Genomic DNA, 72,089 nt, shown 5'->3' with positions numbered 1-72,089 from the left:
GACTAGCTCAGATTTTGTTGTTTTGGTCCTCTTTCCTTGCTTTTTGTGCTTCTATCATGGATATGTATGCAACATAGTTAAATGGCTTCTTTTTTGTCTGTTTTTATGATCACAAGTCTGCAATGGGTCTTTTATTTTGAAAATCACATTTTATTTTGAAATTGGTGCTGCTCGTGGAATCACAAGCATTGCGTAGAATGGAAGTGATTAGTTTAGGCGGATGCGCTGTAGCTGTTAACGTGTAGATGGGGGAGTCAAGCCATAATAGAGAGTAGGGAGAGAAATAAATGTTATCCCTGCAGCTTGTTCAACTCACAGTGAAGAAGAGCTGACAGCGGTCTAACCAAATACAAAATATATCGAAAAGCTGAAGAGTGTAACATGTTTGATAGCCTTGAACTGAAGTCCCTCGCAGCAGCTTCAGCTGACATTAGCACACCTGCAGCCAGCTACTAAACAGTTTAACTTTAACAACAAAACTTTAAGTGAGACATCGACAACTTCATCAGCATCTTCAGGTGATTAATTAGCTTGTTGGACAAGTTGTTGTTGGAGATAACTGGGCTTTTATCAATGTCTTGGTTGACACTGACTTAACATTTTCATTAGCATTAGCCAACACTCTGCCAACCTGCTGCTAATTTGTCTTGTATGTCCTCTGCTTGTTGTCAGGTGACCAGCTTTGCGTGGGTATGTATGAAATACCTATTTTATTTATGTCTGTTCTCTTTTGTGGCTCTGTATGTCTGCATGTAACAAAGGACTGATGTGGTCAGTACTGCTTGTGTGGCTATTTGGGCTAATATTATTGTTTGTTGTTGTTGTTGTTGTTGTTGTTGTGTTTCTGGTATTGTACTATGCTATGAGTCCTTGTTGCTCTGAATGGCCTGTCTTAATAATTCTTGTTTTGGTTCTGTTGTTGTCTTTTTGGTGTCCTGTTGTCTTCGTTCTGTGGATTTATACAGGTTTCAAAACATCTTGTCAAAGGACTTCAGTTGAAAATTAGCCAGCCGTCTTGTAAATTTACAGAAATGTTAATGTGTGTTGTCCTTCTAAATAAAATAAATGAAACGAAACAACATAACTGGAAGAATATTACATGAGCTTCCTCCAAGACACAAACAACAACCTAAAATGCCCTGGTGACAAACTGACAGAGAGGGATTTTATTTCATGTGGTGTTTAAGAATATTTTGTTATTATGTTTATTCTACTAAGTAAAATTTTGAGAAGATTGTGCTTATTTTTTACAACTGAAATTACATTTTTGTTATTGTGGAGAGAGTAAAGAAGCAAAAAAGGTACAGTTAGGCAGCAGTACTGAATTCTGGTACCGTATCATTTCAAATGTGAATGGTACCCAATCCTGCTCAGTGGAGAGTCTGTTAACATTTTGCAGCAACACTTATAAGCTGCAGTGAGTGGTATGAAAATGTTTGTGAAATTTTATCATTATTATTATTAGCAGTAGTACTTGTAATCATTTCAATGATTTTCTCTCCAGTAGATATCTCACCAGCAGTTATAACTGCTTCACAAAACATGTACCCTGTGCTATTCTGCAAAAATTGATTTGATCTTTGATGCGCCACCGGAGGCGTATTACACACAAAGCAGAGGAGGTCATGGCTCACTAACGTGCACAGTATTACCAAAATGTGTGGCATGATTCTCAATGTAAGGGCGAACAAGCTGAACAAGAAAATAACCTTCCTGTCCTCTGTGGACCAACGCCCCTGTGATCACCTCATTATTATGCTCCAAAATAAACAAAAGAAGTAGATTAGGCTTTTTAACAAGTGAAACTTTGCCCTTAACTTTCTCCTCAAGGCGTTCAGTGCTGCTCATAATTTATCAGGAACAATGCTGACCTCAGCTGGACCAACTGCGTTACTGCTGTTGTTTACGCTCCTGTATTGAAAGCGGCAGGGATCAGAGAAGGCTGAATTATGTAGCAATTCTCCCACTGAGAGAAGTCTGACAGGGCACACAATCAGAAAGACAGACAGACAGAAAGATAAAAGAGGGGTTAGACAGGCGAGACAGACAGCAAACAGGGAGACAGATAGATGTAGTTGATGGACAAACAGGTACCGCTCCGTGATGGCAACACAGAGGTGAGAGGGAGACAGATGGTCAACAGACAGAAAGCAAGTGAGACAGACAAGCAATAAACAGACTAAAGCATCCCACGCTTAATTAATTAGAGAGCCAAAACACTGCGGGGCTCTCGGCTGCCTGAGAGACAGTTAGGCGTGTAACATCCCCACAACAGCACACCACCCACACTCAAAAACCGAGACACGTGCAGAAACAGGCATGTACACACAGACACACACACATGACAAAAGAACCTCGTATCACCTCTTTTTCACGGCTTTCTAGATGAGGAGAGAGCGAAGAAAACAGGGGCGGTAAGAGCAAGGAGGGAAGTAAATGAGTTGGAGGGGGGAGACAGCAGTGTGGGAGAGAGGAGGGGGAGGAGGAGGGGTGGGGGGGTGAAAATTGGAAGCAGGAGAGAAGCGGAGAGGAGAAAGGGAGGCACGAAGCAGAGATGGAGTGAAGATCAGACAAGAGGAGATGAGGCCAGATGAGGTAGAGATGGATGCGAGGAGAGGGGGAGAGAAATGGAGTGTGAGATGAAAAAGAGAGAAAAGAGGAGGAGGGGGAGGAGGAGGGCAGATTAGATGGGAGAAGGAGAGCCAAAAAATAAGAGTAGTAAAGTGCAGTGGAGAGGAGTGGAACGAGAGAGGCGAGGAAAAAAAGAGGAGAGGAAGAGAGACCGGAGACGCTGTGACCTCACATGCTCGGCTGCAATGACGCTTTGAAGATCATCTCAAGGTTGTTAGATAAGAGGGAACCCATCCAGACAGTGGGAGAGGAGGAGGAGGAGGAAGAGGAGGCGGAGGAGGGGGGTAACAAAGGAATAGGGGGGGTTGCGATAGTGAGAAGACCAACAGGAAGAAAACAGAAAACATTCTTTTAAAAAAAAAAAAACAAAAGGAGAGGAGGAAAAAGGGAGGCGAAAGGAAGCGTGAAGAGATAAGAGGAGGATAGTGTAATAGTGGAAGAGGAAAAGAGTGATGAAGGCCACAGAGAAAATGATTCAGTGACTCAAACTGCTACGAGGCATGCAGCAGTGTGTGTGTTTGTGTGCGTGCAGATTCATGCACTGAAGCAAGCATGGGTGAACATGTGCACAGTATCGGCATGCATGCAAGAAGACAGTGTTCAAGCATGTATTTGCATGTGTGTGTGAGTGTGTGTGTGTGTCTTGACAGCAGTGATTAAGTACAATGAACCTGCCAAGCCAGTAAACAACCAAGCAGGCTGTGTCCCATTCCTTAATGAGCTCCCCTTATCTGTCACCCTCCTCTCCTCTCCTCCTTCCATGCATCCTTTTATTTGCTCTCCTTTACATTATCTCATTCACTCCTCCTCTCCGTCTCCCATTATCATTCATCAGGCATCCTGCACTCACACTCCTCTTTCAATATTTCCTTGCTCGACTACTTTTTTTTTAGTGTTATCTCCCTCCCGCCCTCCCTCCCTACTCATTCCTTCGATTCCCCTAGAAAGAAAAAAGCAAGAGGAGTTGACATTGTCACGGTCTCTCACACTGTGTGATGCAACACTAAGCAGGGATAATTTGCTCAAATCAGGAGGCAGAAGTATCTTGTTAATGTAAATGTTAGTGATACGAGCAGTGTGGCTCCAGGAATGGAAATATTAGTCTGTCGGTTGACTACTTTGGATGGATTGCCGCGAAATTTTGGACAGACATTCAGGGTCTCTTCAGGATCAAAGGTAATAAGCTTAAGCCATGTTTCCACTGCAGGAATTTACCCCAGGAACTAGGATCCTTTGAAGGAACTCTTTAGAGGTCTAAATTGAGTTGCAGTGACATTATTTTACCTGTAGGCATATACACGTAGATGCAGCATTAACCACTTTGGCTTGTTGCTGCTTTACATCAGCGTCGCTGGTATATTGGACACGGCAAAACTGACCTTTGAACAAATATATTTATATGGAGGATATGCAGTTTTTCTGTATGAGAAGCACTATAATGTTTACATTTCTCAACTAAATTCAATGAGTTATATTATACTCAAAGATTTATGATGTATACTACATCATAGCTTACTCCACATAGATCATGAAACCTTGAATATAAAATAACTCATTGAAATCAGTTGAGACATTTAAATGTTACAGTGCTTTTTATCCAGAAAAACAGACACTTCCTTATTTACATGTGTTTCTTTACAGCTCAGTCTTGCCCTGTCCAATATGGCGGTGACTAAGGCCAACATATGTCTATAATTTTACCCCCAAAAATGTACTTTCGAAAAGTACAGGAACTTTGAGTGGGGCATGCAGTGCTGAAAATCTGATTGGTCAAGTACTCACAGTATTTATTTTAGCCACAATATTAAATCCGTTTGCTTACTTTAAGTATTCTGGCATTTTGGATCTGTTTTGCTGCTACTGCTCATCTCCTTTCTAGCGTTGACTCAATGACCACATTTGCAAAACAGCAAAAATTCTCCTCCATGCTAACTGTTGTTGCAGTGTCGCACAAATAAGGATTCCTGTCCATTACTTTATATGGCATCATTGTTGTTCTGTGGTCAAGTGCAAAAAATAACACCTTTTCATATGTCAACAGACTAATTAGCCTGATCCTTGTGGGTCTTAAGACCATGGTGGAAATGCAGACAACAGTGGGCTGAAGGAACCACTTAGTTCCATGAAAAGTAGTTCCTGGAACTAAACATTCTGAGTACTTTTATCCAGCACAGCCAGTGTGTCAAAATTGCAATCTGTCCAATACTTTGTCGTAATGACAACACAACAGATCCCATCTTCAGGTGACTGTCTACTCATGAAAACATTTTGAATATTATATTTCTGCCAATAAACCCTCCCCAAATCTTACACACTGGATCTTTAATGCATATTTTCACACATTGTTTAACCAAGTGGGTAAAACATCTCATTCAGAATGTGTCGTGACTCCCCGCTTTGTCCTTCAAGCTAATTTCATTGACATGAAGGCTACAGTGTGAAACAGGCAAGTTGTCACAATAGTTATTGCCTCAAAAAATGAGCATGGACTCACGGAGTTTGCAGCATATCACACGTAAACAGTGAACTCTCCTCTTAAGATTTGCATTTGGATGAAAACCAGTATTAAAACACTTAAGTGTGGAATTTATATCTCTGACAGGTATTAAATTATCCAGCACTCAAACACTAAATGCCTGAGATTTAGCAGTTATCAAACAGCCAGATATTACCTTGAAATCGTCTCCAGATGCTTCAGATTCAGTTTTAAATATTAGTCAGGTATGTGTGAAAATGTTCCAATCCCCACCATCTGGACGCTTCTTGGTACACACATTTCTGGGCTTCTCCGCCTCTATCGTTTAAAAGTTAAATAAAATAAATCCTGCTGAAACAACCTCAATCAAATTATCACCAATCAAGAAAAAGCCAAGGTACAGAATATAAGATGCTCAATTAAGCTGTGCTTCTGTGACCAGGTGACTTTTGATTCAGTAATTTTCATTCCCCCATGGGTTGTGGTTCTAAAAATGTCTAACTGAAGTAATGTTACAGTGACTTTTTTTTAGTTCTGGGCAACTGGCTTCTTAGGTCGCTCTCTGCACATGTTGACGGCAAACAAAAAAACACCTGGTCATGACTTGAACTCATGCTTTTAAATGTGTTGCCCGCCATAAATCAAATTAACTGCACTTATATCTAGTTAATGGGATTAGAGCGGGGACACAGTGTAGGAGACATCAATCTGGCCTGGAAGTCAGCCATGAATTTGGTTCTTTCACATCTCACAGGGTCTCCTTGGCCAGCTGGCAGGGGCTGCCGGTTCCATGATGATTTATTGTAATATCTCACTATTTTGCTGCAGTGGCGACTTCAGTAATTGTACAACATATGCACCATAGAGCAGAGCTGAAGATAATCCATATAGCGTTCTTTTTACGTTGCTTTTGAGAAACTTAAAGGAATTGTTTCACATTTTGGAGAATATTCACTTTCTTTCTGAGAGTTAGAGAAGAAGATCAATACCGCTCACATGTCTATGTGTTAAATATGAAGCTACATGCAGTGGCTGTTACTACTCTGCCTATTTCTTGTTTGAAATGGTTTTAGAAACATAAAATAGTGACTGTTAAGCTGTTAAACAAGAAAGATTGCGACCAGATCGTGTCTAGAAGGGAACCCTAGAACCCTAGATTTGCAAAACTCTTGCAACTCATTGTTTTGTCACTGAGCACATTGTACAAAAAAATATGTTTTATAATGTAACAATGGTGTTGTTAAAATATGGGTAGGTGCAGGGACAAAAAACGTCTGGTTATAGTTAAAGAAAATCATGGTTTGAGTTAAAATATTAACTCTCGTGAGACCTTTTGCAGGTTTAGGTTTCTCCTCAAGACACAGGGGTGGTACCATCCCCCAGGGAACCTTCAGAGATCTTTGGGGAACACTAGAAGTGTTCCTCTGCCTTCCTGGGATAGAAACAGAGTATCATCTATAAAATTTCACCAAGATGGTGTCAACTCAGGATAATGGACGCACTCTTCCTGGGTATTCCCCACAGAGGAAATTAAGAGTTTCTTCCTCATGACAGCATTAATTTCTCTTGAGGATACATCATGAACGTTGTGTTGTGGCTGTAGTTACAAATTTAGGGATATTCCTCTGTCAGACTTTTCTTGAAAGCAAATCAGCATTTACCAGATAACGACCAGAGTGTGTTGGATGCTGTTGAAAGATAGATAGGGCTGTAATATGGCATGACTGAATGCTCTGTTTTACATTGGAAAAAGTAATAAGAATGCTTTTTGTTCAGAATTTCTGATTGGCTGCTGCTTGTAATGAATAACAAGACCAAATCAAATGAATAAGGATGTTAAATGCAAAGACTGCAGGCCTATCCAGTGTTTCACGGGAAAAAAATTTGGAGGATTAATCCAAAAAACATCGGAGCACACGGAATGAGGCGTAAAAAGATTTTTAGTCTTTCAAGAATAAAAAAACTTTCCATTTCTGTGTGCTCCAATGTTTTTGGATATGTCCTCCAAAATTAATCAAACTAATTACAGTCTGAATGTCAAATTTCTCACTGTCCTATTTGTTTAACACTCCTAAATACAATTTCTGGCTTTTTTCCTCACTGGGAAAGTGATGATAATGATATTCCATCTGTTCAGTTAAATCAAATCTGCTGTTTGGCATTCAGTGACATACTTTGTCAATGATATAACACAGAATAATCAACATTAATATTCAGATCGCGAGCACACAGGCCAGCATTATTTCAGACAAAGAGCTACCCAATTAAGTCACAGTATGTCACCCACCAGCTTCACACTCTTGTCGCTGCTGCACATGCTCTGGTTCCAAAAAACCAAGATGGTAACCCCGCTATAATGCCAAACTTAAGGCTTCAAAACAGTAGTTCACGGTCACGGTGGCTTTGTCCACTAATGTGATATACTATGGGGGAAAACGGCTCAGCTAACAGGCTGCCGACTCCACCTTCATATTTCTGTGCAGACAGGAGCTCGGTGTCAATCTTCCTATCTAATTCTGAGCCAGTTAAGAGTATTTCCCAAAATTCTGAACTATCCCTTCAATCCTCAGCGAGGTCTTTCTTCTTGTCTTAATACTTTACCCTCCGTCTGTGTTTTATCTCCAAGTAATAAGCTCTTTTAAGCAATAAAAAAAGTCTCTGCCCACCAGCACCTCAGTAAGGTTCAGTAATTAACATGTTTTATCAAAATATGCTAAACCAAAGTGTGGAAATGACAGGATGTGTTTTTTTTTACGGGGAATATGGGCTGAGACTATTTTGAGTCACCGCTGCTCCCAGCAGCCACACATTTTCATTTCTGCATAAATGAGATATAACACGTTAATTGGTGAGCTTTAAAGATGCTGGTAAGTGGATTTTGTTACCTTTGGACAGAGCCAGGCAAGCTACTTTACCGCTGCCTCCAGCCTTTATGCTAAGCTAAGCAGACGGTCTCCTGGGTAAAGCTTCATATTCAGCACGCGGACATGAGATGTATTTCTCTGCAAGAAAGCAAATAAGCAAATCTCCCAAAATGTCAAACTATTTCTTTGACGTAGCATAAACGGGATCAGCATAAATTATACTCCTTTGTTAGAAATCTGACTTTCTGACCAAATTATCAAGTTAAAACAAATGAAAGCACAATGGAGACCATTGCTCACTAATTTGTGCATAACTTGGCAAATTCTGTAAATGCTAAAAGTGCAGTTAGCGAACACTGGCATGACTTTTCTGAAGTAAGACATACAAGACATTTAAAAAGCTCATAAATTGTAAAATACTGATATTTTTATTTTCAAAAATGCAGCAGAAATGTTTTATGCTTGACACAATCCAGCCATCCGCTGAGTCAATAAACCCATATGAAAAAAATATTCAGTCAATCAAACACATCCGTTAAATGTTATTTTTTTATATATATCATTTTTGTAAAAGTTCTTTGCTTGCCATCCACAAAATGTCTTCGGCTTTCATTTTTCATGTATTCTGTTGACAATTAACTAAAATCTCTCATGAAGAAGTTACTTAGGATGAGAGGAGGTTAAATAGGCCTCACTGTGACAAAGCTGCATGTAGTCGCACAGATGAGGCTGGGAGGGGGACGGGGTTGGGGGGGGGGGGCGGGTTTGGGTGAGGAAGGGAGAAGGAGAGGAGGATAAAAGAGAAAAGTTTAGATTAGGGCCTTTGGTTGTGTTACTAGTTAGGATCAAAGTCTGGGAGTTTGGGATCGTTTAGTTGGCTTAGAAAGTTTTTATCTTTACAGTTGCGAACAGATTGATAGAGTTTGACAATTTGTCATGTTTTCGCGGCAGCCATGAAGGAACCACATCTCTGCCGCATGAATTGTCCATAGACTTGGCTGAATCTGACTTAATGAATGCCGCAAATCTTATTATGATGACACATAGCAGTAACCACCACCGCCCTCGAGCGCTCGCTGTGAAGTCAGCAGGAAAACCTCCAATTTCTCTCTGAAATAAAGTCAATCATTACTTCCACAAGATGTCGGTTAGGGTTTTAATCATTAATTTCACATCTTCAAAAGCACGTCTTAGTGGGAATTTGAAACGATACTCCTCCACTAAGATGATATTAAGGCTTAAAAGGCGGTATGTTTGGAGGTGTGTTTGCCATCAATGTCAAGTCAAACTATCACACAAATGATGTGATCATCCCTCCTCAGCTGCACTCAGATCTCCGCCTAATTAATCAAATTTGGATCCAAATAACTGACATCATGGTAGCAGGTAGTGAACCAAACTCCAGACTTGTAAATGGACGTGGCGGATACGTGTTTTTCTACAGACTAAGCAGAGATTTTAACCTTCAAAAATTGACCCTTTGCTAAGCCCTTCCTCCAAACAGCAACTGTCCAATCATAAATCGCCTTCACATATGCACTGCAACTCTGCAATCATCTGGAAACTACCCAGAGGAGCTGCATGTGTGAGCACAAATGTGATATAACAGACTTAACCCTGCCAGCTCCCTAGCCTTAAGTATAAGTGAGCTGTATGTGTGAATACAGCAGCTCAGTGTCCAGAGCGAGCGAGGGGACGTGTTGCTGATGCTGTGTGGTGTGCAGCTGCTCACAGACTATCTGCCAATCAATATCAGCCTACACATGTCAGAGAACGCCTTTCCTCATCATCTGTGATGTGAAAACAGCAAACTACAGTCAGAAAAGCAGCGCACCACGAAGTCTCTCTTGATACACAGCACTTATTTTTTCTCAGGATGGCGAAGACATGACCAACCATATTCTGACATTTGCCAGCCTGGGAAAAAAATTATCAGCTGATCACCATGTGTTTCCACTTCCATTACTGTTTGTTAAGTTAAGGTGGTGAGTCTGTTCTGATAACAACGCAAAAACAGTCATCATTACAGATAAGTACTCCTCCTTCTTCGTGCTCTGCAGGCACCACCCCTCGTCTAATCCATACGTACTGTTTCTAACGTGTGGACGTATCTCACACGAGCAGTTTCCTAATGCACGTATGTGTGAGAAGACACATTTGGACAATATCTGGACCTGATTCTCAGGACATAATTTGGAGTGCATATATGAAAACAGCTATAAATTAGCAACCGTAACGAGGCACTGCGGGCCCGTCAAGCTTTGCATTTCTGTACATGTTGGGACTCAAACATAGATGTAACATACAAACCTAGATAGCGCATTGCCACTCAGTCTTGCTTCCAATTTTCCCCAGTGGCCATTTGCAGTATTGCAGCATAAAATTCCTTTAAAGCTCATAAGCCACCATTATAAAAGACACAACTGTAATAGTGACTCTTTCTATTATAAATTTTTGATCCATGAAGGTTTTATATTTGTAAAACTAATCTAGAGCCAAGAAATGCGATTTACGTCATCACAGTGTAAGTCTATCGGCAAAGCGCAAACTCGCAGGCAGGGCCATCGTGAGAAACACCACTGCGCATATTCAGTAGGCTGCATACCTCAGGAGTAAAGCTAGAAAACTCAATTCAAATTTGTGCCAGGTGAGCAATTGTCATTGGACTGAATGGGCACCGTTTTTGTGTTCTGTAGCTAGTTCATTATATTACATCTGTAAGAAGAGCGATATTCAGTGTCTCATGAGTTTGGAGGGTGGTTCTTTTTTGTAGTCTTTCAAAAGCATGAAACTCAAGAGCAAACGTGGAATTGATTAAACTTTGTCATTATATGCTCTAACATGCATTGCGAATGTTAGCTAACTAGCTTACTACCTGCAATAACGTCATGTCCAGCCAAACTTGTGTTAGATATCACTTTTTTAGCAAACTCAGGGCTTATTCCCAGGAGTTACATTATAATTTGTCACGCAGGGGTGTACAGGAGGAGGATGTGGGCTGGTGCAGAATCCAAATTGGCTAATGATAAGTTTCTCTCACGTCTCTGTCTGGCTCACTCTTTTAGTCTAAGTTGGGTTAATTTAGCTCTTATCCAGGCTGCCTTCTTGGGGCAATTGTGGTCTGGCAGAGTGACCGTCTAAGGTCTACTGCTTGTAATCTAATCCCTGTGCCACCTTTTCCCACATTAATGAGTGTATCTCTGTCATCTTTCACTGTCTCATTAGTGTTTGCTGGGATGTAGCTTTAGTGTCAGTAGTTTAGCATTAATGGTATATCATGTACGCAGCAGTTATGTAACTTAAGATATGTAAATATCTAAAATGTACATGTGAGATTCACATGGAAACATCGAAAAAACAACCAGAAACTGACTTTTGAGCTATCTCAAGTAGTTTAAGTATTAAAATTAGCTTATTAATATTAGCTTGCTAAACTTATGATATTTGCTAGAAAGAATCATTATTTTGAGCTGACAATCCACAGCTAGAAATGAGAGGCTGCTTTTCAGCACTTATCTGTGAAAACGAAGCCAATTTCGGTGTTAAATCTGCCAGTTAGCTCATCAGTGTAAACTGCTTGTGGAGCACGAGAATGGAAAGCTTGACAGACGTGGCAACAGTAACTAAGGATGGCAGGACTTAGCGAGGGGTCAAATGTTCATTTTCAGAGAAAGATGTTATTGATCAAATTCAGCGTGACCAAATTCTTCTGATCAGTGCTTTTTTAGAGCGACAAAGTTTCAGTCAGAATTAGGTAGTTCAAGCAGGGGCTCCTAAATACCGGGGCCCCTGGTAAGGTGTGAAATAAAGTTCAGATGAATACGAAAAAGCATTCTTGACTTTTTGGGACACGCTGTGACTGGGACCCCCTGGATCATCACCACCTGTCTGTCTGCGGAGTCATCAATTAAGGTCAGGTCTATTAGGAAATTACAGATAAGGCCTTTAAGAAGAATTTAAGGAACAAGAGGGGAGGGAGAACAGGAGGGGGGGGGGTCAAAGGGTTAAGGGTCATGGTTTTTGGCTGGTGCTCAATCATCAAACCAATATTGCATTATCTACACAGTACTAGCTCGTCATCAGATGGTCAAACAAATAGACAGGATGGAGTGAAAAATGTCCTATACTTCAACTACTAAACAAGTATCTAGATGTTTACATAGTTAAGAATTATTGAAATGACTGTGCATAGCAAATATAGCCTTTAAATAAAGGTACTGTGTACATACTACAGTGGGTGAGATAGAAAGACAACCAGCCTTGCTTCAGGACATCTATACAATAATATAGTAATATCTGAAATGAAAGCAATAATGTGGTTAAATAAGTCATGTTTTAATGCAAGAGCAGGTAAATGCTATAAATCATAATATATCATCTGTATCTTCCCATTCTATTTACAAGAGTTTAACACATAGCTGGTTAGAGTGATTCTTCAGTAGGTCTGACAACACTTCAGAGGCCCCTTTCTTCTTCTTCTGAAGCTAATTTATGTCTCTTGGCACACTTTTCCATTCCTGTGTTTTCCATATCACTCTATCTCACTCTGTCTTTCTCGCTCTCACAGCTGTTAAATCCCTCTCAATGAAATCTTAATCTCTTTCCCACCATCTGACAAACTTTTCCTTCAGCTAATGTTGTTCTTTTTTTTTAATCCCCCTCTTCCTCTCTGTCTGTTTTTACATCCATCTCTCGCTGAAATTTGTTATTTTTCTCCTCAGCTTAGTTTGATCCTTGGCAGATAGGGCCTTTGATCTTTTAAATGGAAAAAAATGCTACATTCACATTTCACAGGTTGTTCAAGTTGACATCAGCAGCAGTCTGTGTGTGTGGTACGTCTTAGCTCAGTTCTGCATCTACATCTGCTCTGCTCAGTCCCGGCACTGCTTCACACTGTGCAGCACAGGTACAGTAGGAGATGTAAACTGATCCATAACTGACCCTTTTTGCCACAGCAGCACTCCTCCTCTTCCTTCCTCCTCCGGTGTAGAAAAAGCAGAAGGTTTAATATCCAAAGCAGGTTTTTTTAGACATTTGATGGATGTCTTGGCTCGTCTTGTTCCAGGTTATGAGCAAACGATGCATAGAACTGCATCTCCCAGGATCCAGTTTATCTTCAGTTCCCCGACATGCAACACACAGCTGTCTGTCTTTTCATCCTGTTACTGAAAATGTCTCTCTGTCACTCCGTCTGTAACAATCCTGCAGGGTAATTAGTAGAGGTATTTAAGTCTTTTGTGTTGTGTATCTGTGTGTGTGTGTCTGTATGTGTGTGTGTGTTGGTGTGTGTGTGTGTGTGTGTATGTTCTAAGTATCTTGCTGCGGTTATACACGCGTGGTGGAGTGTGTGTGCGTGGAGATGTGTGTGTGTGGCAAGTGTGTATTACTATATGGGCTATGGTGTGTGTATCCTTGGTGCGGATGCCCCATCCTCATCCCCACCACCGATCCAGGCGTCATGGGGGTCATCGGCGTCGCTGGGGTAACAGGGTGCGACCCGGGCGTCACGGGCAGCGACCCCGGGGTCAGGGAGGTCATGAGGGGAACGTCGTCAGGCGAGCGGCGCAAGGTGAGGGTGTAGTCGGGCGGGCAGGTGAGGCGCACGGTGTCCAGCGTGCTGTAGATGTCCTGGGTGTCCAAGCCGTCCAGGGCGTCCAGCGTGTCTAGAGTGTGATGGTGGTGAGCGTTGTTCCTCTCGTCCGCTGACGCTGCGTCACACTCCAGCTGCTTCACCTAAAAGGTTGGATGGGTGGATGAGAGGAAGGATGATAAGGGAAGAAAGAAACTGGAAATCAGGCTCATCACCAAATAATTAAATTGAGGGCTGCAACTAGGGATGGGCGGATCGATTCTGCAGGACAGACACATCTGTAATCAATTCCTTTAAAAAACTATTGATGATAACATTATACAGACACAAGTTATGGGTGGCTGCATCACTTCCAAACCTTGTCAGTACTTTTGTATCATGTTTGTGACTAATGTCGGTTCTAGACCAGTTTTAAAGGCTGGGGGCAGTTGTTTTGTCAGAGGGGCACATTTGAGCTGAGTGGTAATAGTACACAAAGTAAAACCTCACAAAAAATACATAAAATACCATGATTGGTATTTGTTTCAGTAACATGCCATGTCATTGCACAGACTCTTGAAGGGTGGGGGGCACATAACCCTAACCCTAACCCTATCCAAACTCAGTGTTACAGGGGCACTAGCCCCTGTTGCCCCAACCCTAGAACTGCTCCTGTTTGTGCCAGTAAACAGCTGTGACATTTTTATTTAGCTGATCCATATCACACTACTGTGGAAACCTATGAGACATGAAAACCACAAAGCCGTGGACATTCATTCATTCATTTTCACATCCAACTTGTGACAGAATCATAGAAAGGAAACGTTGCATGTTGAGGTGCTTCTTCTCACCTGTACAAAGAAATACAACAAGATGCAGTATTTGTGACTAGAAAGTGTCACACAGCAGTGACATGAGTAACCTAGCTTCCATTATGCATCTTTACCATTAAACTTACGAATTACTGTCTTGATTAATCAACCAATCCTTACTAATTTTTACCATAACATGTCAAAAAATAGGAAAAAAAAGACAAAGACAATAGGAAAAAGTGACATTTTCCAACCAACAGTCTAAACCCCAAAAATGTTACAGTGAAAGAGCAAAACTACAAATCCAGATTTTAACATGTAGGCTCAAAAAATGACCTGAACAATTAATCTCTTAGCTCATTTCTGTTTTAATTTCCGTTGACTGACTAATCAATTAATCAACTAATTGTTTCAGCTCTATTCAAATTAAAGTTATTGTGGCTGCACCACATGGCCAAAATCAATATCAATATTGCTAAGATTCTTTAATGTCAATAAAGACAATGAGCATAATTTATGCACAGTCATGTATAAAATAGTATTACCACTAGTACCACAATAAGACTACTCTTATGATTTATAAATGGTTTATACCTGTATTTATACCTGTCAGATTCATCAGATATTTGTTACTAAGTTACTAGCATTTAATCAACATATTTTAATAGTCCTAAAGTTTCATTTGACAAATTTTGCAATATTGTTTACTTTGACATTTTGAGCATGCACCATTTTATATTTCACAATAAAGCTCCGTTTGGCCAGTTATAAATGCAAGTAAGTTAATTAGTATAAAGCAGTAATTGGATCGTGCCAAGCCCACATCAATATAAAAAAAAAGTATTAAGTGTTTATAAAGTGTTTACAACCTAATTATAAACCATTTATAAATCATTTATTAGGTTAGTCTTATTGTAAAATGGTACAAAAATAGTAAAACTGAGGTTCAGTCAAATAAATGTTAAAGTATTCATGTGTTTCACTGTTTTGCATTTCAAGACAAAGCATTTCACATGTAAACAACTTCTAGTTCAGTGTGTTTCTATTTAAATGCCATCTCCCCGAGTTCATGTAAAATGATCGTACATTCACAACATGAAGTCCACTAAAAATCGATATATAATAGTACTTAATTGTCATCCAGCCTAACATGTAATGACAGCTATTTCAACTCACACTGTGTCTGAAAATCACACACAGTAAAAGTCTAAAGGGCAAAAACTGGCAACCTCTCTATTTGAGTGTTAGTCCTATTGGCACCTCATACCTCCCCGTGAGCCTTAATCTCACCTTAAGGAACAATAAAATCACCACCATAACACATTAAAATAAACAAAACCATGTATTAAGAGTCTAAATTGTCGGGGTAAGTTGAGGGTTTATTCCAGTCAGTTTTGCTTTAGAGCCTGAGACCAGCCGGAGCCACAAACCAAACACATCACTGCTATTTGTCCTCATCAACCACGTCTGACTGGGTTAGACTGATTTTTATGTCAGCCTCTGATAGGCTGTTATGTTTTTTTCCTGCTCAGAATTATGTCTAACTCGAGATTACAATACATGACAATCATTATGCAAATACAGAAACACCATGCTTGACTTTTGCTTGTCACACCAGATCTACAACTGCTGTGCAAAATAACAGAAGACACCGCATGAAAAGAAATGCCATTTAAAATAAATAAAACACAATTACAAAAGCAGATGCTATGTGGAGCTAAATTACTGTAGTTCAATTGCCAATTAACAGGATTTGTCAGCTATAAAAGAGACCTGACATTTAGCACTCAGTGTGGGAGATTTCAGCGCAACCAACAGAGCGCAAAAGAGGCCAAATAGTCAGCGGATGAATTGGAGGCAATTGGAAGCAATTCAGGCAATTGGACACAGCTCACACATGCATATGCATCAAAACACACTCACAGATACACACACACACACACACACACAAGTAGACACACTCTCACGCTGATAATGTCTGCTGATGACAGGGTGTGTTCTGCAGAAGTGCTCTACTGGCAGCTTTTCCACTGGCAAGAAAGGCTTTCATTCAGACACTCACACACACACGACCTCAAACAGCTTTATGTTACTTTAACTTATAATAATACATGCCATTATTAGCAATAAGCACATTTATTTTCAATATAAATTAAATTGATGGGGCTACAGAAGCACACAGACACTACATGCATTGCGTTCAGTTATGATAAACTGATAGAAGCAGACGATTGTTATGACTGATTTATTCCATTTATTTCTTATGCAGATTACTATCTAACTGACATTTCTTGATTTATTAGGGCAATATGAATATAAGACAATGAAACAGACAGCTTTGCTCTTTGCTGTAGACAGTACAGCACTATATATAAAATATAGCGCACTGTGGTTTCATTGCTGCATCGCGTTGGCTCGTTTTTGGCAGTTTGTCATAAGCTTCAAGGAGACAACATTTTTCAATGAGAGAAAATTACTTTCTTTTTCCTACCATGATTTCGATGTGCATGCAGCATCAGCTACTGTAGTTTTATTCTTTATTTTTTTTCCAAATGTTTTCATGTATGAAAAGACCCAAAATGAACAAGCAAACTATACTTGCTTACCACAAGTGATTTATTTAAACAGCATTTGTATAGGAATGATCCTGTCCCAAGTTTTTAGTTCCATTTGAGTGGTTGAGCACAGCACCCATAATCACTGTAAGCAGCTTCCATTGTGTTTCACTGTTAACAATATCAAGTATTTGTTACTGATTGCAAAATGATTTGCAAACCTTTAAGAAATCATCACATAGACGGATCAGATATTTGCAATACTTTGTAAATGTTTACCCAGCTACAAACACAGTTTTTGTGGCTTTATTTTGAAAATCTATCTGGACGTTGCATATTTTTTATTGCTAACTTGACTGGAGACCTGCACGTGCAAAAATCACACAGGATCAGTTTTCTAAATCTGAGACTGTGGGCCTCCCCTCAGACAAAGTGCCTCCACTTCATTTACTTGATAAGTAATGTATTGCTACCTTTTGTGCAGTCTGTATAATGTATATTTTGGTTTAACGTGTTTAACATGGATATTTGATACTCTGCATTAACTGTAAATGAATTGTAATTGTAATAATTGTACACAGCGTTCCTCAGTTACTTTATTTATGTTCTTTTCTCTTCATCTCCCCTGACATCTCGAGTTATGTCTCTTGAACTTTTATATTTTTATACCTGTATTTTTATATTTTATTACTACTTTTTTATTATTTTATCTTTTCCCTTATTTTTTATATGTGCGTTTCCTTGTTTAATGGCAGAATGGAAGGCAAAAGAAGAATTTCATTTTACAAGGAAACATATTTTAACTGTGGACATAACTGACGTTATATGCCACTGACGTTCATAATACTTTGTAAATGGTGAATAAATACTGTGTAGTGCACCTACAAACAATGATGTTTATGAAGCTTTACAACTACTTAATACATGGTTTATAAAGCATATATACACATAATTTGAATTTTTGTTGGCAGTAAAGTAACAGTAAATAACATCAGTTTACCATTTATTAATGAAGGTTATTATAAACTCCTACCAAAATCCTCCAATGAACACACATGCACAATAGAAATATTTAAAAAAAACACGACTTACCTGTAATGACATCAGCCCCTCCCCTTGCAGGTGGGCAGCGACGTCCGCAGGTGTGATGTCTCGTCTCGGGGGAGGAAGAGGACGCGGCCGGCGGTGCTCCAGACGCCGCTTGTCTTTCTTGTACAGTAGAGCGGCGAACGCCAGGATGTTAAGAAACAGCAGCGACGCCCCCACCGCAATCGTCACCGACAGTTCAGTTGAGTAGTCCTCGTTGGGAACGCGGACCCCGTTTTCCCCTCCACCTTGGCCTAACGCAGGCTCTGGCGGCTGCAGGGTACCTGCTTGTGACCCTGGATGTCGTGTACTGCTGGGCGGCCAACCTTTGGCCAGACGCTTGGTGTAGGAATAAGGAGTGTCATCCTGTGGAGAGGGACTATGCGTGAACGAGGACACCGATTGGAGGAGTTCATTGACATGATGCAGGTGAGGGACGAGCTGGAGCCAGAAGGAGATTTTGGTGGCGCGGTAGTGGTCTCTGACACGCGGCTTCAGGCCGATGTGGAGGTACAGCTGCTCTTTAGGTGTGTACTTAGACCAGGCCACCTCTTCAAAACGGTTCGGTTTCGTGTGGATGAACTTGGTGTCTTGAGGAACCGGCTGGTTTGGGTCACTGGAAAGAGAGAAACACAATGAGTTACTTATTTACAACTAGATGGGTTGTGTGTGGTTATGTAAGTTTTTTTTTTTCTAATAATTTAAGGTTAACAATAAGGAGGCATTCATCACCTGTAACATCTGTATACAAAAAGATACACAGACAAAGAACAAAGGAATGTAAGAAAAAAAATTAAGTACCTGTCAACAGGACTGAGAATCTTGACAGATGAAAGTCGAAAAGAAATGACCAACATAATTGTGTAACCAAACTGAGATGATCAACAAAGGATTAAAATAACCCAATGAAATGAGACAATAGAGGATTTTTACTCACATATTTACATTCATGGATCATATTTAAAGACATAATCTGCAACATTTCCCTAAAAAAATAAATTACAGACTCAATATCTTTTAATCATCACTTACGACCCTCTAGAAGAGTGTGGTGGTGGCTCTATCTGCAGAGACCCTGCCCTTTGCCTTTTTTTTCTCATTATTTTTCTATGTGCAGTAGCAACCCAAACATCGGTATCTGACGTCCTGGGAATTAGATTCAACAATAAACTTTCGGGTGTATTCACAAACAGCTCAGATAAATCTTACTGACTCTCCTTCACAGTATAATTCTGATACCTACTATGTGCAGAGTACTGATCTGATACCAGTTTGTTAAAAATATATACGTTATTCTTTTTAACATCTGTATACTACTAACTTTGCATGGATGTGAGAGGAAGTGTTATGCAAGTTCACCCTCCATCAGAGAAATTAAAATGAACTAGTTCAAATTTGTATTATTTGAACTAAGTTCACAGTCCCAAAACTAAACTAGTTCATGTTAATTTGTTCCATGTTTTTTTTTTTTTTATTTATTTAAATTTTAAACAGAACCTCATTCTAACTGGGGCACTGGAGTCTCTGTAATGACACTATACTAAATGGTGCTCGATATTCATGTTTATTGTATTAACTTAAATGGGCAGGATAACCTGAACACCTCTGAGGAGGTCTCGGAGGAGCAAGCCTCGATTGGATTAATTACTGGTAATTACTCACTTCGAGCACTGCAGAGAGAGGGTCCATCCTCAACAATTACTTTTATCTTGTATATCATGTCACACTGGGCAGATAAAAGGTATTCTTATCGGAGGATAGTCAGTTTTTTTTTAAGTTTTAATGTGGAATTCTTCTATGACAACTGTGGTTTCCTCGCCTTCTGGCAGTTCATTTTAATTTCAATTTAATAAATTGGCTCTCTGGAAGCTTTTTTTTGCTACTGGCAGATTATTTTATCTCACTGCACATTTTTTTTTAAATTGACTGAATGAGGATAAAGAAAGAGAGAAGATTCATCAAACAGTGGCCAATCGTTCATTCTTCTTTCAGGACATTACCTTGGCTTCCCTCAAGGACTTTTTCAAGAGCAGGGGTTCTCTAACTTTCTCAGTCAAGGTCCAAAGAAGAAAACACTTCGAAAACTTCTGCGCTAGAGGGGTACCTACCTACAGCGGCATAGTTTGAAGCGTGGGGCCACTGATCAAGCCAGCAAAAACACTTTTGCTAAAATGAGTCTGCAGTGTTGCTTTCATGATTGAATGTGAGGTACTGTCTAGTTCTCATCAGACATGAACATCAATACCAGCATAGTATTGAAATTTCCAACTAGGAACTCAGAAATTCCGATTTCCCGGTTCAAAGATGAAAGACACAGAGGAGACAAGCATATAATGTGGATCTACCTGTCTGTGTCTCACTGTAACAGAGACTCCAGTCTGCAGTGTAGCTCAGGTCATACACTTCATGCTGCATGATCAAACAAGATTTGAGGCTATATTACGTCCGTCATTTCTGTAAATATTCATTTTGCTATCTCTCTCTGCTGCAAGTCTGCATCACACTTTTTTTTGTTTTTCACCAACTCACGATGCTCACATTCATTAGTTGCAAACTAGTTCACTGTTAAGCAAAATGATGATCAAAATGACGATGATAATTGCTATTATTGGCTCAGGTTACACCCTTTGTAAAACAAAACAAAAATATACAGAGAATGAATGCCATAGCATAACATGATTTCACCATCTTGGTGGAGGAAATTGCATACGGGACGCTGCTGGGAAGTAGTTGGATCCAGTTTTCAAGTTAATAAATTATGTATTGGATTGGTGCATTGACTCACATGCTCGCTGATACTGATGACAGCATTTTGGGCCATATCAGAGGCATTTTCTGGTATTGGGATCAGTATCAAAACAACCCTAGATTTTGGTGCAGTGACTGAATGTTCCACCATGTGTGATGCACCACATTCATTAGAAGTATAAAACCCAATGTTTCATGCTTTTCAGTTTTTAAAATGTCAGAGACTCCTAAGAGAGCAGCTGAAGACTTTTTCTCAGCTGGCGACCGTCCTCTGAGGAGTGTGAGTTTCTCTTATGCTGGCCAACAGTTTCACCAGCGCTGGCACACATCCTCTGAATCAATATCAAAGTAACGCTAGACAAACCAGTGGCAAAATAAATAAAGAAATATTTGCACAAAGAAAAACAAGTTTTATTTTCCTTTAAACATAGCTCAAAGGTGTCCACTTTATATGCCTCTTACAAACCATTTCAGTCAACGCACAGTCCAAACAGTTTGTGCATATTTGCCCCTCTCACAAACATAAAACTGTCTGATACCTTCAGTCGAGATGAATGTGTGTGTGTGTGTGTGTGTGTGTGTGTGTGTGTGTGTGTGTGTGTGTGTGTGTGTGTGTGTGTGTGTGTGCGTGTGTGTGTGCGGAAAAAAACTCCTGAAGAATCACCTCTCTGACACATACAGACAGACAGGCATTTATTTGTTGATTTACCGGCTTATTTGTGTCGGCAGGGAAAATGACGTAAATGAAACGGCAGCACATCTTCACAGACTTGCCAGTTACACGGTATGTGCTCACTTGTCAATCAACACCTTATGAACAGCACACAAAGGCAGCCGGCGTAAAAGACCTACCGGCAAACACACACACACACACACACAGGCTGAGGATTTATGCGCCCACACAGAGGCTTACAAAATATACATCAGGGAGCATCATATCCTCCCGGTTAAATTGAGCTGTCGCAGAGTTCCATCACCATCTGAGGCACTCTCAGCCGAGCGAAACATTTCTTCACAGAAAGTTTCCCCACTGATAATTGAAGTGCACGCTGAAATCTTCTCATGCCTCTTTGGTGATTTTGCTCCGTTTGCTGCGGTGGTAATGGCAACACAGACTGCGAGCTGGAAACCGCTAACTTGATGTGTTAGAGACATTTTATTTAATGCCAAAGCCAAATTATGTGAGAGCACTGTCCTAATTTGACATGTTGTGAGATAGCAAGGCTCTGTGGTGATTTAGATCAAGGTCTAGACTGCAGATGTCTCTGTAAATCTGAGGAGGTCTCGGAGGAACGAGCCTCGATTGGATTAATTACTGGTAATTACTCACTTCGAGCACTGCAGAGAGAGGGTCCATCCTCAACAATTACTTTTATCTTGTATATCATGTCACAGTGGGCAGATAAAAGGTACTCTTATCAGTGTGGATAGTCACTTTTTAGTCAAGTTTTAATGAGGATTTTTTTTTTTTTTTCTATAACAACTGTAGTTTTCTTAGCTTCTGGCAGATCATTTTAATTGCAATTTAATAAATTGGATCACTGGAAGCTTTTTTACCAACTGGCAGATCATTTTACCTTGAAAAAGCAATTGCACTTTATTTTACAGTACGCAAACAAGCCATACTTTGTATCAAATCAGACAAAAACTAGAAATTATATGTTCTTTGGCATTAGACTCTGTTTCTTTATCAGACCCTTATTAGACTTTCTTTGAGGATAATTAAGGACACATTACATTAGAACTGTACTGTAAACAAAAGTATATTATTTTCCACTGTAAGACAATTATTAGACTTCATTAGAGGGTAATTAGAGAGTCATTATAACAGAACTGTACTTTAAACTAAAATGGATTGTTTCCCATTATTGGAGACTTGTTAAGCTTTATTAGAGGGTCATTTGGGACGCATTACAACAAAACTGTACTGTAAACTAAAGTGAATTCACATTTCTGATACTTCCCCTTTTAAAAAACAATATGTGAACCATATTTATCAAGTAAAGGCCAAAATGATTGTTTTTTTTTTTGTTTGTTTGTTTTTTTGTTTTTTTACTATACAATAGGCAGATAATGTGATTGGCCGAAAGATGTGGGTCTATAAGCAGCAGATATGTGACTTCACTTTAGTTTACGGTAAAGCTCTGTTTATCTTCTAATAAAGTCTAATAAGGGTCTAACAGTAGGGAATAATACACTTTAGTTTACAGTACAGTTCTGCTGTAATTCTAAGGTCTAATAATGGTGTAATAAAGGGTCTAATACTGTCTAATAAAGATTCTTTTTGTCTAATTTGATACAAAGTAAAGCTTGTAATGTCTTATTAGTGTAGTGTTAGGAGTGTCTAATCAGAGTATTATTGTCTAATAAAGAACATATTATTTTTTTTTTGTCTAATTTACTAAAAAGCAGCTTGTTATATTGTTGTGTACTGTAAAATAAAGTACAACTGAGCTAAGCTCCATACCTCATTGTATCTGTTTTGACCATAAGTGACTGGATGAGGATGCAGGAAGAGAGATGATTCATCAATCAGAGGCCAATCGCTCATTCCTCTTTTAGGACATTACCTTGGCTTCCCTCAAGGACGTTTTCAAGAGCAGTGGTTCCTGAGCTTTCTCAGCCAAGGTCCAAAGAAGAAAAGCCTTGTCAAGATTTTGACATGACGGAGAACCTGTGCACTCCCTCCGCCAAAATGAGTCTGCGGTGCTGCTTTCATGATTGTATCTAAAGTACTGTCTAGTTCTCATCAGCCATCAGAGACCTTCTGAAGGAAAAGACATTATAATACCATATCCTTTGTCTGTCAGCTCATTATTTCTGTTGCTCTTAAACTCCAGTGTTTTCCTCCAATGCATCATAAAATCTCAGCTTCACTCAGTCTCAACCTCTCTTCCAAATGAAACCTAATATTTCTGAAAACTTTTATTCTACGCTATTAAAAAGTTCCTTATCTTGCTTGAAAAACTTGAGAGAAATGGATTCAGGCTGATCTGTCTCCTGCATGGCTTGGCACCAATACAATTTGCCAAAACTATATTAAACACATGCAAAATAGTTACATATGAACATAATTTGTAGGAAAAACATTTGTTAACCCCAAAATCAAAACTACATATTTTTCCTATTACCTGTAGTGCTACTTATACATCTAAATTGTTTTGGTGAGAGTTGCAGAATTTTGGAGATATCAGCTGTCTGCCTTCTCTCAAATAAAACGGGGCTTGATGGCACTGAGCTCGTGGTGCTCCGAGCGCCAAAAACATTTATTTGAAAAATTCAACACCAGTGTCTCGTTCCAGAAATCATGACCTGCTTACTCAAGATAATCCACAGACCTTATGAGCAGTTTCGTGTTGGAACTACTTTCTCTCTACTAGAAACAAAAGAATTAAAGTAGTTTCTTGCTGTTGTGTTTTTAAAACATATTTTTTTGGCGCTTTGAGTGCCATCTCGTCCCATTACACTGGAGAGAAGGCAGACGTACCTACTGCAGATATCTCCAAATCCTGGCAACTCACACCAAAACAATTTAGACGGGTAAATAGCACTACAGGTAATAGGAAAGATATGTTGGGGGTGAACTGTCGCTTTTATAATCAAATGCCGTCTCCCTGTTATGCTGTTTGTTTGACAGAAAAACAAGAAAGAAGATCATCTCCCTCAACTGTGCATGTTGAAGAATCCTTGGGCAAGACACTGAACACCAAATGGCTACCAAAGGCATAGCCATCAGTGTGTGAAATGTGTGTGAACAAGTTTGTTTCTCACGAGGAGTGTGTGTATAAGTGGGTGAATGTGACACAATTTACCATTTGATTGTCCTCTCTCTGTGTGAAACCTGCCAGATAGTTACATTTCATTCCCAAGTTTAGCATCAGTCAGTCCACCTAATTAAGCATGAAGTATAAACGTCTCAAGCACTTGCTGTTTTTCTTGATGACACCATAGACTTCGGTCTTGGCTGTCTTATGTCGAGCTTGGAGGAGGTTTGTTTCTGCAAAATCAAGAACGAGCTGTACACAGTCACAGCAACAACAAGCCGTGTTGCCAATACAGCGTCTCTGCAGAGAGTCTGAAGATGAAGAACGACCGATTTCCCACAGACTGCTGTGCATTTTCTTTTACATTTTAAAATGTGATTAAATGGCCTGGCTTTCATTCCCAATCATGACGCATTCTCTACTTGTGGGATGGGATTATATATTAATAGCAGAAATTAGAAACGGATTTCTGCGTATAAGAAGGCAAAAATAAAAGAGAACCGAATCATGCTGGAGCTCTGCTTTGTTTCATCTTGTTTTTTGATTTTCTTTATATAGTATAGCCAGGCAAAAGAGAAAAACAAACAGTCCTCAGTGGGATTTTCCAGATGAAATCAGCGTCTCACATCAATGTGCATCTTAATAGCTCACCCTGTCTTGGCAAAGTTGGTCCAGTAAGTCATGACTACAGCGCTCAGCATCACGTCGTTCTTGGAGAAGTTACAGTTGAACAGATCAGTGGGTCCCACCATGGGCACACCGAACACGTAGGGCACCTACACACACACACACACACACACACACACACACACACACACACACACACTTTAGAATAGCTTACTGTTGAGGCCAACAGATTACATTTATTCTCTTGACAGTTACCGGAACCATAACTGAATCATGTCAGACTCCCACTGAAGAGAGAAGCTGATTCATGTGTAACAGCAGTGAACCTAAACTCAGGTCACTAAATTCGTCTTCAGTTTGACAAGTCATTCCCAATCATCCAGACTGAAATCCACCCCCACAAATACCAACTGCAAATGTATACACACACACACATTTGTGCTGAGCGTAATACGTATAACGTTACATAAAAGAACATGGAAATCAAAGATTTACTTGAGATCACTGTGATAAACTAGAATAATCACAGCAGTAAATATTCACACAGAATAAGACAGTTTTAAAATAAGATCTGCAGAAAACAAAAAGAGCATTTCTAATTTTTCATGCTGTGGAGGATTGCCCGATTTGACTTCTTCAGCACTTTGAACTCAATATAAAACAGCACTTCAAGGATAATCTAAACCAAGAGCTCCAGATTTATTGTATCAATATCCCCAAGATTTTTGAAGCATTAGTCACCCACATTTTTTGCCTCGATCTGTTTAAGACTTCAGAACCAAAACTGATCCACCTTTTGGATTCATATTCATATCATATTCACTCCTCTCCCTGATATCTAATATCATGGCTTCTGCAACAACAGTGTTAATTTCTTTGTCTGATCATAGTGTCATTTTTTCATTTATGATCACAAAACTGTGACAAAACGTACTGCCACTTTTGGCGAGTAAAAATAATGAGACAAAAATTTTCCATTCAAGGGCCATGTTTTAAAAAATAAAAGATTTTAGTAGAGCTGTTCCAATAGCATTTTTTCCAGCCTTATAACGATATAAATGCAAAAGTAAACATGCTTAACTGTTCATCATGCTCATGTTATTTTATCTGCTAACCCAAGCCAGAGTGTTTTCACTAAACCTGAAACACAATACAAGCCAAAAGAAACCACTGCTGTCCTGTACTGATTAGAGAAGTGAATGACCCAGAGTTCCTTAAAAATAAAAGATCGATTGATACGTCAAAGACAATAACCAGAAAACTGTCCTAAAATTGAAACAATTATGCAACAAAAGGAAGAATACACATTTGTAAGAAATGTAGTAGACTGAATGTTAGATATCTGACAGGAGAACGGAGCAGAAATATATATTTATATTAATGTTAATAACAGGTCAGAATATGTTTCCTCCAGTTTCCTCCTCGAGTTTGGAAATTCTAGAGAAATGTTTAAATAATTCATTACACTTTAACTAAATCCGTTAGATTTTAGTTGATTAAATTTACTTTAGATTTAGTCAACTAAAATCTGATGATGTTTGGTCAAATAAAACTAGACTAAAATTAAAACACTTCAGATGTCTAAATTATGATTCAAACTAAGCAGCATTTTTGTAAAAACAAAATCTTTTACTAAAACAAAATTTGATATGAAAATAAACTGCTTACAAACACTTCTCTTCCTACAGCTGTCAAAACAATACATTCATTGTGCCATCAGCTCACCTCATCGCCGTGGGCGGAGTCAGCCCAGGGCGGCGTGGCGTCACTCTGGCAGTGGTGGTAAAAGGAGTAGAAGTAGGTGGGGGATCCATACTGAGCGTGGAGGTCGGCTGTGGCGATCGCTGGCGCCACCCATTGGTGGTCTGTGAATAGCGCCACCAGAGTCTTCCGCCGGGTTTCTGCGTTGTCACGGTCCGCCCAGTCCGTGTACATGAACCTTTAGTGTATATATTTAAAATTAGCCATTTATTCATCTCAGTCAATTTATCTATCCTATTGTCAAATGCAAAAATATGTTTTTCAAACAAACGACACCACAGTCACATCACCGCCAACAAGTGAACTGTGTTCGGCATCATGAGGTTTAAAGTTCCCAACAACCTCTGTAGTCACATTGAGCCTCTTTTTAGCCGCCACCCAAAAACTGACGTACTGATGTATTTTGTGCTGTAGAAAAAATGTGAAAATGTATTGAGCCTGTGTTAACCACAGACTTTATTTACGACATCTAATCAAAAACCCATTTAAAAAAAAAACAGAGACCAGAAGTGCTAATATGCTAACTCATTTCCGGGTTTTAGGACTCATTCCTGCAGCGCTCTATAATTTGACTTTTTGGGAAATATGCTTATTTGCTTTCTTGCCAAGAGTTACATCAGAAGATTGACACCACATTAATGTCTGTGCACTAAATCTTAAAATACTGCCAGCAGAGGGTTAGCTTAACTTAGAATAAATACAGGTAACAGGGGGAAACAACAAGCCTAGTTAAAATTCAGCCACCGGCGTCGTTAAAACTCACTAATTAATTAATCAATCATCACATTTTGTAGGAAGTAATGTGTTGTGCTTCTTGGCAAGCCTCTGCTGCTGGCTGCCTGGCAACCTCACTGTGAAGATTTGAGGATGTAACTACTTTTGCCCAAGAAATAGTCCGGCACGTAACCGCAAAACATCAAACTGTCAATATATTTTATTGTTTAATTCTACATTTTTTTTGTTTGCACTGATTAAAGAAATTAGTTAACACTGATTACTCATTTTAGAGGTGCCGGAAGGTGGAATTTGTTACCTTTGGAGAGAGCCAGGCTAGCTGCTGCTCCCCGTTTCCAGTCTCTAAGCTAAGATAAACATCTTCTGACAGCAGCTTCATGCAGTCTATGACTGTGTAAGACTTAGTGGCATCTGATTGTGAGCTTGCAGATTACAAAGACCTGGTCTCAGTCTCCCCCGAGCATGTAGGAGAAACTACAGTGGCTGCAAAACCTGTCTGGTTTCTGGGCCTCTGTAAAAACATGGCGGTGCACCATGGCAGCCCTTGTTGGAAGAGGACCAGCGACCTCTGTAGATATAGACAGCTCATTCTAAGGTAACAAAAACAAAATTGTCATTTTCAGGTGATTATACACTAATGAAAATATACTACATAAGAATTAGTAATGTTAATGATTAATCATTAATCAATTATGATTATAATTAAAATTGTATAAATTAATAATTGAATTGATAGCCTAGAAATGACAATAATTGCTCCTCATTTGACAGAACACATAATCTTAAAAAGAGAGAGAAAAAAAAAGTTTTTTGTAGCTTACTAAGTATTAATGAATAATTGATTGCTAGTGTTTCTGTCGGCTAAGAAAAATGCAAAGTTCACAACCCTATTATGAATTATATATTAAGAATAATATATTCAATTTCTAAATCCCCATAAACCTTACATACTGGACCTGTAACAAACAGACATGAATGTATGATCTAATCTAATCCTCAGCAACAAAACGACTAAGTAAATTTCCCAAAACGTCAAACGACTCCTTAAAAACATTCAGACGTTTATGGGGTCACTCACCTTATGCTCTCTCTCAGTGTGTCTCGGCCCTCTGGGTATCCGTACAAACTGTCCACAAAGTCTGACACAGCAAAGTCGAAGTCTTCAGCCGTGACACCGTCCTCTGAGTCCACAATGCCCTCCACAAACTTCACGCCCTCACCCTGATTAACCCCCAGCATCACGTCGTAGTTCAGAAACTCTCCCTGCTCCATCAGAATCTGGGGGTCATCTGGTATAACATCACCATCAATCACCGGGGCAAAAGCCGTGTGATATTTGGCCGGCGTTATGTTCTGCTCCACGAGTTCGCGGTAACTCCGGCCCTGGAGGCAGGCGACCAGTTGGGTGCTGTCGTCGATGCCGCAGCCCACCCTCTCACCGAGCTGCCGGGCATACTTGCTGGGCTGGTAGTTAACAGCCCAACTGGCTAAAGCACTCCCACTCTGGATGATGGCTCTGTGGAACAGGTCTGCGACACACATGAACACACACACGCATCAATACCAATATGCATGTATAAAGTATGTAAACTGAGGCACACATGCGCCCACACACATATGCATTAATGTACAACCATATGGTTGCACGCTTGGAGGGTTACACAATTCATTTGCACACATAAACAGATGCAGATCAAGAATTCCCAACGCGAGAATACAGTGAACTCATGGACATGCATTATTCAACAGGACGACAGGTTCAAGTAGAGCACCAGGTTTAAGTAGGTAAGGGTTAAAAATTTTAAATAATATAGCTCAGAGCTATATGAGTCACTGGCAGGCTGTATTATTCAGGAAGCTCATTCAGGCGTTTATACCAGTAAATGAAAGGTCCACTGGAGACCTTGAAAACTTTCATCATGCTAAATGTTAAAGTTTTAACGGCAACCACCTACATACCCACAGAGATATTTTTAAAAAATTACATAATATTGTTAGAAATCACAAAAACTTGCTCATTAAATATATTTAAATAAAATACAAAGTACTGGTATGGAAAATGTATTTAATTTAAATACAATTAAAAGTCATTTAGAAATAAAACTGATTTTATCACATTTTAGGTGGCCTCAGACCTCAACCCTCCTGCACTGATGAGCTCTGCTAATTTCCCACATCAGGGACGTGAAGTAGCCAATCAGACTCGGAGGTGGGAGGCTGCAACTGCAGGGGTGTATGCTGTGTGATTTCAGCCTGTCCTCACCAGAAAAATGGCCACATAGGTCATCTGTGCAATCAGCGTATTTACATTTTCTGTCAGGCAGCTCCCCTTTCTTTGTCTGTAGTAATTATGACGGAAGCAGCATAAAGATTGAGAAAGCCAGTGAAGGGAAGGATGTGCATTAGTGTTTTAAATGTAGATAAACCCACTAAAAACAAGCTTTTCCCATTGACAGTAGACAGGTTGGTTTTCCATACTTGTTTCTGATGCGAACTGGACGTTCAATTAACATACTGCCAAGCTCCCCCTTACCAGCCATTATAGGTGTCAATCAGCCTTCACTCTCTGTGTATTGTAAACCTGCCCCCATCTGTGCTGCATGAAGCTAATCTGAATAAAACACACAGCAGGGTTTTTGTCCAAAAAGATATTTCTTTACCCTCAGAGTAATGAGACAAGGTGAGCAGACTGACGCAGGAGGCTCCAGCCCCGGATCCAAACACAGTGACCCTGTTCGGGTCTCCTCCGAAGGCTGCGATGTTCTCCTTCACCCAGCGCAGAGCCTGGATCTGATCCAGCAGGCCGTAGTTCCCTTTTGCTGCCTGGTCACCGGTACTAAGAAATCCTACAGGCAGACAGAAAGAGAAATGGTAGGACTTAATACAATGCTCTGAGGAGAACTGAGCAAACAATGTAAAAATAATGAGTCGATCAAAAGGAGGTTTTCCTGCTGACTTGTTGAAAATGGAACCTCCTCATCTTACAATGTACAAACACACAGGAGCACACGGGGAGGTGATTGGTCGGACATGCCCACATCACAGCATCCCCGCTGTTAAGATTAATTATGGATGAGTCTTGTTTATTATACATTAAAGAGAGAACTAATGAAAAATGATCTTGCTCCCCTACAAAACCTCGAAAATGGGATCAACTCAACGAGGTACATCCATATTCATGTAGGTGAAAATCAACTTACACCCACACACACATACGGACACATGCATCCCTTATTCCCTTTACTGCTGACGTTGTTAAGTAAATACAAAGGATCCTAATGGCTCACTCCACTACAGTATATCTCATTACTGCAGAAGCTAATTTCTATGAACCTCACGCCAGCCCTGAACACATAAGAGTATAATGAGCAAGAAAGGCGGCGTTGTTAAAATAATACATTTCATCACTTGCACAGAAATTCCTCTTGTACAAAATGGACTTCATAAGGAAATTATATTAATAACAGTTTCAGTCTGACTTCATATACCGTGCTTCCATGGTAAGACCTGGGTGACAGCTTCAATGTATTTATATACCTCACATTTCCATAAATAAATGCCCCAATTCTAGCAGCTAACAGTAAAATTAGCAAGAAATATGCATGTATGGGCTCACCTCACGCATCCGATTTATGATGACAATGATGATGATGAGGAGGAAGGAGAAGACACTGCTACCCGACATGATGGACGGTGATGGTGGCAGAGGTGATGATGATGATGATGGTGATGACCGCGTTCGAGGTGGTGCAAACACAGAATGGAGATGAAGACAAAAAGAAGCATGTGGGTTTGGCTTTGTTTAGCTCGATATGGTGATTACAGCTGCGGCAACTAGTTTCATCCCCCAAGGTCAGAATTAAATAGTTGTTCCGCCCACCAAGCAGATGCAGATTTATGCCATCTTATAAAATCAATGTCTAATGAAAGCCTTGAAAGCCTTGAAAGCATCTAAAAAAAAACCCCAGACAAGATCTCATGAACTCGAATCAATACTTTTTTGGTTGAATGTTTTAACCTTTTAACATGCGTTCTACTCTACTCCACTCTATTTTCAAAAATATTCTCTGTCTAATTAAAGGAGAACCCAGAAGTGGCTTTTCCTCTGGAACAGAAGTATTTCTCATACACTGCAAACATAATTTTGTGCACGTAGGAGCTACAAAATGTTCTAAAACTATATTTTTTAAAAAAGTGCACTAAATAAATTTATAAAGAAAGAGCTGCCAAATGCCATAAGAATTTATCCTTTTGCTTACTTTTGCTCTTTTATTTTGACTGGCAAATCAATACTGTATACATAAACGGGAACGGTAACAAGTTACACAAACATTTGAGCAGTGATCAGGGAACAAATAAGGAATAAATGAGGAACTAACTGCTTATGAACCATTAGTTAATGAGTAACTTATCAAATTTTACACAGTTGCTAATGATTAGTTAATGATAAAACACGTTCATAAGGTAATGAGGGACTACTCAAGTAACTATTCAGTATTATGCATCACTTTATGTTAGGGAACCCAAAAAAGAGTGAGTAACGTTTAAGTAATTAGTAATTAAGAAGCTGTTATTAGTTTTGTGCCATTCACCAGCAGTTAATCAGGCATAGAGAAAGTGGTCAGTATGATCAATTCAAAGATACTCATGAACTAATCATTACCTAATGATTCATTATTCCCAGTCTGTTTTTGAGTAAATCATCATTAGAAATTATGAGGGAAGCACTAATTAATGACTTATCAATTAGAAAGTCATTCTTTATTGGTTCCTTACTCACTTTTTTCATTAAGTAATCATTAACAACTCAAACATGTAGTTACTCATTAACTACGGGTGAACTAGCATTCATTCGTTCTTCATTCATTGCCCAGTAACCGCTCAAAATGTTACCGCATATACTTTATGCATCTATATCCATATACAAAAGTACGGCGGCCGACAAGGGCGAACGCGCTGCTTATACAAAGGCAAGTTACATTTACAGAAACGAGCTGCATGTAAGAAAACAAATGCAAAAGGAAAACGCTGCATATCCAGTTATATAACGGCAGTGCTCCAGGCCTCTAGGGGCAGTGCTGAGCGTCCACCCGAGAAACAGACAACGGACGTATCAGCGTGTGATATGGAGCAGATGAGGGAGTGAGTGAGAAGAAGAAAGTTATGGTTGGAGGAAAGTTGGAGTCGGGAGAGGCCAAATAAAAAGGTATGCATTCTTTTTTTTTTTTTCTTCTTTCTTTCCTTTTGCTCGTTCATAATACTGTAAAAGATTAAGGCCAAATGTAAAAAAAAAAATGCAGCGTTCTCCTTTTCCATTTGTTTTCTTATTTGCAGCGTGCTTCTGTATTTGCAGAAGTACAAAAGCCTTACCCAAACACATTTATTTCTTTTAGCTTTAAATCTTTCATCTTTTTTCAAGCCCACATAATCAAGTAGATGAAAGTGATGGCAGTGATGGCACGAGGGTTAAATATTTTTTTTCCACTCTGCTGAATAGGCCAAATCAGATAACTAATTATGAAACATACTGTATGTTTTATTAACCTGCTGGCACATTTTAATTAATTTCTTCACATGAATTATTAAATAGTGGGCAACTCCTAATGAGAGCGACGACATGATTTAACCCAGCCAGTGGAATGATATGTAGCTCAAGCATCTGACTTAATTACATATGAAGGCATGCTGTGCTCAAACTACTCAATACTCACGGCCTGTGCCTTTAAAGTGTGCTTTTAACCCTCCTGTTGCCCTGCTCTGTCATTGTAATATTTATAATTACGGCCACTAAATGCCGGGATTCTAAGATATTCTATTTATTCAGGCTGTGAGCTTTGCATAGCTGTCTAAAATTAGAAAAACCACAGGGAATCAGATTTTCCCTGTTCAGAGAGCAATGAGTCAGAGAGTCATGGAGGTAAAAAGGATCAGATTTGAGTCAATGCTAGTAGTGGAAAAAATTGGCTTCAGGGGGTTTATTTCCACTAGGGACACCCATACTGAACATGTTTTCACTCAAAAAAAAAAAAGCCACTCTGTGTAAAAACAGCTCACAAATGGTTGTCCCATTTTGTAGCTCAATGAAGGATTTAACAATCCATATGGTGAACATAATTTAATGTGAGGAAACGCTGTGCAAATGTTAATCTTAAAAGAAATGGCATTTACAAAGTCTACATAACATCGCTGCTTGAAAAGGATAGTTCAGAATATTTGATATGGGGTTGTTTGAGATATTTATCCACAGTCAGTGTATTACCTACAGTAGATGCTGGTCAACAGGCCCTCGGTAAGGAGAAACAAAGAGGAGGACCAACATGGAAGCAAAGCAATGAACTGCTGTGGACAGGGTCAGCTGTAAAGGGCATTTCAGCCACTTACAAAAGGTCCGCTTAGAAAAATCAATATCAGTTTAAGTGTACACTATATTTGGAATATTTCCCCAGCTTCGCTTTGCCATCAGACAGCCTTGTCTGATGGGAAACCACAGTTATGTAAGCCAAATATTGCTCTCTCCAAACCAACCAAACTCCATTGGGCAAATCATTCATTTTACCTCGATGAGCACTGGAGGCACCGGTCTTCCGCTGCCTCGACCTGCTAGTTTGTTTGAGTTATTGTGTGACTTCAGTGAATTCAAAATCACCTTCTAAAACAGCAAAGTCACACAATAACACAGACAACCTAACTGATTGAGGCAGCAGTGGACCAGCAGCTCCTGTGTTCTGCAAGGTAAAATTACGGATTTCACCTGTGGAGTTTGGTTGGTTTGGAGAGAGCGACAGTCGGCTTACATAACGACAGTTTCCTGTCAGAAAAGGCTGTCTGGTGACAAAGTAAAGTGATAAAAAATATAGTAGGTGTAGTAGAGTACACTTAGACTGATTTTTTCTTTTGGGGGGGGGGGGGGGGGGGGGCGGTATTGAAATAAAATACCTTTTGTTGCTGACCCTGTCCACAGCAGTATATTTTTAGCTTGGTGGTCCTCCCTGCTTCTCCAAACTGAGGGCGTGTCGCCCACCATCTACTTTAGCTAATGCACTGACTATTCCACCTCAAATGATCCATACTATCTCTTTAAATTTTATAGCTCTGGCACTGGTAAATACACATCACCCAATAAAAATCTGACAATCCATAGCAAAAGAAAACTGAAGCTGAAAGAACAACACTGAGTGAGATTTTTACTCTTTTGTCCAGACAGTGATTGTTCACTGTTATAGTCTAAACTTGCATCTCCTCATCCCACACCACCTTCTCTTTTCTTCTTCAGTTTTTACGTAACAAAATGGATCCAGCTATTCTTTTTCACCATTTTCTTCATCCATTTATTGCCCTTTAGTCTAGCCCCCCAATGTAAAGCAAATTACTATACAGTAGGAGTGTGATACTGCAGTGATATTATCAGAACACCCAGAGCACCTTGGCAGTAATTGCACTGCTGTTGCTCTTGCTGAAAGGGTGGAGTGTGGTGTTGAAGCCCAAAAACAGCCATTTTAAAACATGGATTGCTCCATTACAGATTACAGTACACTACATATGTCTAACAGGCATCCAGGCCGTGCAACTAACAGCATAGGCAGCACAGGCTTCTGTATTGCAGAATAACTCAATAGGATGAAAGGTGACTGGAATATTGAATCCAGGTTGAGGACACGGGGGTTTATTTCAGAACACAGCTACACCCACATTACCATAAAGTACTGAAGTGTTGAGCAAATTACATACGATAGAGAAGATATATTATTTTACCCAGCACTCCGAGGCGATAGTTGAGGGTGATGACAATGACGTTGCCGTAGCTTGCCAGCACGCTGCCATCCATCATGTTACCCGTGCCTTCTGTGTACGAGCCCCCGTGGACATAGACCATCACCGGCCGCTGACCCCCTTCCTCATGGATGTCTGGGAAAGAGAACAAAAAAATGTAGATTATATTACATTAGATAGATAGATAGATAGATAGATAGATAGATAGATAGATAGATAGATAGATAGATAGATAGATAGATAGATAGATAGAGCACCTGATGCTCTATCTTTTTGGTGCATGAGTTGCTGCACAGATCCACCCACCTTCCTTCTGCCTCCGTGCGTGTGTGTGTGTGTGTGTGTTGACGTGTGACTGCCCACCTGTCCATTTGTATGTATCTCAGCCTTCAATCACTCTGAGGGTTTATACATACAAAGCCAGAATAAAAAGTCTGTTGCTCCCTTTGCTTTCCTATGCATCATATCTCCCTGCCTTCATTTCTCGGCGGGTGGATATAAATTGAGGCTGTGGGAGTGTTCACGCTTGCCATCGTGTGTGTGTGTGTATTTGTGTGTGTAGGGTCACATGCATGTGTATGAACCAATATGTATGCATGAGTGAGTCTGTGTCCTTCCCACTTTCCTCCACAAGTAAAGGCGTAAACCCCTCGGCGACTGACGCAGGTGTCTGCATATTAAGTGTCAGTTCGACCAGCGGCGTGCACAAGGGGGGCTGGGGGGGGTGGGCCCACTTAAAAAAAAAACTTATTTGTTTATTTACCAAGGGTATGTCTGTGCCCTGACAGGACACTTCCATGTTTAAATCATTTGTCGCAGCCAGAATGCCCCTGAAATCATCTTGTGGTCACCTCTACATATGGCCCAACTGGATTTTGATACTGACACTAAGGAGCACAAACATTCTTATATTTACATATATATCAGTTGATATTCTTTATACATAATATAACATACAGAATTTAGCATATATACATACACATGGTTTTGGCAGTGATCCCTCAAAAGTGGTTAACACTTGTAACAAAGATACTAGTCATAAGTGATTATTGGGATTATGTAAAATGAGTCTTTACATTGTTTTCTTAGGGAAAATGTTACAGATTATGCCTTTAATAATCATTAATAACTATACATTACAAAAAACACACAAATTGAGCTAAATATATGTTAAATATAAATAAAGGAATAAGGATCAAATATAAAATGCAACCTATAAAGCCAACAAATAGAAGTTACATTCTGTTTAAAAAGAAGTTTTCGTACCGGAGCATATCGAAGAACATGTATCAATACCATTATAGACCAATATATGTCTGTAAAAGGTTAATAATGGGCTAATAATAAAGGTCGACCAATATATCCGTCAGGTTCTACATGTAAGTACCTCTCTGATGATATACAATGTGCAATTAAGATTTTAGCCAGGAAGCCGATAATATCACATATTTTCCATGTTGTTCAGAAATTAGATATGTTGAGTTTTGATGATTTTATCACATTTTCTGATCCCCATAATCAGGCTCTTCAGGTGCTCAGTGATCCTGTGGCTCTAATCAGAGCTTCAGGCTCGGTAACACCTGGAGCATCTAATGGGAAGAGTAAGGTGCCTTAAGGTAAATCCTTATTTGGACGAACATTCCTTGCCTACAGAAGTCAAACTGGATCCTGATTTGGATCATTTTAAACTCAAACTGAAACCGTCTTTATAGACGGATCAGTCATGGACTCATGAACAGTCTGGTGGTTCTTGTTTTATGGTGTAATAGTTTGTGTCTTGTATCGTTCTCTCTGTATTTTCTTGTTGAGTCCTGAGTTTTGTTTTCTTAATGTGCATATTTATTGTTGAGCGTGTGTTTTGTGCTGTCTCTTGCCTATTTGTCATTGGGTTTGAGGTATTTTAAAGACCCAGTGAGGGACAGGCTTTGCAAATTAGGTTAGGCTACAGGTGCTGTGGTCTGTGGCATTGGTTTATGCTACAAACTTGTCCCTATACAAATAAATTGGAGGTGTCACAATTCCAATATTAAATCTACGAAATCGATCGAAATTAGCTTGGAATCTCAATAATTTAAATGAAGGGCAGAACTGACAATTCTCCCAGTATCTTTAGTTTTCGGTGTAGGAGGCTGAAATCTGGCACATGTAGGTGTGTGTTTGTGTTCATGCCAACTGGCTGAAAGGGCGCGGGGTAATGGAAAAAAAAGACTCATAACTTCCAAGTGGATTCACAAACGTCAGGAGCCCAAGGACAGCCTATTAACTGTTCATGCCAACTGGCAAAAAGAGGGCATGGCAGTGGGCGTGGCCTGTAACAAAAAGGTGCATAACTTCTAAATGGATTCATGTGTTGCTGTGGCACAAACATATGAACTCTTTGTCGAAGACTTTCGTGCATTATTGGACTCAGCAGAGTTCATTTTTCACTGAGGAGGATTTGCTTCACCCGCTTATAACCACGTCCCCTTTCATAAATAACATTAAATAAATAAATAAGCATGTAAATGTAATTCTAACCCTGCATGCCTATTTATTCCCCAGAGAGAGTCTGTGCACATTTTGGGTTCACTCACCTTCCTCAGTGGGCACGTAGATATTGAGGTAGAGACAATCCTCACTCTGATGAGTGAGGTACGTCGCCGCTATATCCAGGTTGGCTGTGAGCCAGGATGGCATCATATCTCCCAGCATGCTCCTCTCATCCAGCGACTGCGGGCACACGGGAGCAAACTGTGTCACATTTCGTATTCCTGGCCAGGGTAAAGGCGGCTCGGGCGGCTGGAAGCGCCGGTCCCCCGTGGGAGGCCTTGCGTACGGTACACCCAGGTACTGGATGACGGGCCCCAGGAGGTCGGAGGGCAGCGGCGTCAGGATGCCACGGATGCGACCCTGCACCGTGGAGATGACGGGCACAGTCTGCTGCGCCGATGAGGAGTCCGGGTAAAGAGAAAGGGAGAGGCAGAGGGAGAGGAGGAGGGACGGAAACCCGGAAGGGAGAGGAGATGAGGAAGAGGGATTTCTCGTGGTCCTCAGCTCAGACATGGTGGTGTGTGTTCAGGGGGTCGCTGGGAGATGAGGGATGGGAGAGGGAGGAGGAGGAAGGGACTGGGGGAGGGCGAGGGTTACGGCTGTGTTGACCCTTCAGAGGTATCCAACACTCACACACAGCTGCTGCTCAGCTTGGCCCATAGCACACACACAACACACAGTCCAGGCTCTCGCAAACAACCTTTTCCTCTCGTGTGTGTGTGTGTGTGTGTTTGGTCCTGTGTGTGAGTCAGTGCCTCTGAGTGTGTGGTGACTCAGTCCGAGGGTCCCTTGAATACGTGTCTGTCTGTGTGTGTATGTATGTGTGGAAGTGTTTAAGCGAGTGTGTATGTCCTGGACTGGCGATTTGAGCATGTGTGTGTGCATGTGTGTGTGTGTGTGTGTGTGTGTGTGTGTGTGTGTGTGTGTGTATGTGTGTGAGTCCTTATGTAAACAGTAGCATCACTGTTCCTCTGTCACTCTCTCCTTCCGGTCACCCCCATAACAAGCCCAAAGTGCCTCCTGGAAAAGAGAAAGACAGAGAGGCAGAGAAATGGAAAGAGGAGAGGCGGAGATGGATTTAATTAGTCTTCATTAGAATAATCACAGTGTAAAATAAATAAAATGTCACACACACGCACTCACACACACACGCACAGAAGGCTTACACATCACATCAGAAGAATAGGCTGTGCCACCTCGCTGCTGTTCACGTTAAAAATAGATATGAGAGCGATAGATAGGGCAAACGAGATGTTGTCCGCTCAGCTTAACTCGGTGTCAGGGCTGCTGTGTCGCACAGGAACGGCTTGTGTGTGTGTGTGTGTGTGTGTGTGTGTGTGTGCATGTGTGTGTGTGTGTGTGTGTGTGTGTGTGTGTGTGTGTGTGTGTGTGTGTGTGTGTGTGTATCCGGTATGAACCGCAGACATATGTCACATCCTCACTACACACTGTTTCACAGATCACAGGACCCGGTTAAGGAAAGGGGGGTGGAGAGTCACGTCATACGCTTAATTAAGCCCTGAACACACCGTGGGGCTCCTGACCTGCATGTAGCATAAGGTAGGAAGCCTGTGACACACACACACACACACACACACACACTAGGGCTGCACCTAACGTTTCTTTTCACTGCTGATTAATCTGGCGATCATATTCTTAATGAATCAATCAGTTGTTTGGTCCATAATACATCAGAAAATAGTGGGGAAAAAATCAATCGATATTTCCCAAAACCCAAAGTTACATTCACAAATGTCTTATGCTCTTACTTACTTAATGTTTTACTTGCCACTGTACATTTTCTTTAATTTATTAACAGTTATCAAATAATACCAAGGATGAGAGTTAACTGTCATGTTTAATTTAGGCCTGCAATGTCTATTAAATGTCTGAAAATACTGAAAAATGTCCATCAAAATCCAAGGTGAAGTCATTAAATGTCTCTTTTGTCAGACCAAAACCCAAAGATATCCAGTTTAATGCTATTTTTTACTATTTTTGCATGAAAAAATACTTAAACAATTAATGAATTAGCAAAATAGTTTAATAGCTTAATTATTTTTTTACCACTTGCCTGTTTGGGTAAGTGAGTTACTAAATTTTCTTGCCTTACATGATATAGTACTCGCCTCAGGCAAACCTTGGGAATCCCTTACTGTTGAGCCCTTACAGCCTGGTATTCAGTTCACTGCCATGAAGGAGGGAAGAAATAACAAAATATCCACATTTACCTGAAATCAGAGAATTCTGACTTTATTATTCATACTCAAAATAGATAATAGAGCTGCAGTAATTATCATTTTCATTGTCGATTCAGCTGTTGATTATTTTCTCAAAAAAATGATTAGTTGTTTGGTCTATAAAATGTTGAAAAATGGTGAAAAATGACTCAGTGTTTCCAAAAGCCCAAGATGATGTCTTCAAATGTCTTGTTTTGTCCACAACCCAAGGATATTCCATTTGTTGTCACGGAGAGTAAAGACATTCAAGACGCTGGAATCAGGGAATTTTGATTTTTTTCATAAAAAATTACTCAAACCAATTAATCAGTTATCAGAATAGTTTGTGATTAATTTAATAATCGATCTAATATCCATCAGTCAATTAGCAGATAAATGAAAAATGTCAATCTGTATTTCCCAAAGCTCAAGGTGACGTCAACAAATGTCTTGTTTTGTCCACAGTCCAAAGATATGTAGTTCACTGTCGTAAAGGGTTAAACAAAAACAACTGGAATCAGAGAATTTGGACATTCTTATAAATTAAAAACAATGACTGAAAATGATTAATCAGTATCAATGAACTTCATTAATTTATTACTGAATTTCTAATTGATTAACTGAATTGGTCTTTAAAATGTCTGAAAATGTTAAAAGTCTTGATCAGAATTCCCCAGAGTCCAAGATGAAATCCACAAATGTTTTGTCCAAAACAACAAAAAAGGGGTCAGTTCCTGCACACAATTACTGCCTCTGCATTCATTTATTAAAAAAGGGGCAGATGTTTGAGTCTTTTATCAAGACATAATGCTTAAATACAGCCCATAATTGTATGATAGTCCACAGCTGTGTTGGAGGTGTGTCTGTAGTCACATGTAACACTCTCATTTAAAATACTCAGCTAGTCAAGATATTTAGTGTTCACAAACCTCTTAATGACACAAAATACAAAAATGGTGATTAATTCAATTGATTGATCAATTAGTTGACATTTTAGAGACTAAACAGGTCTATAAATGTCAGAATTATAGTGAAAAACGTGGATCGGTGTTTCCCAAAGCTTGAGGTGATGTCCTCAAATGTCTTGTTTTGTCCACAATCCAAAGATATTCAGTGACAGAGGACAAAAGAAAACAGAAAATAGTCACATTTAAGAGGCCGGAATGAGAGAATTAATTGATAATCAAAATGGTTGGCAAGTAATTAAATAGTCAATTAATAATCGATTCATTGATTAATCATTACAGCTCTAGTTTACAGTCATAGAGGGATAAAAAAACAGAATATATTCACATCTTAAACCGATTCGATTGTCATAGTTGGTGATTAAGCGATTCATAATCGATTCATTGTTGCAGCTCCAACACACACACACACTTTGTTGCAAGCAGACTTTCTTTATGCCTCCCAATAACTGCCACACACACACACACACAAACACCTCTAAAGATGCTCACACACACTTTCTTGATCTCTACATGCTCACACACACACTCTTTCTCTTTCTCTCTCTCTCTCTCTCACACACACACACACAGCTGCTCCCCAGCCGACACTGCTATCTCTCTCTGAGGGGCCTCAGGGCAGAATATTAACACATACACACACACACACACTCTCTCACACACACACGGCGCGCGTGCACCGAGGGGAGCAACATCAATTTCCGCACGCGCACGCGCACGTCCACTCCACACTATGAGCAGCAGCAGCAGTGGAGATATGAGAGTGTAAAAATGATCAGTACTATCGCTCCTCCCCATGTTAGACTGTATTGGTGTCGGCTGTCCAAGGTGCTAGTTAACATTCCAGTGGTGATCACACACACGCTGATGAATAACGCTCCATTTATCAAGGCAAACCCGCCGCCTGCCTGCCACCCTCCCCTTCTGTATTTTTACACAGAAAGAACAGACAAAAAAAAGCTGAGCTGCATTCATATTAAAAAACCACCAAAGAGGAAGAAGAGAAGGAAACAAAAAAAATAAAAGCAAGTGTGGTGGTGGGGATAAAAAAAAAAACCTTGCTTGCGAGGGTGTTTAAATCTCTATCGCCAATGAAGCTGACTACGGCAAAACACACACGCACACACACTCAAATGCAAAGCCTCAACCTGCATCCTCGCTGCAGTAAAAAAAAAAAAAAGAAAATCACCAAATGACAAAATGTAGGATGTACCGTTACCCAGCCGGGGTGAGAGGTGTGAAATCCCGCGGACCATGTTCCCGTTCGCGTCCACCGCAATATTCGCCTCGTGTTTTCGCTGCTGCAGCTTATCCGACGTGCCCGGGATGGGATATTGGGAGATATTCCTCTGCTGCTGCCGCTGCCGCTGCTGCTGCTGGTGGCGATGGCACGTCTCCTGGGTGAGAATAACCCAAAAAAAAAAAAAAGGGAAGAAAGAAAGAAGAAGAAGACAAAAACAAGCCTCAAGCTTTCAGCCCCAGAAAAAAGGTGGAGATGAAAAGGAAAAAAAGACGCTTTGGATGAAGTAGAATTTTTTCTCCAAGGAAGCGCGAGGCCCAGGACGTTCAAATGATCAATCTCCCTCTCTCTCCCCTCTGTTCCTTTCTTTCTCCTCCCTCCCCCATCTCTCTCTCTCTCTCTCTCTCTCTCTCTCTCTCTCTCTCGCAGCTTCTCTCTCTCTCTCTCCCTGTGTCTCTTTCTCTCCCTAGATGCGATTGGACAGTGTGGCAGGCAGCCGCTACTGATCCAATGATACGCACCTAGCTCCGTGAGGAAGCGCAGACTGGAGAGAAGAAGAGGGGAGAATGGAGGAGAGGAGAAGAGAAGAGAGGAGAAGAGAGGAGAGGAGAGGAGCGACCTGTGCAGGGAAACTCACACCTTCACACACACACACACACACACACACACACACACACACACATACAGAGAGAAGTGCATTCACAGTGCACACTGATGCATAAACACATATGGCTCCACACATGTACACACCTGTAGAAGGTCCCATACATGTGAAAAAAAAAACATATGCACACATGGTGCATGTGGGGGATGCCTGGTGCCTGCATGTTGGACACCATAAAAGTGCCTGCTTGGATGCCGCTATGGTAGATAAAACGTGATAAAGTGTCCTCTACTGTGCCCTTCCACTGGACAAAACGTCATCTTTAAAGATGCCCTTCCACTAGGTGAAATACATTGAAGTGCCCTTTAAGGTGCCTTTCCAGTGAACAAACCATGGTGAAGTGCCCTATAGAGTTCCCACCCAGTGGGAACAATGTGGTTTAGGGTGCCTTTCCAGTGGGCAAAATGTGGTAAAGTGCCCTTCCATTGGGAAAAACATGGTCTTTAGGGTGTCATTCCACAGGGCAAAATGTGGTAAAGTGCCCTCTGAGGTGTCCTTTACATGGACAAACATGGTGGAGTGTCCTCTAGATTGCCTGTCCAGTGGACAAAACATGGTGAAGACCCCTCTAGGGTGCCTTTCCACTGGACAAAATGTGAACTGCCCACTGGGGTGCATGTCCAGTAGACAAAATGTCAAAAAAAAAGGTGAAGTGCTCTCTAGGGTGCCCTTCCAGTGGACAAAGCATCAAAATGTGGTGAAGTGCAGTGTCGGGTGTCCTTAAAGTGGACAAAATGTGGTGAAGTACCCTCCTCCACTGGACAAAATGTGATGTGCCCTCTAGGGTGCCCTTCTAGTGGACAAAATGTGGTGAAGGGTCCTCTAGGTGACCTTCCAGTAGGCAAAACATGGTGAAGTGCCCTCCAGGGGAGCAGAATGTGGTGAAGTGCAGCCTAGTGAGCCCTTCTAGTGGACAAAACTTGCTAAAATACCCCCGAGGTTGCCCTCCCAGTGGACAACACATGATGAAGTTCTCTCTAAGGTGCCCCTCCAGTGGACAGAACATGATGAATTGCCCTCTAGGGCACTGGTTCCCAACCTGGGGTCCAGGCAGGGGAGGGTCCCCAAGACTTTTTCTGCTCTGAGGTTCTCAAAATTATATTTGCACATCTAAAATCACAATTTACACAAAAGTCTGTATATAAAACTGTTTAAAGTATATATGTCTTTTTCCTCAAAGAAAAATAGTAGGCTACTTAGTTGTTAAAAGAAAAAATGTTAAGCTTATACTACTGTAGAAAAGAGACATTTACCAAATGTAAAGGTTCTAAGAATGGAAACAATTCAATTGATGTTTATTTTAACAGTAAAGCTTTGGAATGAATCTCTTATTCTTTTGGTGTGTGTGTGTGTGTGTGTGTGTGTGTGTGTGTGTGTGTGTGTGTGTGTGTGTGTGTGTGTGTGTCTGTGTGTGTGTGTGTGGGCTGGGGGGTCTGAACTTTCCTTAGATACAAGCAGGAGGGGTCCAAGGAAAAAAGGTTGAGAACCACTGCTCTAGGATGCCATTCCACATGGTAACATTTGATGCACTGCCCCCTAGGATGCCCTTCCAGAGGACAAAACGTGGTGAAGTGCCCTCAAAGGTGCCCTTCCCGTGGGCAAAATGTGGTACACTGCCAAGTGGAGAAAATATTAAGCAGTGCTATCTAGGCAGCCCTACATGCCAGAAAGTTAGTTGGCCTCGATGTGCCTCTAAATGGTTAAGTTGCCTGAGTGTTTTTAGTACAGAGGTGTAGTAGCTGGTGCACTCACATAATAAAACAATGTAATCTGATCCAGGGATTGAAACCGGTTCACCATAAATACATCACAACTATCAGAGCGTTGGTGCCCCGCCGCATCCAGCTGGTGGCCTTTTTTTTTTTTTTTCGCCCCTGCCCCTCAGATTGTCTAAATGCACCACTGTGCACAGAGAAAAAAACAAAACAAAACAAAACACATGGCCCCACAAGCCTGTAGCCAACACATGCCTGGATACACCTGCACACTCAGTCACACATACACACTCACACCTTAACGCATTCACAAATGGTGCTGGAGTACACAGTGACCTCTTCAGGACCAGAAGAGATTCTGTTGCCATTCAGCTCTGCCCGTGAACAGCTTTCTCCCCTAGGCACTGCATGTGTGTGTGTGTGTGTGTGTGTGTGTGTGTGTGTGAGTATATGGTAATGCAGTGGGTCTGCAGTCGCTACTAACTGTGTTTGAGAACACTCCTCACGTCAGCACAGCCTGCCGCAGCAGCATTCAGAACTTTCTATTCCTCTTCTCAACAATCTTCCGTCCACCCATCCATCTCTTTGTCTGCCTGCCTGTCTGCCTCTGTGTCTGCCCGTGCACTTGTTTGCTTAATTCCACCGTGTTGCCCTCTACTTATGTCTCCTGAGTCCTCCCTCTCTCTCCTTTCCCCTGCTTTTTTAAAAAAAAAGAAAAAAAAAGAAAAGGTATCTTTTTTAATAAGGCAAAATATAACTTGCGATTTGTGGGAAGGCTTTGTTTGTGCAGAGGTGATTAGGAAGGGTGACACTGACTTATAGTCTAAGCTTTACAAAGCCATAGGGCCCCTATAACAGCAAAAGCCCTGTCACTCATTCTTTTTTAACGGAGACTGCAAAAAAAAGCCCTGCATGACTATCTAAGGCCGTGTTCAAGCTTAGATCGGATTAAAAGGTTAAAAGTTGTAGCTAGAGGTTAGGCCGGTACAACCCAAAGAAGTTATCGATAAAATCCGAGGAATAACTCCGAGACTGCCGAGCTGTGAATGTAAGAGTGTAAAAAAAAAAAAAAGAGCTGCAGCCATTTGCACACATCTGGAAACGTATCACATCTTGTCAGTTTGTTGGAAATATTATCCAGCCGAAGTTAACAAGATGATTCAGGAGAGTTGCTCAAAGGTCAAGCTGAGATAAAAGATGATACCAAAAGTCTATTAGTTGAATACGAGAACAAAACAGACTTCTGAGTAATAACAAGGTTCAAGCAACAAAGCAATACTTCAGTAACATTTACAGAAAGTTTATTTGCTGTTGCGGTGTTTACCAGTGTGAGCGGATGTGAACCTGGACCCAAGCTGTTTACTTAGCAAGCTGACAGATTTGAAAAGGTAATATCTGGATCTGTTACAGTGCGATGTGGAGTCTTTGTACTTGGATGTTGGAATCCTACAGCCTGGTCGGGGTTTCTGTCTACCTCTTAAAAGGACATTTTTATTCACCTCTGTCGTCTTAGTTCTTGCTCTTGGTGGGAATTGTTGAGTCTCTGTAAATAATATAAAGAGTAAGGTTGAGAGCTCCTCTATATGAAAAATGCCCTGAGATAACTTCTGTTATGATTTGGCACTATATAAATAAAACTGACTTGACTTTAGAAGACATGGTGTCCCCTGTGTTTGTCATCACTCTCACTATCTCACTATTTTTCTCCGTCCTTTTCCTGCCATATCTGAAGAAAGAATAAAATAGATCAAATCATGAGCAAGAGACAACAGACATCTCTTGACAATAATTAACAATTTGAAACATTAATGTCACACATTTGCAAAAAGAAAATATGTCTTCTTACATAATAAGGCCTGTTTAGATTCGATTATAGAATTTATGTCAGGATAATCCATTGACAGACATTAGAATGTGGAAACCTAATTATCACAAAGCTTAATAAGGCCTTATTCTTTAGTAAGTAAAATACTATTGGTGGTTCTTGACAACTTAAAGCCAAAACCAGTTTTGGTAAGGTGTTGGGCCATGACAGCCTCCCAGAACAACTTGAACTCTAATGAAGAGGTGGACACCATTCATCCAAAAGATATTTCCTGATTTGTTGTTTTGATAATTGAGGTGGAGAAACACTGTCCAACACATCACACATCATAAATTTTCCAATTTTTCTTCATAGTTATTAATATTCCACAGCACAAAACATTAGTAGGCTTTTGTGTGTATTGGCTTATCAGTGGTCTGGGGCAGTCTTAAATTTTATTCGTACCTCAGAACAACCAAATACTTAAGTATTGATGAATGTCACAAAAGTTCTTAAATTGTTCAAAGAAACAATTTCAGATCAAATCTACACTGAAAATGATTCATGCATGAGGCACAGTGTTACCTTAACTTTAAAAAAGTACTTTTTTAAACCCAAATGATAAGCTTTCCTTAAACTTAACCAAGTTGTTTTTGTGCCTAAACACGTCACATCATGAAACAGCGATCTGTAACGATTTAAAATGGCACAGACAGAAGATGTTGTCCTGCTCACAGGGGCATCAGATTAGAAAACACTTAAAATGGAGAAGAGCTCACTTGAACAGAGCTTTGTGCCTTCTGCTACAACAGAGCAAACTGAGCAAACTGCCTCACTGAAACTAAGCTTGCAAATTGCAAACACCTCAGCTCACCCTCCCTTTCCAAGCATGTGGGAAAACATACAGTATGGTGGCCAGGAAACTTGTGAAAGGCCAATCTAGAGCCAGTGTTTGGTTTGTCTTTTCTGGGCTGCTGTAGAAACATGGCTTTGCAAGATGGCGGTCTCCACGGAAGAGAACCCACTCGCTCTGTAAATATACACTGCCTGGCCAAAAAAAAGTTACCACCTGGATTTAACTGAGGAAATAGGTAAAAGATGCTACTCTGTTTCAGAAGGTCAAGTTATTGTCCTGCATCATGCAAAGAAAACAACTAAGGAGACTGATGAAACTACTAAAACTAGGTTAAGAACTGTCCAACACATTATTAAAACCTGGAAGGACAGCGGTGAACTGTCATCTTTGGGGAAGAAATGTGGTCGGAAAAAAATCTTGAGTGATCGTGATTGGAGATGACTTAAACGTGAAATGAAATCAGAAAAATCAACAGTAGAACTCACGGCTATGTTTAATAATGAAAGTTTCCACACACAATGTGAAGAGAACTCAAAGGATTGAGAGTTAGTTGTGTAGCCTTAAGAAAACAACTTATCAGTGAGGCGCATCAGGAAAAAAAGGCTTCAGTTTACTAAGGAGCATAAAGATTGGATGATGGGAAACGGTCATGTGGTCTGATGAGTTCAGATTTACCCTGTTCCAGACTGATGGGGGCATCAGGGTAAGAAGAGAGGTGGATGAAGTGATGCTCCCATCATGCCTAGTGCCTACTGTACAAGCCTGTGGGGTCAGTGTTATGATCTGGGTTTGCTTCAGTCGCTCAGGTTGAGGTTCAGCGATATTATGTGCCCAAAAAATGAGGTCAGCTCAGTACCTGAATACACTGAATGAGCAGGTTCTTACATCAATGGATTTTTTTTTCTTCCCTGATGGCACGGGCATATTCCAAGATGATAATGCCAGGATTCACCAGGTTCAAATTGTGAAAGAGTGGTTCAGGGAGCGTGAGACATCATTTTCACACATGGATTGGCCACCACAGAGTCCAGACCTTAACGGCACTGAGAATCTTTGTGCTGGAGAAGACTTTAAGCAGCGGTCCGACTCTCCCATCATCCATACAAGATCTTAGCAAAAACGTAATGCAACTCTGGACAGAAATAAATGTTGTGATAAGCTTATTGAAATGATGCCATTGCAAATGCATGTAGTAATCAAACCTAAGATATTAGTGTGACTTTTTTTGGCCAGGCAGAGTAAATGTCTCATTCTAAGGACACAAAAACACAATGATCCTCATTTCCATGTGGTTATATGCTGATGATACATACTTGTGAATATTATATTCCATTTTTGCCATGTTCTGCAAGTACATCCCCTGGCCCTTTAAAATATCTTAATTGTGATTTTGGCAGGGTTTTAAAATATTAAGTGAATTATTAAGTCAACGTTACTTTTATGAAGTTGTATTTAAGCCTTACTTTTATGTTTCTGTAACAACCACAAAATGAAACCAACATTAAACCAGTAACCACTAATGCGAACTCTGCCACTGTGGTTGTGAAATATGTCCTAGATTGCATTCATAATGATCTTAAAAGGTCTTTAAAAGTCTTAAATGTAACTTGTTGAAATCTGCAGAAACCCTGTTTTAGGTATTGTCTATATCTGTCTGTTTCTGTTTTGTACTGGCTGCAAAAACAAATCTCCAACAGGGACAATAAATCTAAATCTAATCTAATTTGGAGGATTTGTTGTTTAATGAGGGATTTATGCACTGCAACCCTCCTATAATAGTCTCTCTATGTAGCTGTCAGCAGACTGTTGTTGCTGACACAAACTGATCACGTCCTTCATTGACATTCATAGTCACATAAGGAAGAGTTTATCTTCTCTTTCCCTACATGCCGCACTAATGCACAAGCATCAGGGTCATTGAACGTGTGCTTTCAACCAAAGTTTCCAAACCTATTTACTGATATCTTTTCTGTAGTATTGTTCCTACTGGGACGTTGGAACTACCCGGTCTTTGTGACTGAAGCTCCTGCCATCTATGTTCTCATAATGAACCCTCTTTCAAAGTCTTTTAGAGCTTTACCTTTTGTCAATTGGGCCTGCTTAGCATTTTTATACATGTCGCAGGGCATAATAGAAGGTTAAGTGCTTAATTGTATCGGTCAGTACACCTGTATAGAAGCATCTGCATCACTTATATTTCTCTGCAAAGTTATTCAGGTTTTCTCTCTAATTAACTGAGATATATAAAACTTAATAATGGAACTCCGTGGCATTGAATAGATTGGTAGCAAAGGGGGAATAAAAGGGAATAAAGACCTTGAAATACCATTGCTTTACAAGCATGAACTGTATCTTCCATTTAATTGCCCCTTTATGAAGATTGCAAACTTCTTAAGTGCTGCATCGGACAATTAGTTCAGTATTTCCTGCCGGTTTTAAGTGCTTTCACCATGGCATCTGGACAATGTGGCCGGTAGCGCCTTCAAACTTTGCTACTTTTCTCTTTTAAACCACAGAAATGCACTTGCAGGCACTGGAAAAGAAAACGACGGGTTTGGATTAAATATCAGCGGACCCTGAGAGGATAGACGAATTCAGTCGGCATCTTTCGAACATGCAGTCAGATCAGCTGGATGCACCGCTGTGGACCACCTCAGGAAGAGTGGGGACAAGAGACATGCTACAGCTGAGGCTAAACGGGCAGTTTACCCCAAAATGAAAATCTGCCCTGTACTGCTATCTATCCAGATTTTTTTTGTTGCAGAGGTTGGGAGATATCGGTCATAGAGATGTCTGCCTTCATTCCACTATAATGTGACTAAATGGTGCTACCGTTGTGGTGCTCAAACCAAACATCAGGAGCTGGTTACTCAAGATCCTCCACAGATCTTCTTGATTTCATGTAGGAACTACTTTCTTTCCTCAACTGAATCTACCAAAACAACTTTAGAATCTACCAGAACTTCTTTCTTTTCTACTAGAGAGACAGTAATTCCTATATGAAACTGCTCACAATGAGGTCTGTGGATTATCTTGGAAACAGACACTAGTTTTGAATACCATCTTTTCGGTGCTGAGTACCATTTACTCCCATTATATTTGAGAGAAGGCAGACACCTCTATAGCCAATATCATCAAAACTTGGCAACTCACTCCAAAACAGCAGAGATGAATAAAAAGCACTACGGGCCAAAGGTAAAATGTGTATCTCTGATTTGGGGAAATACTGTCCCTTTAAGGCTGCCCCTGGTTTGTATCAGTGAGGAAAATTAAATGAAATGGGCCAAGAAATGGGAAATCAGACATCACACTGCAAGCTGACAAGACGCAACACACAGGATTCCAGCAAGATGAGGGGAAGAGGAATCTGTGTTTTACATCAATGATGCCTGATGCTCAAAGTCACAGTCAAAGTCCTGACTTGTTTTTAAGGCATTAATGAAGGTTTGTCTTATCTTATCTTAACTTATCCAAAGTTGATGGACAAATGTTAAACTTCCTAAGCAAAGATGTCGATCATATTATCATCACCTTTTTGCTGCTCACCAAAATGCTGAGTATGGACTTCTCATCCTCAATGGTTGCCATCTTTGTACATAGCGAAAGAGGCGGGGCTACCAAACTTGTTAACATGTGGCTAAGGGAGCAGCTGTGGTGACTCCAGTGGCTGCGGTGAACGCTGAATTATACAGATATAAGTCATGCATGTATTTTTTATCAGTAAGTTCCACCATACTGTTGTCAAATTGAAACCACCAGTATGTTTACTTGGTTGAGCCTGGAAAGATTTGGTGCTGCAGATCAAATATAAATCAACATATTGGTGCGTTTTCAGCCAGTAGGAGGAGGGAGGGGCAGGCCGTCATTGATGGAGATTATAGCGTATTTTTAACCTGCCAAGAAACAGAGGACAGACAAAACCAAATAAATTTAAAAAAAGATATTCATGTTGAATTAAGTGATATTGAACACAAGCCAGTAGATGTTTTGGCGGGTGGGAATAAAGCTCCACTGGGCTTCAGCTCACACACATCGAAGATACCACACGAATATAAGAATACAGACCCCACTTCTAATTTTGTCGTTGGACATAATTAAGTCCATCTTGTCAATACATTTTACCACTATTTAATTAAGGGGTGTAGTGAGGTAAGAGTTTATCCACCTCCTTGAAATGCAGCTGAGAGTTTACTCATCTATTTTAAATCAACTGCATCAATCAATGAAGGAAACAAGTATTGTATTATTGTATTTACCACTACACCCCTGATTTAGTTACTCCAGTATGATATGTTATTATGCTCAATTTACAATTTTATTTTTATGAATTTATCTACTGTAATTTGAAAATCAGGGAAGACTAATGTTAATTGCGCCTGCAGCCCTGCCAGCAGTACAATGAGTCAAAATCAAAGTGTATCTTCATAAATTGATGATCACATAAAAAAATTATCTTTGTGTGATGTTACAGTTGAGGGTGAGAGATCAGGTTAATGAACAACTTTTAATTAGCCAAAAATTGACGAGCTGAGAGAACATGCATCAGACACAAAACACTGCATGTGACTCAGGATGTAAGGCAAAGCCCCTGGATGAAATTACAAGTTTTTAGGGAGTATCAGTTCAAATCTTACTGTGTATACTGTGTATTGTACTGTGTAAAACAACTGAGCAGATTAAATCTCTCACAAACGGCTCCCCTCCTTTTTTACTCTGTGCCTTTATGTCTACACCAGAGGGGCATCTGAATGATCCAAGTGCCCTCTGGTCAGCTCAAGTGCCTCTAAAAAAGCCCCTCTGGTTAGCCCAGTTGCCCAACAAGTGGCCCCCTGGTCACTCCCCGGGCCTCTCTGGTCATCTCAAGTGCCCCTCCGCTTGGTCCAAATGCTGCTGTCGCTTAGCTCAAGCGTTTCTTTTGTGTGACATTAGGGCAAAAATTAACCCTTAACCTGCACACAGGAGAGGTGGCCACCTCTTCATTTTCACCACTGCCACAAAGAAATCAGTGACTGGAAGCTGAACTTGTCTGTGCAGGCAATATTTAATGCAATAGTTTATTTGTTTTCCATCCTTGTGTCCTTATTTCTCTGTTTGCCTCTTCAGACCTCATCAGTCTAAAACTGTTTTTCTACAAGTATCCTCCTTTATGGTGCTTTTTCTAAACCATTTAGTTTAATCGGTTAAACACACACACACACACACACACACACACACACACACACACACACACACACACACACACACACACACTTTGTGTTTGTCACAAGGCTGTCCAGGTTTAGGGATTTTTTGAGCATTACACAATGCATCTATTTGTCCATTCATCCATCTTATTAAATTAATGTCGGTTCCTCTCTTCATCCCTTAGTCCAGATTAGTCCACCATTCATTCATCTCCCATCCCTCCAGCTTTTCTGTCTCTCCTCCAACACATTTGCTCTGCTCGTCTATTAAATTATCTCTCCGTCTCTCAGCAGCCCAACTCTCTCTCAGTTCACCCATCCCTCCCACAGCTCCCGCTCTCTCTTAAAATATTCATTGATGTCTTAAACACTTTTTCTGTCTCTTTGACACACACCACCTAGCCTTAACTCTTTCATGGCTCTGTGCAGCCCTCACACACTAGATAACATCACGCATGTGTTAGACAGTCTAGCAAGGACTTCTTGTTATTTACATTAATTTATTTTCACTTAAATGCGCTGAATGCAACTGCCATGAAATCAAATAATGAATGCACCCTGGATCATCATTTCTGCCGCAATTTTATCATCTTCACTGTTTACACAACGTGTCATCAGTCACGACCTACATTATCAATATCAACCTCAGATTTTTCAGCTATATATAATGTCACATTTTTAACAGTCCTATCTAAACTCATAATATTCTGTTATTTTGTTGACAATGTGGTCATTTTCTACTGAGACTGATATTGTCACCATGACAGGTGTTTGATTTGAGTCGTTTTAAAATCTGTGAAGCAAAATCATAAATACAAGTGCATGTCTGAAGTACTGAAATCCCAATAGAACCTCATCAAAATTGTGCAAGAGGAAAAAGCAGAAAATGCTGGAAATGGTCGTATAATAATTTGAAAAATAATGCAAAATAAATCACTGGCAGAGCTTGAGAATTCACTGTTATAAAATGGATGGTCTGACATGGAGACATTCATATTGTAAGAGGAAATTACTGCGCAGTACTGCATTATGAGACATCCTAAAGGTAGAAAGGAGAGAGAACAGAACATAATCTAATGGTCCATTTCAGACCAGCAGACCTATGCACTCTCTCTCTCTCTCTCTCTCTCTCTCTCTCTCTCTCTCTCTCTCTCTCTATCTCTCTCTCTCTCTCTCTCTCTCTCTCCCTCAAGTACTTACAAACAAACTAACCCACATGCATGTATCCTGTTTATTTACAAGAGCAAGATATCAATAGCACAGTGGGTATTTACAGCTATAAGAGTAAATTCAATAGAGTGCAGATCTCCACCAGGCAACCCCAAAGGAATATTTGGGTGTAACTCATTTGTAATCACAGACGTTTGATTGATTTTGTGGCCAAAAGCACACAGTTTTGTGAGGTCACAGTGACTTCGACCTTTGACCACCAAAATACAAACAGTTCATCCATGAGTCTATGTGGACATTTGTACCAAATTCAAAGAAAGTCCCTCCATGTGTGGGATGGACATGAGGTCACAGTGACCCGCAGCCTTTAACCACCAAAATCTGATCAGATCATTCTTGAATCCATGTGAACAGTTTGAAGAAATTCCCTTTAGGTGTTCTTGAGACATCGCATTTACAAGAATGAGGTGACATGAAAACGTGAAGTGAATAAATACAAAAAGTGTTTTTGGTGTATCTGATGCACATTCATGTGCACCAAAGATAGGCAGCTGCATTCAGTAGAATGAGAGATTAGCTGCGAATAAGCTGCAGGTCCGATGATCACACAGACACACAAGCAATCGCATTATCCCCTCCAGGCTTGAAAATACATTTTCTTTTGTTATTTGAGTACTTAAACCTGTTGCATGTCTGATTAAACCACATTCTAAACCTATTTAAAATGTGGATGTGGCTTATTACTGCTATCAAAGCTGACAGTCACTGAGAAAACCTTTTTTTTTTATTGTTGTCTACCTTGTACAAAAATGCAAACACACAAATCCAACAGAACATATTCATGAACCCATCTTCATTAGAGTCATTCCTTCTTATTCAGACAACATAGTTAAAATAAAAACAAGTGCTCCACCTTTGCTGCACCCTCTTGACATGAGATCTCATTTAAGTCACAAGTGTTCCAATTAAATTTCAGTCAACCTGCATAATGCTGTCTCAGAGCTTCTCTCCTCCTGTCCGTCTCCCTGACCGTGGGTTACTGGTGTAGCCATGCTTTAAGAAGTATTTTTATCCCTCCCATCATATTATATGGCTGGGTAGTCAAATCAAGTCAGTTTTATTTATAAAGCACTTGTCACAAAGTGCTTTGTCAAAAGGAACTTTGCTCCAAAGAAAACAAAGGACACACAAACGGATATTAAAATGCAAAGGCCAATAAAAGACAAGACCAAGAACTCACACAAACATCAGAGTTTGTATATGCACAAGTGTGCCTGTCAGCATGTGTGTGATAACACATTAAAGCAAGCAGTCTTCAAGAGACATGCCAGAATAATGCAGACCACAAGAGAGCAGCCGGAGAAGAAATAATGGCTGGTCTTCATGTAGGAAGCTTTTACTGCTTAATGGGCGTGTAGTCTGGAGCAAAGTCTGACACGTTGTCTAAGATGATGAAATGGGTGGACTGACATGGAGACCTTCATATTGTAAGAGGAAATTACTGCACAGTACTGCATTATAAGACATCTAAAAGGTATATGGCAGTAGACAGTAGAGAGAACAGAACAGAATGTATTTGTCCATTTCAGACTGCATGTAATAGCAGACTTTGCATTCACTCTTTTTCTCTCTCAAGTATTTATAAACGGACAGATGCCCACAGGCGTGTAACCAGTTCAGTAAGAGTGCAGGATGACAACAAGTAGCCAAGAAATTACCTGATATAAAAGCCTAAAAGCGTGCATCACACTGAGTGTTTAAAATCTGCGATCTTGGTGATCAGATGCGGTGGATTATGTACAGTATAGGGACAAACCCCCCCCATCTTAAACAGTAATGACACCTCTGGTTTTACAGTTTTCTGAATCTACTGAGATCACACACTTCAGAGAATGTGGATCTTACACAGGTGAAGATGAGTATTGATTGACTCACTGCACCAAGGTGCACATACGTGCAGAGGCTGTAAGGAAATTGACATGTCTGGGCCATACTTGTGTGGTGTGAAAATAAAAGCCCTATAATTGGCCATCCTCTGTGGACTGGTTTGGGCAGAGCAGCTTCTTCCCTCAGGTTTGTTTTATATATATATTCTATTAATAAATAAAGACAGGTCAGCACACCAGTGTAGCAGTTTTTTTTGTTTTATGTTTTTTAAATCAGGCAACCAGCAGAGTGTGAGGGGCTCGAACATCCAGAAGAAGCTCAGAGAAGAATAGCTGCTGGGAAAAGCTTTGGGATCCCCAGGAGGAGCTGGAAAGTGTTGCAGGGGAAGAAGGATGTCCGGAATACCCCGGTTATCCTTCTGCTTCCATGACCTGGCCCTGAATAAAGAAGAAAGTGAATAGATGGATGGAAGGATGGATGGAAGGATGGATGGACAACAAGGATACTTACAAGTATTTGATACTGTCCCTAACCTATGATGTGTCAAAGACTGAAAACTGGACTGATTTTCAAGAGAAACACCCAGGAAGAGGTTTAGGTTACCAAAAAGCAAGCTAGCAGTTAGCAGATGTCTCAGACCAGGCCTCGCCACCGCTGGTCTCTGCTCCCGTAAGCAGTGAGCTCCATCTTGTTTCTTCAGTTGAGTTCTGGTTGGTGTTGGATGGATCCCAAAATAAAAGAGCTGGTTTTCAGACAAAAGTCTTTGAGCTGTAAGGTGATGAAGTTGTAGTGTGTAGTGTGTGTCAGTGGAGCTTTCCAAAAGCTGGCATCTCAGCACTCAGTCATTCAGCCACCACACACACTGTTGTGCGTAAACTGCAGAAATACAGTCCTGACCAAGACCGGCAATACTTTTTTTTTATCCACCCTTTGGAGTGCACAACATCAGTTCAGTTACAACCTACATGATCAATAATTAGCATTATAGACCAATATGAAATCTCACTATCTTCAGACATTTTTTTCAGTGACATCATCCGGCCCTAATGTCACAAACTGAACTGTTGTTCTACTGAAACACTGTTACTGGCAACATGACTGGTGCTTGATTCAAGTTATTTCAAAATCTGTGAAGCAAAATCATAAGTCACCACCCATGCATGGCATCTTGGTGTTTTGTTTGCCCAGCTACTGTCGAAACATGGTGGTGCATCATGGTGGACTCCATGGAGGAGGATCCACACCCTCTGTAGATATAGATGGCTCATTCTAAGGTAACGAAAACACAACTATTCTTATTTTTCAGGTGTTTATATGTTATAAAAACATACTTATGAATATTACATTACATTTCTGTCATATTCTGCCAATAGATCCATTTAAGTTTCATACATTGGACTATTAAAGTTAACCACCAAGCCATGTTTCAGCCACCAGACCCTGAGGACAATGACCTACCTGAGAATCAACCGCGTTCCTCTCAATCAGCAACAGGATGGTAGATTTTTTTTCTTCGGTGTTGGGTTATTGGACCTGATGTGAGCAGTGACTACCAGCCGATTTGGTCTTTGAACCGGTCTTCTCATCACTTGAACTGCTAATGCTAAACGCTAATGTGCTCTAACTTATAGTGTTAGGGGACGTATGGCTCCACTGCATCATTGAGTCACGATTTTAGGTCCACCCAAAAAAAAATCCTGAACACAGAAACAGTTTAAAGGGTGACTACAGTCATTTTGGGGGTTTTGAGGTTCTTATGTAATTCTGTAGCTTTGCAGTTATGTTCTTCATGTATACAAATCCAAACATTCAAATTTTGGTTGATGCACAATGATGTTGTTATTTAAACCTCTGAGGTTGAAGAAGCAGCATGTAAAATATGATCACCTGTCAAAGTTAATTCTAAACACAACAGGGGTAAGTGAAACACCAGAGTAACCACTAGCTGCTGCTCACTACACTGTGTTTATGTTTACACTGCGGGAAAGTTAACCAGACTCAACAGCCTCTGAGTGAATATGGCCCAGCCCGGACCAAACAAAGTCTTTGAGACTGAAAGGGACCTTGAACTTGGGAACAGGGAACACTGTACAGAGCTGATTTACAACGGCTCCGATCAGGACTCTGACTCCCAGAACGATGAGGACAGCAGGCGGGGACGGGATAGAGGTGAAGCGCAGAAGAAAAAGTCAGGCATCAAAGAGGCAGCAGGCAGCCACAGTATTTTCACACTGACATGGTGGATTAAGGATTTATTTTCTACCAAACCGGGGCTGGTGATTGTTGAACAGCGTAGAGACTTACAAAGACTTTTTACTGAGTTTTATTTTGTCCCTGTTGAGTTTGAGGTGTGCTTTACGGACAAGCTCGTCTTTGTTTGGTAAAAGAGACTTCTTGAATTTGAAAATTTGAATTCAAAAGTTGTACTGTTTATTATGGACAACTGGTGCATGAATATTTTTTTTTCTTGACATTTTTGTGAGTTTATTTTTTTAGACTATAAAAGTTAAGAGGATCAGACTCCTTTTTTGTGTTGGGAGAGGTGGTGAGCGGCGGGGAGCGGAGAAAGGGCATCAGCGCTGTAACCTATGTCACAGCTTTTTCTAATGGCTGAGAGGGCGTTTCCATTGGAAAAACCTAGAAAAGAACGGCAATGCGGTCGCTCTTAAGTCTCCACAACTCATAGTTCACAGTCTTACAATAGTATATAGTAGTAATGGTGAGTCCCATGAGATGGCAGTGAGGAATGAGGAGGAAAGGCGAAGAAGCAGGCACAAAGAAAAAGCATGAGGTGGGAGAACATTAAGAAACGAGAAAGAGAGAAAACGCAGGGTGGGAAAACAATAAGGTATATAGTAGAGAGAGATGTTCTATCAATCGTTTAACGTAACAGTTTGGTGAAACTGCTGAGATCCCACACTTCAGGGGATATGGATATTACACAGGTGAGGATGAGTATTGATTGACTCACTGCACCAGGGTCTACACACATACAGAGGCTGTGAGGAAATTGACATGTCTGGGCCATACTTGTGTGGTGTGAAAATAAAAGCCCTATAATTGCCCATCCTCTGTGGACTGGTTTGGGCAGAGGTTAGAGCGAACGAAAAGCACCAGGCAACTATGAGGAAATTGATGTTTGGGGACCCGCAGAGACGAGAATACCTTTCTTTTTTTTTTTTTTTTCATTTCAACATGAGATAAGATAAAAACAGAAGAAGGATAGAAAACATCCCGACTGGAAACATCACAAATTGGCATGGGATGTGCACAGCTCTGGACAGGAGGACTCTGCAGCGATTAATTAAAGAGGTACTGCACACTCAAACATGATTTCTGAGTTGTTAACTAAATTATCTTACTGTACTGTGATGAAAAGCATCAATGCTAGTGCTAATTTATTCATGCGTTGAAAATAGCTCAAAACACCACCTACTGTTTTAAATAATTATCCTTATGTTGGGTTCACATAGGAAGCAAATCAAATTTTTCCCCCGACAAAGTACAATACAAAGTAAATGCAGATGCTAATAAACATGAAATTCGTGTCATCTGTGCCGACGAGGCAAACACGCAAAACTTTACAAAAGTTTGGTCTCTACATCTAATTTTCCTCCTCATGACAACTGCGTGGGAATTTGAAATTCTGTTATGGCTAAAACATATGCCTAATTAAAGGGATAGTTCACTCAAAAATGAAAGTTGAGTCATCGTCTACTAAACCTCATGCCAACAAGTTTAGTTTTTTGTTCCCCAGAACACTGCTGAAGTTTCACAGGAAAACAACTTTGCAGACTCTCCCAAACAATGAAAGTGAACGGTGACCAGTTTTCAAACGTATAAAAACATGACGGAATAAAATCATAAAATGCCTTCATACTGTTCATTTGGTTTAATCTAAGTCTCAGGTCAAGCTGAGTAAAAAAAAAAAAAAGTATTTATTTACACCATGTTTTTAGCCAGAATCTTTACAATAGATCCTAAGCTTGGAGCCACATTCACACTGTCTGAATTGGGTGTGTTTGGTTTGACATCATGCAAACAGCAAAGCAGGACTTAAAGAGACTTGGTTTATGCCAGGTGAGCAATAGAGGCATTTTATGGTTTTGTACTGTTTTTTTATGTTTAAAAACTGGTCACCATTCACTTCCATTGTTTAGAAGATTCTGCAATACTGTTTTCCTGTGAAACTCCAGCAGTGAGTGAGTAGATACTGAATGAATTTTCATTTTTGGGTGAACTATCTCTTTAAAGGTGTGGACTCTTTGAGTGACAGGTGGGTAACATCTCAGATGGCTAGGCGCTAGGTAGTCTTTTCATTTGAGTGCCTCAGCTCCACTCGGGCTCCACCTCTTGGCCCATTTTTGGATCAGCCGGGAGTTGGTCGAGTCAAGCACTGCCCAGATGGCAACAGCCAGAGCCTCCACACTGTGAGCCTCAAAACAGCTCTTCAGAAATCTGTGGGTGACAATCACATATGCTTTGTCCATTAATTACTTACTGTCTATGATGCCTGTGCAGTAGAATTTTAATCGAGCCTGAAAAGTTGAGCCTGAAAGTAAGATAAGATAAGATAAGGACTATTAACATTTAAAAAAATGCCTAATAGAATAACAATAGAAGGAAGATGAAGTAAGATAAGTTAAGCAAAACTAAAATAGAAAAAGCAGTATTGTCAATGACATTGAAAGTAATTTTGGCAGTGATTCTGAAAACTAATAAAAGATATACTGCACCTAACAATGAACGTAATGTTGCACATGCTGTTAAACGTAATATTGTGAAAGTCAATAATATTTAAGTACTATTGTGTAGAGTAAAACTGTCTGAGTTAGACACCTGAATTTCCCCAAGGAGATGATCTATCTATCTATCTATCTATCTATCTATCTATCTATCTATCTATCTATCTATCTATCTATCTCTGACTGACTGTAACACAAAATTATTAAATTATTGCATGAGTGTTAGTACAGCAACCTATAGAGTTTTTTTAAGTTATATTTGTACCTCATCATAACCGAATGGTAGTAATTTTGCTTTTGTCTCAGGGAAGTGCTGCCCATGTAAATCCACAGTGCCTGAAATTGATGTCCATGTATCGCAGCCCTAAAGGGGCTTCCTGCTGTCATCTCACATCGAAAAGAAAAAGAAGCCCTCATCGCTCAGGGACCCAAGCTCCTCTGTTTCAAAATATGTCTGTGTGTGAAGCTCCAGTTCATCCAGCAAGAAGAGGAGATTGAAGCAGCGAGTGCAGTGGGAGAGGGTTGTGTTCACGCGTACATGTGTCTCCCTCTTTATCTGTGTCAGGAGATTTATTGCCGATGGTACCTCTGAGCTACAAATAGCTACCACTCCAGCCCCTGAATTGATATGGCAGCTGTTCAATCAAGACACCTATGGGCACTGCTAGGCGACAGAGCCTGCTGGAGTGCCAGTGAAATCCTGCCGCTTAAGTTGAAGATCCCTCCATTCTCTTCTGACCGTCTCAGTCGTCTCTCCGTCAGCTTTATGTTGTGACTGTGTTTCGATTCCCCGTGCAGAAAACACTGCATCAACATCCAATTTGTCAAATCAATATGAATTTATGCAGAAGCTACACACCTCCTGTCATAATTCTGATTATTGTTGGGTGAAAGACTTCATCAGTATGACTGTTTAGTGTGTCTCAGCCGGGAGGGGGCCCCCTGTTGAGGTTTCGTGAATGTCAAAATTATTTACCCGCACACCAAGCACGCTGGATTTTTGCAGATTTCCAATATTTTCCAACTCGTTTTGGCCAACTGCTGATGCCGATATATGCACATATTTTTTCCCTCATAATTGCAGAGAACATTATGTCTCTACTGTAGTGGAGTTAACATATTGTTATGCCTTCTCTTGACCTTTTCTTTGGCAGATGCAGACATAAATATACTACATAAATAATACAATGCTTTTAAAAAATGTGCACATTTGCTGGGCAAAAAAGGAAAACAGCTGCTGAAAGTTTCTTTTCCACTGGTGCCCGTTTTCCTCTGTTCTTCACAAATCTGTCAGGATGTTCAGTATGATTGCTCTGAAGAGGGTCAGTTTAATTTGCAGTGTTTAAGGAATGTGATTTGGCTCGGCTTCGCATGACCGACTCTGAGCAATCATTGCAAATAGCAACTTTGTTCTCCATTTTGGACACTTCAAAAAAAACCCTCCACACTGCAGACATACTCATGTCATGTGCGCATGAATAAAGCATCATCTTATCAACCTGTCATATCGAAAGAAATGCTCATTTTGGGCTGATAATGATATTTAATTTTTAAAGTTATATGTAATATTTCTAGCCATATGTTATATATTTTGTAAAAAGTCTGTGTAAAGCAAAAAGGTACTTTCTCACATTATATTTCATATATTATATTAAACACCATTAAACTGTTGTTCACGATTTCTGTGCTCAGGATTTTGTACCATCCTGTCACCATCCTCTGGCTGAGCCATCCATCCACCCCACCTTCTCCATGTATGGACTTTCTTCGTCTTCATACTACATGAAAAGCTTGGGATGACCAACGGGTTTACATTGAAGTCACTTGAAAATCCTGGCGCAGCCATTAGCATCTGTATGAGTCACCGAGGGGCAGTTACAAGTCATCAGGGTTGGTACTTATATTATCCCAAATGTTTTCAAAAATGTTCAAACACAGAGAATTATATAATTTGTTCGAAGTAAAAGTGTTTCCTGTAAGCTGGTTGCTAGTTGCAATAAGTTCTGGGAAAATAAGGAATACATCGGATACATCAGAGACTGAGAGGAAGTTGGCAAATGTGACTTAACATAATGTGAGTAAAACTTCAATACATTACTTACATCACCTAAGTCATGCCAGATAGACTTTTATCAGCTATGGTGGTTGTTTAAAAGTGAAGATAACAACTCAACTTTTTGCTCTCAAGGGTCCACAGGACAGGTGGTGCTACAGATTATAAATCCCCCTGAGCCAAACTGTGAACACATAGATCACATACACACATACCTAAAAATCCTGGTTTTAATGGTGATACTGAACATCAGGTTTGCGCTCAGGACCACTAAAGAGCCGAACCTAAATGACTGAACTGCTGCTCAGGTTAATGTATTCTTTTGTGTGTGTGTTTGTGTTTGTGTTTGTGCGTGTGTGCATGTGATTGTGTGTAAACCAACCTTGATACTACAAGCATGCTCTCAGCAGAGCTAATACTGAAGTAAAAGAGGTTGAAGGGCCTTTTTTGTCCAATAGTTGATCATCTCCATTGAGGCCTACCTTCCCTTCCAGCACACACACACACACACACACACACACACACACACACACACACACACGCTAACATACTTGTTCAGGAACACAACAGCACAGACACAAGTGAACACATGATTCCATAGAAACCAGAGTTAAAATATGCAATATGTATGTGCATTTAATGTACGAAATGGCTTTTTGCATGTTGCATGTTCTGCTCTTCTTGCATACGTCAAGGAAAGAAAGCTCATCCCTACAGTCCCACGCAGAAGTGATTTTCACGTGTCATATGACACACAAACAAACTCTAAAAATAAAAATGCACCATGTTGTACCCTGAGATGGTGTCATTCTGAACGATAATCGATGCGGCAATTCACCAAATCTGTACTGGCAAACATTTATTTTAATAAAAACTTATACTTGCTTGAAAATTACATTTTAGAAATAGTCCACCACTTTTTCTACAATTTACTTGATCCTTTTATCTCTTGCCCAGGGTGAAAGAAAGTAGCTGCTAAGAAAATAAAGAAAAATGATGGAAAACATTACTCACACGAGTTTTATGTGGAGTGTAAAATGTTCACTGCAATCGACTGATAAATGCAATTTTTAGATTTTCTGCATATTATCCATCAGGCTATATCAAGTGAGGCTAAATGGATTTCCAGCAGTGTGGCTGTTTAATTGAACTGCTATTCTGGCCATTTGCTCATTTCCCTCATAAATGAAGTCACAGACCCACGTGAACGATGACCTGAGAGGGATCAGCGCTTGATGGCAATTTTCTAGAAACACTGCCTTTAACAGCCTGATAAGCCTAACTGGAGAGATGCCGTCGTCCTTCCACACACTGATAATGGAAATTAGATTTTTTTTTTTTTTTTTTTAAGAGTGAGAAGGAGATGAAATGTAATTTAAAGATCTATAAATTGTTAACAGCTGTTTTATTATACATTTTGCCAAACAGGAGGGGGGCTTCTGAAACTGTTACTGACAAGCTTTTTGGTGGAGTCTCTGTCCCTCACAAACATATTGAACGTGTCAAACATAAGCATACCATATTCACACGGTGGCCTTTTTCCTCTAATGTCATGCTCCGGGTCAGAAGCTCAAATGTTGTACTGCTGTGTTCCAGGTTGTGTTGTAAACACAGATAAACAGCAACTGAAAAAACAATAAATAGTAAGAGTTTGGAGGGACATCAGGTCATATTTCAAGCTAAATCAACATATTTGAAAACCCATTAGCTACTGTAAAACAATAGCTAACGTTAGCATTAACCACTTCCTAGCTAAAATGGCCATTTGATAGTGTTATGCACATCTTAGACACATTTATTTAAGCTTGGCAGTAAAACAGACTGGATATAATCAAGTTTGCAATGTAGACTAATATTAACTTTAACTGTCTTGTCTCTTCACCCAGCCTCAGATATGATCTGATTAAATCTGTAACATTATGTGACATTATGCTCACTGGAGTGTGGTGTTAATATTACAGCCAACACATAAAGAAAAATATAAGATCAGACTGGTATTTTGCTCTAACCTAACATACCAGTAACTCTGTTTTAGCTGCTTAGCTAACATATTTGGACAAGAGATAACAAGACAGTTACTATCACTTTGTGAGCTTCATTACATCCAGTGGATTTTACTTTCATGCTTAACATTGATTAGATGTGTCCAAGATGTGAGCGTGACATTTGAGGAAAATGTCCGCTGTGTGAGTCTGGTGAATGACAGCAGGGGGACAAGAAGTTTGGCAAATTATATTGAAGATAATTAGAGCTGTACTGAGTCATCGTTATCATTTCAACTCTTCCCAAATGGTCAGCAACTGAAAAGACAATTGATAGTGAAAATCTGGAGGGACATGAGACATAATTCATGCTAAGACAACATATTTGATAGCCTATTAGCTATAGTGAGATAACTTTAGCATTCAACCATTTCCTCGTAAACATTACGGTTTGATAGTTTTACACAATAGGATAGGGAAGGTAAATCAATTCTGAAATATCAACACATATCCTGACATATTTATTTAAGCACTGAATTAGGACCCACTGGATGTTATTAAGCCTGTATTGTAGGCTAACATTAACATTACCTGTCTTACAGTAGCAGTTTACATCCAGGCTTAGCGTTACATAAATATGTCCAAAATGTGTGTTCGTATTTCTGAATTAATTTATGCTTTTCCTCTTGTTTTGTGTAACACTTTCAAACTGTAAAGTTTAGCAAGTGACTAAATGCTAACGTTAGTAGTTGTCTCTTACTAACGGGTAATAAAAGATTTTGTTTTAGCTTGAAATATAACCCGATGTCACTCCAGATTTTCTGTTTCTGATCAGTCTGAAAGTGATGAGCTTGACTTGCAACCTGGAACACAGCAATACAACATTTGAGTTTCCCACCTTGAGAGGAAAATGGTTGCTATGTGAGTACGGTGAATGAAAGCAGGAGACAAAGGTGATCTGCAATTTATATATCATTTTGGGGGAATAAAATGCATTACTTTGCCACCAGACTTGTGTCTCCTAGATACAATCAAAATGCTTTTTTTTTCCACTTTAATCTATAGTACAATGCAGTCATTTATTACATGGCTTTATTAAGTACTCGATTCTGATTGGCCAATTACAGCATTTTAAGGTCTATTATTTCTGTATAGTAGGTCATTGCTATGAAGACCAGACTGTTGCTAGGGGTGCAGTTCTGATAATAGACTCTGGAGCAATAAAATGTTTTTTAAATACATAAAATCAGTATGATTCAAGACCTCTCAAGCTCTGTGATAATGAATGGTATGCTGCGTTCAAGTGAGCCTCGTGGACTTGTGTAGTTATGTCACAGAAGCTGTGAACAGAAAATTGTGAACTCAACAGAAAACTAGCTCTAGTTGAAGATATCGTGAACACGACATGGGGCGCTTCAAGTGGGCTCATCTCGTAAACAGGGTGAACATGACTCCATTTTAACACACCAATTATTATTCTTTTGGCAAGGGTTAGTCTGTATGAGCTACTCTGTTGGGTTGTTAAAAGAAAAAGTGTTGCACTTAAACTGGAAAAGAAACTTATAGCAAAGGTAACAATTCTGAGAATGCAATCAATTCGTTTAATGTTAATTTTGCACAGTAAAGCTTTGGAATGAATCTCTTAGTCTTTTGGTGTATGTGCACGTGTGTGAGCTTAGGGAGCTCCAAGGAAAAAAGTTTGGGAACCACTGAAGCATTCTGAGGTCTGTCATTTCTGTATAGCAGACCGTTGCTATGGACACAGTTCTGATCTTCAACATTTGAGGAGCAATAAAATCATTTTTAAATCCATGAAATGGGAAACTGTTAAAAACAACAAGTCCTTTTGTTGGTGTTGACGCAGTATAGCTCATAACTGAATGCATGAAGTCCAGCTGAACTGCAAAGTGACACACTGGAAAATGCAGGAAAATTACAAACAGGGGTGAAAGCAAATAAAACCATGTAGACACATTGAACACCCCAGACTGATGCAACCTGTCAGTGCAAGTCTAAATAGCAAGGAAACTAAAATTAAAACTCTCAGTGGCGCTGTCTTTGCTTGTGGTAACCTAGCAACCCTACTGAAAAGGAGCCATAGCAGCATAGGTAGGGTCAGAAATATTTGTCTTTTTGTGATTATTTATCCTTTTTTTTTCATATAAAAATGTATTTAGTGGTGTGATGTAGCTTTGGCAATAATATATCATCTACATCCATGCCTTTTAACCATCTTTGAATTAAACTGAACTGAGAGAGCGAGAGAGAGAGACTTAAGTGTGTTCGCTTGACAAAGAGAGATGAGGAGATGCAGAAGAGGATGTGACAGATAAAAAGCAGAGGAGATTTCCTGTTTGTACTGTATGTGCTGCACCACACTGAGTCCATTTGCCATAGATTGTTTGTCAGTTGGCTAATAAGCAAAACACTTCAGGGGCAAAGAAGGTCGATAACTTCCTCTATAGTAAAGCACTCTTTTCACAAATATAGATAAGAGCCCTCAAATTAAAAACCTGGGACTGAGCGTCTTGTGAAAAAAGCTGCTGCCTAAAATTTAGTCTCGTATCAGAGAAACTGACATATTTATACATGCATCCCAATTCTAACTGAGGTGGATTTTGGAGATATTTTGGCTACAGCGAAGACTTTGGTCTATCCTACTGTATTATGCATGAATATGATAAAATATGAACAGATTCCCCATGAATTTCTAGCAGCAATGAGACACAAGGACAATTTTGTATCTCCAAGTTTGCACCCAATGAAAATGTCAGCATCAAAACTTCTTTTGATGCATACTAATGCAATACTTTTCTGACCGGCGACCATAAAGAAAGCACAGAGATAACACTCACCGTGAGTTTGCATCCAGGAAAACAAATATGGGTCAGTGTTGTCGAACAACGAGCATTCAAAAGTGTCAAACACTGGGTAACAACAGGAGACAAGCTAACCGACAGCCCCTTGTATTCTCAAAGTCAAACATGTCCTGCAGTAAAACAAAAAAATAACCAAAACAATGACACATCAGACTTTCTGTCCTCGCTGTAATACAGCACAGTGTTTTCGGAAACAGTTGCAAACTGAAAAGGCATTTTAAGGGACATAAAAAACAAACATAGGAGCGGCTCTCTGTGTGAAAGCTGACCTCACTTTCCAGAACCACATAAGCAATATAGATAAAACCGGGTTTTATCATTTGATAAACATTTCTAAAGTCAGGAGCTTTTTATCCCAGGATGACACTGAAAAACTTGTGCATGGTTTTATTTCCAGTCGGCTACCCAGACACACATATATACACATACATATTCATAACCCAATATCACCCTGCCACTACTCCAGAACGCAGCTGCTAGAGCTTTAACTAGAAAAAGGAAATGTGACTTTTGACTCCAGCATTTTTATGCATCTGCTCTTGTGGCTGCAACTTCCATGGCTCACTCTCTGCGCAGCATATTGTGTGTCCGCCTGGAATGAAATCTGCTATGTAAATAAAGTTTTGCTTGCTTGCTTGCTTAAAGAGTGGCATACTCCAATAAACAACAATAACATATGCCTCATGTCCTGAGTTTTGATGCAGTATATATTTAAATAAATACACTGCATGTCATAAGAGTAAGTAATAGTAAAAATGACATGTCTGATATTAAATGACAAATTAGTGTCTGAGAAGCACTCTGATAAGGGATGTAATAGCCACTTACCTAAGCAACTAAAACGAGAGGCATAATGTAATAAATAGCCTGTTGTATTTCCTAGGCTGGTGAAGGTGGAATCCATTTAGTTGGACTGGAGTAGAAGAAAAAGTCATGTGAGCCATGAACTCCACAACTGCCTCAGCCACTCAATGAAGTTGCAGATCTAATCTATTTTGCATGGAAGCCATAATTAATGCATGCGGCAGCAGGCAAAAACATACATTTCTTGGCTGTCTTGCTATGTCAGGGTACAGTGAGTTAACTTTAAAAGAGCTGTCATGTATAAAAATGTGTACAAGTACAGTAAGAGGTAAAAGTCTTGGGACAGCAGCAGAGTGAAAATGTTTGTTGCTGTTGGTGAAAGTGAGTCAGCGTTTAATACCTTGCATGAATAAAATGTGCTAAGTGCAGTCCGTTGAGAAAAGCAGCAGGATTGTGAAGAGATATTTGTCATTTCTGCTGCACAGAGAAAACATTTCAGTACCTTTTTCCATCAACTGTGTTCTTGCAACATACTTTACAAGGATAAAATGCATGCCGTCAGTGTTGTATATCAAATTACAACAAAGCTTTTCAGGCAGCCTGCAACAAGACACTCAAGACAGTTATGAGAGCTTTTTGGTGCATACCTATAAAAGATTAAGATGTGACCTTTCCTGACTACATATCAAAGAGCTCTCACAAGAGTCATCCAGTTCGCATTTAAATACCTGAAATGAATAGAACGTGTTAAAGGTGCAGTCAAAATTCGGGAGAAAGATGGCTGATTTGTCAGTCTCATTCCCAGGTCATCAGATACTGACGTTTTGGAATTATTATTACATTACGCTCAAAAGTAATTCTGGAGCTTTTTCTCAATGACCAAAAATAAAGTGCTGACCTCAGGGAAATGAGAAAGATACGATACGATACGATACGATACGATACGATACGATACGATACGATACAACAGGATGGGATGGGACAGAACAGGATAGAATAGGATAGGATAGTTAAGATAGGATAGGATGGGATGGTATGGGAGACAGGATAGGAATGTATTAGATAGGTAAGAGTGGATAGGATGGGATGGGACAGGATAGAAAAGGATAGGTTAAGAGGAGATAAGAGAAGACAGGGTGGGACAGAATAGGACAGGACACAATGGAATAGGACAAGATATGAATGGATGGGATAGACTAAGATAGGATAGGACAGGATGGGACAGAGTAGGACAGGATAAGATAGAATATGACAGGACTAGACTGGACAGGATGAGATATGATAAAATAGGACAGGACAGGATAGGATAAGACAGGACAGGATTGCATAGAATAGGACAGGACAAGGCATGATAGGATATGATAGGACAGTATAGGATAGGATAGGATAAGATGGATGGATGGGATAGGATGAGATAGGATAGGATGGGACAGTATAGGATGGGATAGGATAGAATAGGATAGGATGAATAGGATGGGATGGGATGGATTGGATGGGATGGGATAGAATAGGACACGACAGGATAAGTTAAGAGGGATAGGATGAGACAGACAGAACAGGACAGGACAGGATAGGATAGGATAGGATATACTTAATATGATATGAAGCTCAAATAATAGTTCAATGAATGTAGGCCTATATATGTATGTATGACGTAGTTTTGTCATTAATTGTGTGTTGAATTATCTGAATTACTTTATGTTAAATGTTTTAATGTGAAGTCTTGCAAGATTAGCCAGTGAGTTTTAAAAAAGATCAAAATAAATCAAATCAAATGCAAATAGTCAGCATGTAAACCCAATCAACCGTGTTTCGCCTTAATTCCGTCCACCTATTTCCTTCCTCTGTTAGCTTTTGTCTTGATTAGTTTTCAAGAAGTCTATTTAGTTTGACCTTAATTTTTATTTTATTTGTGTAATTGGATTTATTTTTAAGTATGGCAACCATTGCCAGGAAATCTAACTTCACTAGGTGGATTTAAGTTTGGCTCATTACCTTAGTCATCTCATCCCCTCTGTGTTTCTCATCTTTCTTATTTCCCCTGATGTATAATCTCTAATAAAGCCGAGGTGCAAAGAAATAACCCTCAACTCTCCCTCTACCCATCTTTCCTTTAACTTTCCACAATTTCATTATTGCAATTGAAAGAAAACTTTAGAAAATGAAATCTCTGAATATACTGTCATTATATAATTTTTCCAACTGAGATTTAAGAAATAAAAAAAAACAACCACAATAAAATCAATGCAATAAAAAAGACGCTTTTCACCATCACTGTGATGGGTGACTGATGAATGATTGAGCCAAAAGGAGTTCATAATTAAAGATTATACTAGTTTATCCAGGAATAGAACTGGTGATCTCTCAGTAAGCCAGGGAGACCACTCAACTAACCATACTTTACAGCCCCGTGGCAAGTATGAATATTTGATCAGCCAGTTGCAGATTTCAATATTTGATTAGCCTGTTGCAGGTAGATAAGATGTGAAACCTGGATGTTTTCATCTCTGTGTGCCTTTTACTTAAATATCTAACAAACACTGATTAATGGAGTTGTCTGTAAAGTGATTTATTGGCTCCTGTGAGTATTTTATGAGCCAACAACCAATCGGAACAGATTACCAGCCAATATATTCTAGTTGTGGGAGGGAACCACACATACATTTACTGTCAAAGCACTGACATGAAACGGCAGGTGCTCATATGTTCTGTGTACTCGCTGCTGTGCAACTTGTTCCTGGAGCACATGCATGCTCACGCACAACACACACATACGAACGCCAACACTACTCTGCCCTGATGCTTCTGTTGTATAAGTCAGCAAGACCAATGAACAAGTGACAAGCGCACGTGCACGCACGCACACACACAGAGCTGCACCGCTCAACCTCGTTGTGTCATGACCTTACATTGTTTTGTGACTGTGACACACTCTTGATATTTTCACTGTGAGCCCTAACACGGGCGATGAACTGGAACGTTCATGACTCTGTAATACACACATCTCAACAGTCGGATTAGGTGTGAGCACTGGACCGGAAACTCCCACACCTATGACATACACAAACACACACATAAACAAACACAAACACACACATAAACAAACATAAACACACACATAAACACACCTGACTGTTGTGTGGCTACAGTTAGGCTATAGGATGATAGTTGTTTGTGATATCCAGAAGGATTTAAAGTTCCTATGAAGTCAAAATAGTGTTTTTTATCACATATGTATTGTGCTATATGTCACCTATAGGCCAGTATCTAACTCAACTCAAAAAAAGTCATTTTGTAGATATTCTCTGGCATTTTTAATGGTATTTCAGAGTTTAAATAATTTAAAAAATGTTCACTCATCCTGCACTTCAGGTTGTACACTAAATTTGCATCCAGCGAAACACTTTCTGCAGCAGAGCACGGAAGGAGAATAGGGAGACACAGTCCCTCCCCTTCCGTTGTCCCCCATGGGACTTTACTTTGGAAAAAATGTGAGCAGTAGTCAATGGTGAACCAGGGCCGTCACAGAGGGGATGAGAGGCCCTGTGCTAACTTCATGTGTGAGGTCCTGCTCTCATACACGCACATGCATTGCAGACACATGCATATATTCTAGCTCTACTGCATTACTACACGTGAAATCCCTGAGCAATACATTTTTGTCCAGATATAATACGAGCAAAGTTGCAGCAGTACAGCTTGTGATTTCTCCCTCTGCACATGAGGAAGTGAAGTGTCTATTTATTCATAAATAACATAATTTTCTCCACTCAGTCTTGTTTTTATCTAATTACAGGACAGTTTACGTACTTGTAACTCCCACCAGCTCCCTGTTTTCATTCCAAAACTCATCCTTTTTGAGGATATTCCCATAAAAGGGTGCTGTGGATCTTATAAAGGTGCCCCATCTTAACCTTGTAAATTAGTCTCTTGTTCTCGCTGTTGACTGCTTTGATGAAGGGAAAAAGAAACTTCAAAGATGCCAGCATCAATTTT

At 40.1% G+C, this 72,089-nt stretch overlaps 1 protein-coding gene across 2 annotated transcripts; it reads right to left on the bottom strand.

Moving 5' to 3' along the window:
• Nucleotides 1-13,094: 13,094 nt before the first annotated feature.
• Nucleotides 13,095-42,732, bottom strand: LOC146323085 (neuroligin-4, X-linked-like). 2 transcript variants are annotated; one of them, XM_084725308.1, is made up of 9 exons: nucleotides 42,325-42,732; nucleotides 37,972-38,947; nucleotides 35,381-35,533; nucleotides 30,289-30,474; nucleotides 28,707-29,157; nucleotides 26,858-27,071; nucleotides 25,157-25,281; nucleotides 18,000-18,609; nucleotides 13,095-13,704 (listed from the first exon to the last, which is right to left on the bottom strand). In XM_084725308.1, the coding sequence occupies exons 2-9, from the start codon at nucleotides 38,438-38,440 to the stop codon at nucleotides 13,297-13,299; spliced, it is 2,616 nt and encodes an 871-aa protein (XP_084581434.1). In that variant the 5' UTR covers nucleotides 38,441-38,947; nucleotides 42,325-42,732; the 3' UTR covers nucleotides 13,095-13,296. The 2 variants fall into 2 exon arrangements, with proteins under 2 accessions (XP_084581434.1, XP_084581435.1); XM_084725309.1 differs by having other exon boundaries at nucleotides 42,331-42,732.
• Nucleotides 42,733-72,089: the final 29,357 nt, after the last annotated feature.

Source organism: Lutjanus erythropterus, chromosome 8 (genome assembly GCF_056507025.1).
Source record: "Lutjanus erythropterus isolate fLutEry1 chromosome 8, fLutEry1.hap2, whole genome shotgun sequence".
Classification (NCBI taxonomy): domain Eukaryota; kingdom Metazoa; phylum Chordata; class Actinopteri; order Lutjaniformes; family Lutjanidae; genus Lutjanus; species Lutjanus erythropterus.
This window is presented reverse-complemented; position numbering and strand designations above follow the sequence as displayed.

What these genes read in the sequence shown, in the direction of transcription:
- LOC146323085 (XM_084725308.1), bottom strand. Translation starts at nt 38,440, where the DNA reads ATGTCTGAGCTGAGGACCACGAGAAATCCCTCTTCCTCATCTCCTCTC. An exon ending in ACACTGAGAGAGAGCATAAG is followed by an intron (nt 27,072 to 28,706) that starts GTGAGTGACCCC and finishes TATACACTAAAG; the next exon opens with GTTCATGTACACGGACTGGG. An exon ending in ACTCCGCCCACGGCGATGAG is followed by an intron (nt 25,282 to 26,857) that starts GTGAGCTGATGG and finishes GTGTGTGTGTAG; the next exon opens with GTGCCCTACGTGTTCGGTGT.